Below are 72,089 nucleotides of genomic sequence, written 5' to 3'. Positions count from 1 at the left end.
TACAGTACATGCACACTCACATGCGTAACACACATACAATACATGCACACTCACATGCATAATACACATACAGTACATGCACGCTCACATACATAACACACACATACAGTACATGCACACTCACATACATAACACGCATATACAGTACATGCACACTCACATAAATAACACACACATACAGTACATGCACACTCACATACATAACACACACATACAGTACATGCACACTCACATGCATAAGACACATATACAGTACATGCACACTCACATGCATAACACACACACATACAGTACATGCACACTCACATGCATAACACACACACATACAGTACATTCACGCTCACATACATAACACACATACAGTACATGCACACTCACATGCATAACACACATACAGTACATGCACACTCACATACATAACACACACATACAGCACATGCACACTCACGTGCATAACACACACACACAGTACATGCAAACTCACATGCATAACACACATACAGTACATGCACACTCACATGCATAACACACATACAGTACATGCACACTCACATGCATAACACACATACAGTACATGCACACTCACATACATAACACACACACATACAGTACATGCACACTCACATACATAACACACACACATACATAACACACACATACAGTACATGCACACTCACATGCATAACACACGTACAGTACATGCACACTCACATGCATAACACACATACAGTACGTGCACACTCACATGCATAACACACATACAGTACGTGCACACTCACATGCATAACACACATACATACATTACATGCACACTCACATACATAACACACATACAGTACATGCACACTCACATACATAACACACATACAGCACATGCACGCTCACATACATAACACACACATACAGTACATGCACACTCACATGTATAACACACATACAGTACATGCACACTCACATACATAACACATATACAGTACATGCACACTCACATGCGTAACACACATACAATACATGCACACTCACATGCATAATACACATACAGTACATGCACGCTCACATACATAACACACACATACAGTACATGCACACTCACATACATAACACACATACAGTACATGCACACTCACATACATAACACACATATACAGTACATGCACACTCACATACATAACACACATATACAGTACATGCACACTCACATAAATAACACACACATACAGTACATGCACACTCACATACATAACACACACATACAGTACATGCACACTCACATGCATAACACACACCCATACAGTACATGCACGCTCACATACATAACACACACATACAGTACATGCACACTCACATGCATAACACACACACAGTACATGCACACTCACATACATAACACACACACATACAGTACATGCACACTCACATACATAACACACGCATACAGTACATGCACACTTACATACATAACACAATACAGTACATGCACACTCACATACATAACACACATATACAGTACATGCACACTCACATACATAACACACATATACAGTACATGCACACTCACATACATAACACACACATACAGTACATGCACACTCACATGCATAAGACACATATACAGTACATGCACACTCACATGCATAACATACATACAGTAAATGCACACTCACATACATAACACACATATACAGTACATGCACACTCACATACATAACACACATATACAGTACATGCACACTCACATACATAACACACATACAGTACATGCACACTCACATGCATAAGACACATATACAGTACATGCACACTCACATACATAACATAATTAATTAAATGCCCTATCCTCCTGGCTTGCTGGAAAACCTTAATAACTGGAGCCATAAAACTGGCTCAACACATAACTATGTACAAATAATAACTGGAGCCATAGAACTGACTCAACAACTTAACTATGTACAACTATAACTCTTAAATAACTTTGTATAAAACTGTAATACTTGAATAACCACGCAGACACAGATATATGGGAAAAGACCCGAAGGTCGCATTTATTGTAGAACGTGAGAACCGGCTGGACTCAACGGGGCCAGCTAAAACATGTGGCGGCAATCTAGCTAGGAGTAGGGACCCCCTGCTAGGAGAATGGACCGCGCCCGTGAATGCCCACACAAGCGGAGCTCAGCTGCCGCAGAAGCTTAGGGAGTTCTCGGCATCTTAGAATGGGAGGGACCCCAGGCGCGCGCCTGCAGAGATCACCCTCCCCTGGGCAGCCGTCACTCTACCTCTGATGGCAAACCGGGGCGCGGACCAACCGCCTAACCAGGGTGTAAAGTAACGATCTCAGAACCAGTAGGACCAGGTGTGACTAGACGCGTCTCCATGCCACTACCTGGGGAGTCAAAAACTACCGTCCTTGGACTTAAGGAAACAAGCCGCGTAGCTCTCATCCAGCCTCGGACACCTAGCTGAAACACCCTGGTGATGTAGCAGCCTAAAGATTGCCGTGTGAACAAGTGCAGGGAGGGAGGGAGGGACGCTGTGAAGACGAGCTGGAAAAGAGGGTTTGGGCCTTGGGAGCTGACTACTTAAAGGTAAGCTAAACCCCACCCTCACTAATGCAACATTGTTGCAACCTTCACAGCAGCACACTCCTAAGGGCCTTAATTATTATGGTCGTTCTGGGCTATGCTGCCCTCCACTGTCTTAATTAATTAAATGCCCTATCCTCCTGGCTTGCTGGAAAACCTTAATAACTGGAGCCATAAAACTGGCTCAACACATAACTATGTACAAATAATAACTGGAGCCATAGAACTGACTCAACAACTTAACTATGTACAACTATAACTCTTAAATAACTTTGTATAAAACTGTAATACTTGAATAACCACGCAGACACAGATATATGGGAAAAGACCCGAAGGTCGCATTTATTGTAGAACGTGAGAACCGGCTGGACTCAACGGGGCCAGCTAAAACATGTGGCGGCAATCTAGCTAGGAGTAGGGACCCCCTGCTAGGAGAATGGACCGCGCCCGTGAATGCCCACACAAGCGGAGCTCAGCTGCCGCAGAAGCTTAGGGAGTTCTCGGGATCTTAGAATGGGAGGGACCCCAGGCGCGCGCCTGCAGAGATCACCCTCCCCTGGGCAGCCGTCACTCTACCTCTGATGGCAAACCGGGGCGCGGACCAACCGCCACAAGAGATAGTCCAACAGGCTCACCTCTTGCCGCCACACCTATAGATGATTAAGTATAGCACGCCTCAAATTACAGAGGAACAGGTCAATGCCCCTCTCAGAGAGGTGCACCCCGTCCCTTCTGTAGAGGCACCTCTCAGCCGTTGATATGTTCCCATGTTCCACAACAAACCCACCTGACTGCCCTAAGAAAATCCTCACTTCTCTGTTAATTTTCTTGCGGACCTGAAAAGCCGCGCGATGAGACTGCATATGGCGCCATTCTATTCTGGGGATGATGTTAGACCACCCTATCCTGACTTGGGGAATCCATGCCTGAATCGTGCGCAGATCCGACTGAATAACTGCACTGAGCTGTTTGCATGGTAGGAGCCCCATATCATTTCCACCTGCGTGAATGATAAGTACATGGGGTTTCTCCCACCTGCGCAAAGCCCCCTGCAGCAACTCAGGCAGAGCCTGCCACGTAAGCCCCCTGCGCCCTAACCACCTAACAGTGACTCGGGAAGAGGGGAACCCCAGCTGACGCCCATCAGGTCTCGCGATCGCTCGAAGCTCCGCCCAGTGGATGTACGAATGCCCCGTAATCCATACTCTCAGTGGACCGCTCCTTGGTCCTAAGAAAAGAAACAGAGGTTATCCCTTGCATCTGCAACACATAATCATTTCTAAACAGTCAAAGGCCTAACGTATAAAAGATACCTTTGCGACCTCCATCTCCCCAGAGCTCTAATATGGTCAGCCGACCATCCTAAACTAGCGGCAGTGGTGGCCGCGCCCACCCTAAAGGAATGGGGAGCAATCACCCTGGGATCAAGACCTGCCTTTGATGCTGCCCAGGCCAACACCTTCCTAAACTGGAATCTAGTCAACGGGGAACCGTCCTCGTGAACCAGAAATTGCGAGGAACCCTCAGGACGCACGTCCATATAGGCTTTAACCAGTCTGACCGGGCAGCAAACAGATTCAACGTGGGATGGCAAAGCCAACCAGGCACCTCTCCCTTCCTGGTCAGTTTTGGATCTGGGAAGAAAGACCAAGATAGACGACCCGTCGTCTCTAACATGAGGCAGCAAAAGGCCGCCCGTCTTGTTCTTAGAGGGCGGGACAATTTCCCCTACCCTAAGAGCCCCGTGAAAAGCCAACCCAAAGGCGGCTGAGAATAGGGCAGTTTCATAGGCGGATGAACAGACCGCCGGCAAAACTCGGCACAACGTTACCAGACGCTCCATGGTAACTGGTTCCCTGAAATCCCTGACCCTGGGGGCCATACGCCCCCAGCCCCGAAGTACCTGCCTAACCAGGAAGGTCTTCGAGGCGTCAACAAGCCCATACAACTTGCAGAAAAAGGACACTGCCGCCATGCGTGAACCCATCGCAGTCTTCGAAACACCATTACCTTTAAGTTCGGTAATCCATTCAAGCAAGCCGCACTGGTCCCCGTCACAGGAGGGACGACACCTGAAGTCACAAAAGGCGATCCACTCCGTCCAGTATTTCACATACGTAGCCCAGGTAGACGGAGCGAGGGAAGCCCGCACCATCGCAATCAAGGGGCCCCATCCAGCGCCACCTGCCATAAGTAAGTGGGACAGGACAATCCGTTAGTGTCCGCATCAGGCACCAAAGCATAAAATGCTTCCCATTGAAAACGGGAGAGCGCATCAGCAATTCTATTCTGGACGCCCGGGACATGCTTAGCACGGAACACAATATTCAGGTGCAGACACCTCAGCACCAACAGTCTCAAATACCGCACAACCGGAGGGGAACTAGATAATAATCTGTTAACAGCATAAACAACGCTCATGTTATCTGTCCAGAAAACCACCTCACGGTCGCGAAGCTGATTGCCCCAAATGTCAAGAGCAACCAGTATGGGAAACAGTTCGAGAAGGCATAGGTTCCTGACCAAGCCTCTCTCTATCCACGCGGCGGGCCATGGGCCCGCGCTCCATTGCCCGGCCAAGAAAGCCCCGTACCCGTGGGACCCAGCCGCATCAGTGAACAACTGGATCGCTGCGTTAGAAGGAACAACCTCCCGCCACAGACAGATCCCGTTAAAGTGGAGAAGAAAATCTTCCCAGACCTTAAGATCTTCCACCATCTCAGCAGACACCCGGAACCTCCGGGTCTGCGATCTTTTTCCGCACAGCTGCCTCTCGAGCCTGCGAAGGAATATTCCCATGGGAATGATCCTGCCGGCAAAGTTCAGCAAACCCAATAGGATTTGAAGATCCTTCACGGAGCTATACAGCTCTGCTCTCATAGCGCGTACTGACTCCAACATGCGTTGAACTTTTTCATGTGGCAGACGGCACTGCTCTGCCACCGAATCAACCTCAATGCCCAAAAAAGTAAGGCACGTGCAAGGACCCTGGGACTTGTCTTCCGCTAGAGGAACTCCCATTCTATCCATTAGAAACCTAGTGACTTTCATCAGGAAAGCACACTCAGATGATCCTGTCCGCCCGACCAGCAGAAAATCATCCAAATAGTGTGCCAGGCCGTCGAATCCGGCCACCTCCGCAATGGCCCAGTGCAAGAAGCAGCTGAAAGCCTCGAAGTAGGCACACGAAATTGAGCACCCCATGGGCAAGCATTTGTCCACGTAGTACTGCCCCTCAAAATAGCACCCCATAAGCCTAAAAGAGGAGGGGTGAATGGGCAGGAGCCGAAAGGCGGACTCTATATCCAGTTTAGCCATCAGAGCCCCGGCCCCTGCCCTGCGAACTAGCCCCAATGCTTCATCAAATGATTGGTAAGAAACTGAGCTCAGTTCAGGGGGGATGGCGTCATTCACCGAACGACCCTTCGGGAAGGACAGATGTTGGATGAGCCGAAATTTACCCGGCTCCTTTTTTGGAACCACCCCCAAGGGTGATACCACCAGCCCTGGAAGGGGAATATCCTCAAATGGGCCTGCCATACGACCCAACCCAATCTCTTTATTCAGTTTATCCCGCAAAACCCCGGGAAACTGATACGCGGATTTCAGGTTCCTGCGTGACAAGGAACCCTCCACGTGCGATCCGACTGGGATAACAAATCCCGACCGCAGACCGCCTCTAAGCAGCAAGGCGGCCTCCTTGAATGGGTATAGCAGCAGCCACTTCTCAATTACGGCCACCTTCAGAGGTGTGGCCGCCCTTTCCAACAGTGAAAGGTTTGGAGCCGGCTGCTGGTCTCTCTTGGAGACGACCCGCGTCCTGGGTTCTGGTACACTCGGACCCCGAGTGGCCGCCACCACAGGTTCTGCACGCGTGCCGAAATGCACATGCCGCTCCCCTGGTACATGATTTGTCCTGGAAGCGCCAGCACACCCCTGTGGCCCGCCGTCGAGAGCGCTGCGAGGCCTTAACGCCCCCTGATGCTCCGACTACTGCAGCAGGCGCCGCCTGTTTTTCAGGACCCAATTGCGCCCAGACGTGAATCAACGTCACCGAAAGTAAGAAGAGGGTTCCCAACCATCTTCCTACGGAAAGCAGCGTCGTAATCCCGCCAAGCTCCATCCCTGTACTTCTCGTACACTGTTTCAATGGAATCCTGATATTTCAGGATGTTTAAGGCTTGATCGGGAAATTTAGAGATATAACAGGACGCATAAACCCTAAAGCACTTGCGCCATTCCTCATAGGAATCAGGACGTTTAAATTTTTTCGGGCCCGTGCCATCATCCGCCATTTCTTTCTGGCGATAAGCTTCCGCAGAAAGCTCAAATATGTGCACGTACCTCCCACCCTGAATGCGCCGCACCATCTTAGATTTGAGATGCTCATGAAGGCTAAACGCAGGCCATGTGTCAGTGTCCCCATGTATAGCTGCCCTGCGCCTGTTCCCCATAAGTGGGCTAACTAAGTCTGTTGACGCAGGAGGTGTCAACATAGGAACAGTGGGCTCCATGCGGGATGAACCAGGGGGGAGGGGAAGACCCATAGCCTTCCTTTCTTCCACTAACCATTTCACCATCCTATACATTCTTTTTTGCCCTTTCGCTTCCAACCCCAGGGATCTATCACTCTCTGAACCTGAATCATCCGAGGATGAACTTAAAACACTACGTTCAAAAGTAATAGCGCGCTTACCAGCTCCCAAGAGGCGTTGCACCGGGACAGGACCAGAAGAGGTGGATGGCTGTTCCTGAGACTGTGGCTCCCTTTCCACGGCACTGGGGGTGGACTGGAGTGGCTGTAATGCAGTTCTGGGTTCCATAATGATCTGTGGAGACAAATGTGAAAGAGGAGTACCCAGGGAAGGGGACGAAGGCCCACCAACCACATTACCCCGGGACCCTAGGGGACTGGGGCTCCTGTGATCACTGCCACACTCTTCAATACCATCATCAACCATATCAGCCATACGCACATTCATCACTGCATTGGCAAACTGTACTTGTCTATTCTGTTCAGTCGCAGCCTGCGTGCCCTGACAAAGACTGGGCGTGATAACTGGGCCTTTCTTTGCTGAAGCCCTAGTGACAACACCTGGCGGAGCCCCGCTGAGGGCCACACCCTGTCGGGCGTTACGTTTGCTGCGTGACGCAGTACTACGTCGTCTGCTAGGCCGCGATGTATTCGCGGGCCTACGCTTGCCCCCAGGCTGCGTGATTGCGGCCTGAGGCCCTGCGACTTGTTGCGCAGTAGGCATATTCCCCGTCAGGCCTGCGGCCTGCTCATTACTGCCTGTTTCCCTAATCTGGGCCCTTCCGGGCGAACGTGCCCTTGTTCCTTGCCCCTCAGAAACCACTTGCCCCTCAGACACACTAGTTGCCCCGATCGGAGCACCGTCAAGTGCTAACATACCCCCGGTCAGGCTTGCGGCCTGCTCATGAGATCCCTCATGCAACCTTCTACCCCTTTCAATGGCCGCCAAATCAGTGTCCCTTCGCGGGCGCTGAGTAATTGAGCCTCGCTGCGCACCCCCCGCGGGCGTCGCCCCCCCCCGGGGTACCCCTCTCTTACCTGCGTACCCCGGCGGAGAAGACGATGCTGCCCGCTTGCCTCTTGTGTCCGGAATGGCGTTTCCGGACGTGACGTCACCGGAAGTGACGTCACCGGAAACGGCCAAACCGGAAGAGACGGGCTCTGAAGGGGCCATGGAGGACCGCGTGGACGCCGGCGCGCAAACTGAAGCCGGGGGGCCTCCCTGGGATGCCGGCCCCCCGCCGGAAAGCACCGCTGCCAAGGATTGGAGCAGTGCTACCGCCGTGGAGACTGCCTCCCCGGTAAGAACGACCGGAGCAGATACGGCCTCCCCCCCGTCCAGAACAGGGCCCTGTTCCCCTACCATAACCTCCTCTGCCACTTGGGGACCCACCTCTACTGAAAGGGGAATTAAAGGAGGGGAGGGAGAGACAACCATAACTTCGGGATACAGGCTAGGCCCCGGGGGACGACTCACCGTGCGAGGGGGGGAAGGCTGCACCACATCTTCTCCAGAGTCAAACTCATCGATCACCAGCTCATCTAATTCCGACATCTTCTTCCACAGGACTCCTGACAGATGATCCTGACGCTGTGAAGACGAGCTGGAAAAGAGGGTTTGGGCCTTGGGAGCTGACTACTTAAAGGTAAGCTAAACCCCACCCTCACTAATGCAACATTGTTGCAACCTTCACAGCAGCACACTCCTAAGGGCCTTAATTATTATGGTCGTTCTGGGCTATGCTGCCCTCCACTGTCTCACATACAGTACATGCACACTCACATACATAACACACATACAGTACATGCATAATACACATACAGTACATGCACACTCACATACATAACTCACATATACAGTACATGCACACTCACATACATAACACACACATACAGTACATACACACTCACATACATAACACACATATACAGTACATGCACACTCACATACATAACACACATATACAGTACATGCACACTCACATGCATAAAACACATATACAGTACATGCACACTCACATGCATAACATACATACAGTACATGCACACTCACATACATAACACACACACATACAGTACATGCACACTCACATACATAAGGGATTAAATGCCATATCCTCCTCTGTGGAAAGAATAACTTATAACTATATACATTCTTGGTTTAACATAAACTCAACTTAGTTTCTAAACGTAGAAATAAATAACACAACAAAATAACGACACAACAACTTTTTATGGTTAGAGAAAAACCCGCAGGTCACGTTTATTGTGGCAACACAAGAACTAACGACCGTCTGAATAAACATGGACCAGGGGGGCGGCAATCAGGTACTAGCTAAACGTAGTAGCCCATGCTAACAAGATGGGCAGTACCAGGGCGCAGGAGAAGAAGCAGAGCGTAGCTCAATACTATAAAAAACAGGGAATTCTCGGAATCGGAATCACACGGGCAGGGAACACCCCAGACACGCGTCTGGGGACTTCATCCCTGGCCGGAAGTGCCATCACTCTACCTCGATCACATCCTGCCCCCGGACACTGTCCACCCGCCAGCCCAGGGTGCAAACCACCACTCCGTACCAGTAAGGGCCAGGATCAAAAAGGTGCGTAAACCAAATTTAAATACCTGGGGAGCTGAAACTTAACGTCCTTGGACTTACAGAAATAGGCTGGTTAGCCCTCATCAAGCCTTCGGATAGCCCTAGTCCCTGGGGACCACCATAAGGACGGATCCCCCTACTGATTGCAAAATAATAAACAAAGGGAGGGAAGGGTGGGGAAAACTTTGAGAAAAACAGCAGAAAGAGGACATGTGCTTCCTGTACTGGGCTTAAAAAGGTAAGCTGGAACCCCTCCTCTCTTTCTGCAACATTGTTTCACACACACAACACAACACTCCCCTCCTCCGTCTTGGCCTTAACCCTTATGTGCATTCCAGGCAATTTGCCTTACATTTCCTTAAGGGATTAAATGCCATATCCTCCTCTGTGGAAAGAATAACTTATAACTATATACATTCTTGGTTTAACATAAACTCAACTTAGTTTCTAAACGTAGAAATAAATAACACAACAAAATAACGACACAACAACTTTTTATGGTTAGAGAAAAACCCGCAGGTCACGTTTATTGTGGCAACACAAGAACTAACGACCATCTGAATAAACATGGACCAGGGGGGCGGCAATCAGGTACTAGCTAAACGTAGTAACCCATGCTAACAAGATGGGCAGTACCAGGGCGCAGGAGAAGAAGCAGAGCGTAGCTCAATACTATAAAAAACAGGGAATTCTCGGCATCGGAATCACACGGGCAGGGAACACCCCAGACGCGCGTCTGGGGACTTCATCCCTGGCCGGAAGTGCCGTCACTCTACCTCGATCACATCCTGCCCCCGGACACTGTCCACCCGCCACGAGATCGCCCAAATATCAAGGGCCACTCTCGCCGCCACCCAACTCACACAAATAGGAGTAGGGACTGACGTATATCTTCAATAAACAGGTCCATGCCATGGTCCGTAAGATGGACCCCGTCGCCTCGGTACAGGCTCCGGTCAGCGGCCGTAATGAACTTGTGTTCCACAACAAAACCACCTAGCTCGCACATAAGCTTCCTAACATTTCTATTGAGCTTCTTGCGAACTTGGAACGCTGCCCTATGATTAGCCATGTGTCTCCACGTCAACCTCGGTATAATGTTTGACCAGCCCATTCTCACACCAGGCAACCAAGCTTTAAAGGTGCGCAGATCTGATTGGATCACTGCGCTCAATTCCCGGCCGGGAATTGAGCCGAGATCATTTCCACCTAAGTGGATGATCAGAACATGGGGTTTCTCCCACCGCCTCATGGCGGATTGCAGTAACCCAGGCAGATCTGCCCAGCAAAGGCCTCTCCTCCCTAACCACCTAACTACCACCCTAGAGAATGAGAACCCAAGCTGCTGCCCTCCAGGTTGCGATGCTGCTCGGATAGCCGCCCAGTGTACGAACGAGTGCCCAACGATCCAGGCACGAAGTGGCCCACTTCTAGGCCCTGCAATAGAAACAAGAGTTAGGGCATATAATGGCAGTGCAGTGTGCAACATTATCAACCAGCAAATATTAACATTGGGATATAAGTGGCCTAACGTAAATCTGATACCTCTTAGACTTCCACCTCCCAAGCGCCATTATGCGGTCAGCCGACCAGCCTAAAGTCGGCGCCGTCGTAGCAGCTCCAACCCTAAAGGAGTGAGGAGCTATGGTATTGGGATTCAAGCCTACATTTTTTGCCGCCCACCCCAAAACCTTCCGAAATTGAAACCTCGTCAGGGAGGTACCATCCTGATGAATTAAAAATCTAACCGCACCCACTGGACGCCTGTCCGAGAAGGTCTTCAACAGTGCACTAGGGCAGCAGGCGGAACCCGCATGCGCGGGTAGCGACAGCCAGGCCCCCCTACCATCCTGATCGACTTTCGACCGAGTGATGAAAAGCAATACCCCATTATCCGTAAACCTGACGTGCTCCGCCAGGACACCACCCACTTTCGCCAACTTAGACTGGGGGACCAATTCCCCCACTCGGAGTGCGCCATGAAACGCCATGGCGAACGCCGCTGAAAAAAGCCGCACCTCATAGTCTGAGGAACATACCTCCGGTAGAACACGAAGCAGGAGGACCAACCTGTCCGCCGTTATGGGTTCCCTAACGTCCGGACGCCGCACTTCCGACCTTCCCCAACCCCTCAGTATTTGACGAATCAAAAACGTTTTGGAAGAGTCCGTCAGCGTGAATAGTTTACAGAAAAAGGACACCGCCACTAACCGCGCGGATACCGCCCCTTTCTTAGCTAACTTAGACCTAAGCTCCGCGAGCCAGCGCAATAGCCAGTCTTGCTCACCAGCACAAGAAGGAAATCCTTGGACATCACAGAAGAATACCCATTCTTCCCAGTACCTTACATAGGACTTCCAAGTGGAAGGTGCCAGGGACGCCTTCAGCACCGGAATCAGGGACTGCCATCCAAAGCCACCTGCCAAAGAAAAGGGGGACAGGGAAAGCCATGAGTGGCAGCCTCAGGAGCACATTTCCTAAAATTTTCCCATTGAAAGCGAGATAGTGCATCAGCAATAACGTTTTTAACCCCTGGGACATGCCTAGCCCGAAACTCAATGTTCCGCTTGAGGCATCTCAAAACCAGAATTCTCAGATATCGAATTACTGGCGGTGAGGAAGAAGAGAGACCGTTAATGGCGAAAACCATGCTCAAATTGTCCGTCCAAAAAATGACGGAACGGTTCTCGAGCTTGTCCCCCCAGATCTCCAACGCCACCAGAATGGGGAAAAGCTCTAGAAGGCACAGGTTCCTGGTCAGGCCCCTGGCCGCCCACTTGGCCGGCCAAGGTTCGGCGCTCCACTCGCCATTGAGATAGGCGCCGTATCCAAAACCCCCAGCAGCATCAGTAAAGAGGTGCAGTTCTCGCGCCGGAGTCTGAGGGGTTCTCCAAATACAGATCCCATTGAAATCCCTGAGGAACAGATCCCAGACACGGAGGTCTTCCTTCATGTCATTATTAACCATTAGTTTGGCCTTGGGGGAAGTAACTCCCGGCAACAAGCGCTCCATTCTCTTCAGGAAAATCCTCCCCATCAAGATGACCCTCCCTGCAAAGTTGAGCAGACCCAAAACAGATTGGAGCTCTTTCAGTGTGCAAAACTGCGCCGCTGCGAGGCTCCTGACTGCTGTCAACATCTTCTGTACCTTATCAACCGGAAGCCTACATTCCTGGGCTACCGAATCAATTTCGATACCCAGGAAAGTAAGACAAGTGCAAGGGCCCTCCGTTTTGTCTTCTGCTAAGGGGACTCCAAATTTCTCCATCAACAGCCGCATGGCATAAAGGAGCAGCTCACATTCCCTAGACCCCTGTCTACCGACCAGGAGAAAGTCGTCCAAGTAGTGAGCAATCCTATCCTCTCCTGTCACTTCCGCAACGGCCCAATGCAAGAAGGAACTAAACGCCTCAAAATAGGCGCAGGAAATGGAACACCCCATGGGCAAACAACGGTCAACATAATAGTGTCCGTTGAAGAAACATCCCATTAAGTAAAATGATGCGGGGTGAATCGGCAAGAGTCTGAAAGCAGACTCGATGTCAAGCTTGGCCAGTAATGCCCCATGACCCGATCTGCGTACTACTTGTAAGGCATCATCAAATGACTGGTAATATACCATACTCAAGTCCTGAGGAATGGCGTCATTGACTGACTTCCCCTTTGGGTATGAGAGATGTTGTATCATCCTAAACTTTCCTGGGTCTTTTTTGGGCACAACCCCTAGAGGCGAGATAACCAATCCCGGCATAGGTCTTTCCTTAAACGGGCCAGCCATTCTACCCAGTGAAACTTCCTTACCCAATTTCTCCTTCAATACCTCCGGGAACAGGGAGGCAGATTTCAGGTTCCTGCGAGAAGCCGCACCCGAAATCGGACCTTGTACGGGGATAACAAAACCTTCCCGGAGCCCTGACTCCAACAAGGCCGCCGCTACCCTATCGGGGTAGAGCGTGAGCCACTTACTAATTGCGGCCACCTTCAGCGGGGTGTCCGCTCTTAGCGACAGCAGGGCCTCTTGGCCCAGTCCTGTCCTGTTTGTCCCCTTTTTTAACGCAGTCTGCGGCAGGGTGAAATCCCCCGCAGATGCGACAAGCGTGCTGAAAGGAACACGCGGTTCCCAACGTGCATTGCTTGTCCTGGAATTTCCAACAGACCCCAGCTGGGCGTCTGCGAAATCTATTTGCGGGTCGAAACTGTGTTGCACCCGCCGGGGCACCAGAAGTACCTAGCGATTTCTCGGGACCCAGCCGGGCCCAGAGTTGCATTTCTACGCACCCAAAATCCAACAGTGGGTTACCCACCATCTTTCTGCGGAACTCCTCATCATAATCCCGCCAGGCACCATCGCGATAATTATCAGCAATGATCTCCATGTTTTCCATGTATTTCAACACGGCTAAACACTGGTCCGGCCATTTTTGCAAATAGCAGGACGCATAGATCCTGAAACACCGGCGCCATTCGTGAAATGTGTCTGGGCGCTGGTACTTCTTGGGGCCTGTCCCATCCTCCGCTCTCGCTTTCTGCCTTAGGGCTTCCACCGAGAGCTCGAAGATGTTAACAAACTTCCCCTCTTGAATTCTCCGTACTGTCTTAGTCTTCAAATGCTCGTGCAGATCATAAGAAGACCAGGACCTAGTGTCCCCTTGGAGTGCCACCTTCCGATTAACGGGCCTCCCCACCCCACTTATGCGAAGTCTGGGTGGGGCAGCCCTGTCGGACCTGTCAGAGGCAATATAGTCATAACGGTCACGCAAGCCCCCTTTTTCTGATCTCTTCTCTTCAGTTAACCATCTAAGCATCTTATACATTCGTTTATTGCCCTTCCCATGCAACCCCAGTTCCTTGTCATTTTCTGACCCAGAATCATCCGAGGATGAGGTAAAACCCCGTAACCCCACTGAAACTGAGGACTCACCATCTCTCACACCGATCCTGTTTGGAATCGCCACGACTCCCGAAGTAGAAGGACGCTCATCCTCTGACACCATGGAGTCTGGGCCGCTCTCAGCACCTCTCTCCAACCCGCTGCCTGAATCTCCTGACGTAGCCATGTCGCTTTCCTGCAAAAGAGATTGCCAGAGAGGAGTACCACGAAGGGGAAGGTCTGCTCTACCCCTCCCCCTGTGCCCAGACCGCTCATGCATCCCCTCACACACATCCTGGTTGCCTTCGCCACCTGCAACGTCATCATACACACCCTGCTCATCTTCTGTAAAGTCCTCTATCTCTTCACTAAAATGTACTGATTTCTGGGTGATAGGGGTGGCTTTCTTACGCCTAGTGGATGCAACCGCTAAATCTAAACTCTGAAACTGTTCTGGTGAACCATGTTTGGTAGAAGACCTAGTTACTACCTTCCTCGCTGCTGCCGGGGATGCGCCCGGAGCCTGAGGCCTAGCCCTTACACTCTCACCAATTTGCGCGCCAAAAGCGCCGCCTGCACGGGCGCCGCCTTTGCCCACAGAAACCTTACTATTACTGCCAGCGCTCTTAGGCGTACTCCTAGCGTGCCCAATAGGTGATGCGCCACCTTTATAATTGCCCGATGGGGCCTTTGCCCCTTGACGAGGATTACTACCCGAAGGGGCCTTTGCCCCTTGCCGGGCCGCAATGCCCTTTGCAATCTGCCCACGGGGGCCTCCAACGGGGACCCCCGGGTTCATTTGGCCAGAGAAATGCCCCCCCTGAGATAATTCCTCCATTGATTCACAATTAGCCTCCTCGTGAAAATCATCCCCCACAAGTGCGGCCCCTGTAGGCCCCATTGCATCAGCAGAATTGCCCCCCGGAGCGTAAGTTCCCCCCCGCGGCACTCCTCTCTTACCTTGGACGCCGCGCGGGAAACTCGATCTGCTCCGCTTCGATGACCGCTGACAAATGGCGGGACCGGCAGTGACGTCACAGGAAGTGACGTCACCGGAAGTCCCGCCCTCGGAGGACCGCAAACCGGAAGTCGCCGCCGATGGAGGAACAGTCGACGCGGGAGCCTGCGCAACCACCGCCGGAGGACCAAGGACCACGTGGGACGCACCCGGAGACCCGGACAAGGACGATGCCCACATCTGGAAAAGGGATACCGCGGCCGCGATGGAGTCCTGAGACACCGGAGACGACGTCGGAGGTAAGGCCGAACTGCTCCCACTAAAACTGCCAACTATTGGGGCAAAAGAACAAGGCCCGTAGGGGCCGGGGGCCGTAACGCCACAAGGCCGAGAAGGGCCCGCCGCAACCACGCAAGGGGAGGGAGGCCTAACCAGGGTGACCGGAGAGCAGGGAACTGAGGCGCTAGCGGCTGGAGACCGGATAGCGGGCCTAGCGGGGACCCCCGCTTTACCGGCTACTTTAGGCGGACATGTGGGCCTGCGAAGGCCAGAAACGGGCCCGACATGGTAACTAAATTGGGGCCTATGTCAGCACTAACCCCCCGTAAAGAGGGCTCACTCCCGGCCGCATGGCCGACGGGCTCAGACGCACCATCTGGTTGCCCAGCACCACCCCCCATATTGCTCACTAACGCCAGCACCTCCAGTAGGGCCTGATCTGAAATTTCCCCCCTACTAGCCCCAACCTCCCCCGAAGATTGATCAAGGGAAGGGGAAAGGGAGGGAAGTAAAGGGGTTCGACCCACCGTTTCTGGCGATGGAGGAATCCACTCAGCTGCTTCATCGCTGTCTTCAACCACTTCTCTCTCTGCAGGTTCCTCCCTAGCCTCCATGATTCGCTTTGGAGGTGCTTTAGATCTCCTTGAACGTCTCATGTGAAAACTTTGAGAAAAACAGCAGAAAGAGGACATGTGCTTCCTGTACTGGGCTTAAAAAGGTAAGCTGGAACCCCTCCTCTCTTTCTGCAACATTGTTTCACACACACAACACAACACTCCCCTCCTCCGTCTTGGCCTTAACCCTTATGTGCATTCCAGGCAATTTGCCTTACATTTCCTTAACACACATACAGTACATGCACACTCACATACATAACACACATACAATACATGCACACTCACATACATAACACACACATAAAGTACATGCACACTCACATGCATAACACACATAGAGTACATGCACACTCACATACATAACACACATACAGTACATGCACCCTCACATACATAACACACATACATACATTACATGCACACTCACATACATAACACACATACAGTACATCCGCACTCACATACATAACACACATACAGCACATGCACGCTCACATACATAACACACACATACAGTACATGCACACTCACATGTATAACACACATACAGTACATGCACACTCACATACATAACACATATACAGTACATGCACACTCACATGCTTAACACACATACAATACATGCACACTCACATGCATAATACACATACAGTACATGCATGCTCATATACATAACACACACATACAGTACATGCACACTCACATACATAACACACATACAGTACATGCACACTCACATACATAACACACATATACAGTACATGCACACTCACATACATAACACACATATACAGTACATGCACACTCACATAAATAACACACACATACAGTACATGCACACTCACATACATAACACACACATACAGTACATGCACACTCACATGCATAAGACACATATACAGTACATGCACACTCACATGCATAACACACACACACATACAGTACATGCACACTCACATGCATAACACACACACATACAGTACATTCACGCTCACATACATAACACACATACAGTACATGCACACTCACATGCATAACACACATACAGTACATGCACACTCACATGCATAACACACATACAGTACATGCACACTCACATGCATAACACACATACAGTACATGCACACTCACATACATAACACACACACATACATAACACACACATACAGTACATGCACACTCACATGCATAACACACATACAGTACATGCACACTCACATGCATAACACACATACAGTACGTGCACACTCACATGCATAACACACATACAGTACGTGCACACTCACATGCATAACACACATACATACATTACATGCACATTCACATACATAACACACATACAGTACATGCACACTCACATACATAACACACATACAGCACATGCACGCTCACATACTTAACACACACATACAGTACATGCACACTCACATGTATAGCACACATACAGTACATGCACACTCACATACATAACGCATATACAGTACATGCACACTCACATGCGTAACACACATACAATACATGCACACTCACATGCATAATACACATACAGTACATGCACGCTCACATACATAACACACACATACAGTACATGCACACTCACATACATAACACACATATACAGTACATGCACACTCACATACATAACACACATATACAGTACATGCACACTCACATAAATAACACACACATACAGTACATGCACACTCACATACATAACACACACGTACAGTACATGCACACTCACATGCATAAGACACATATACAGTACATGCACACTCACATGCATAACACACACACATACAGTACATGCACACTCACTTGCATAACACACACACATACAGTACATTCACGCTCACATACATAACACACATACAGTACATGCACACTCACATGCATAACACACATACAGTACATGCACACTCACGTGCATAACACACACACACACAGTACACGCACACTCACATGCATAACACACATACAGTACATGCACACTCACATGCATAACACACATACAGTACATGCACACTCACATGCATAACACACATACAGTACATGCACACTCACATACATAACACACACACATACAGTACATGCACACTCACATACATAACACACACACATACATAACACACACATACAGTACATGCACACTCACATGCATAACACACACACACAGTACATGCACACTCACATACATAACACACACACATACATAACACACACATACAGTACATGCACACTCACATGCATAACACACATACAGTACGTGCACACTCACATGCATAACACACATACAGTACGTGCACACTCACATGCATAACACACATACAGTACATGCACACTCACATGCATAACACACATACAGTACATGCACACTCACATGCATAACACACATACAGTACATGCACACTCACATACATAACACACATACATACAGTACATGCACACTCACATACATAACACACACACATACAGTACATGCACGCTCACATACATAACACACACACATACAGTACATGCACACTCACAAACATAACACACACATACAGTACATGCACACTCACATACATAACACACACACATACAGTACATGCACGCTCACATACATAACACACATACAGTACATGTACACTCACATGCATAAAACACATACAGTACATGCACACTCACATACATAACACACATACATACAGTACATGCACACTCACATACATAGCACACACACATACAGTACATGCACGCTCACATACATAACACACACATACAGTACATGCACGCTCACATGCACACACACATACAGTACATGCACACTCACATGCATAACACACATACAGTACATGCACACTCACATATGTGCACACTCACGTACAATACATTTGGCATCGCATTACACCCTCTGTCTCTCCTCACTTCAATAAAACAGCGAGACAGGCACATGGGACTGGTTGATTAAGATAACATGGGCCAAAATATGAAATGTAATTCAATTCAAACAGAACAAAACAATAATGTATAGAAACATCCCCAACATAATAAACACATCAACACATACACCAATATATTAATAGTTGTTCACCAAATGTCTCTTTGTATTGCAAAGCCCAGAATTATAGTTTTTAAACAAATCTCAATCCTAATAAAGCAAACCAAGCAGGTTATAATACACACATTTGTTCTGAACTAAAGCAAACATAAAACCAGCCTATTCATGTCTGTTAGCAGTCAATAAATAAATAAAGGGAAAGTAATTACTTACATGTAAGGCATCCCCAGGCAATACACATTACTCATACCGGGGTAATGCTGATAGATCTCTGCCCCTCATATCTGCCCTCTCCATTGTCAGCTGCTTATCAGACTCTGTTATAAAGCTGGCATCTGATCACCTATTTGTCAACTAACAAAGCCTCTGCTGGACTGTAATAAAGCAATGCATTTCTTATTGAAGCCTCTGCTGGACTGTAATAGACCAACGCATTTCTTATGGAAGCCTCTGCTGGACTGTAATAGAGCAACACATTTCTTATGGAAGTCTCTGCTGGACTGTAATAGAGCAAAGCATTTCTTATGGAAGCCTCTGCTGGACTGTAAGCAACGCATTTCTTATGAAAACCTCTATGGGACTGTAATAGAACAACGCATTTCTTATGAAAGCCTCTATGGGACTGTAATAGAACAACGCATTTCTTATGGAAGCCTCTATGAGACTGAAATAGAGCAACACATTTCTTATGGAAGCCTCTGCTGGTTTGAAATAGAGCAACGCATTTCTTATGGAAGCCTCTGCAGGACTGAAATAGAGCAATGTATTTTTTATGGAAGCCTCTGATGGTCTGAAATAGAGCAACACATTTCTTATGGAAGCCTCTGCTGGACTGAAATAGAGCAATGCATTTCTTATGGAAGCCTCTATAGGACTGAAATAGAACAACACATTTCTTATGGAAGCCTCTATATGACTGAAATAGAACAACCCATTTCTTATGGAAGCCTCTATAGGACTGAAATAGAGCAACACATTTTTTAAGGAAGCCTCTATGGGACTGTAATAGAGCAACACATTTCTTATGAAAGCCTCTATGGGACTGTAATAGAACAACGCATTTCTTATGGAAGCCTCTATGGGACTGAAATAGAGCAACACATTTCTTATGGAAGCCTCTGCTGGATTGAAATAGAGCAACGCATTTCTTATGGAAGCCTCTATAGAACTGAAATAGAACAACACATTTCTTATGGAAACCTCTATAGGACTGAAATAGAGCAACACATTTCTTAAGGATGCCTCTATAGGACTGTAATAGAGCAACAGTTTTTTATGGAAGCTTCGATGGGACTGTAATAGAGCAACGCATTTCTTATGGAAGCCTCTATAGGACTGACATAGAGCAACGCATTTCTTAAGGAAGCCTCTATGGGACTGTAATAGAGCAACATATTTCTTATGGAAGCTTCTATAGGACTGTAATAGAGCAGCATATTTCTTATGGAAGCCTGCCCAGAGTTAGTTCTTGGTGGGGAGGGCACTGAGTACCCTAAACCTCAAGTAACAACCACCAGCCATAACTATGCATGTCAGAAAAGATTCAATTTGTAGCAGAACATGACTCCCCCACCTGTAGCTTTGTAGCAACCACCAGAACTTATGGGGTATGACCATATAAGTGTTCCCTTCACACAGTGGATCTCCATCATTAGCTGTAACCATACAGGCTTCAGGATCCCTGCTCAGCAATGAGTAGATGGGAAGCATAGAACTCGCTCATGATAGCACTATATATAGAGCTCACCTCTACACTGTCCCACAGCTCTCACATTATACACAGAGCAGCTCAGCTGTGACTTGTTTCATTGTTTGTATCCTGTTCCTTCTATATCATGCACAACTACAGGGAGTCATTTTACAAAAGATTTGTATTGTTTAACTTAATTCGCATAAGGGATTAAATGCCTATCAGTTGTTACCAGCAGAGAGGACTTAACTTAACATAACATTTCTATTTATAACTTAACATAATAAATAAAAGACACAGAAACTGAGTGTGGGTAAAATTTTTGACCGTCACGGGTCAAAATATTTATTTAACTGAAACATCAGAAAAACTGAACCGACAGGCAAGATTGCGGCAAGCACTTATCCCTAAAAATATAACCCAGCGCTGCTGGAGGTAAGCGGCCCAAAACGGAAACTGCAGCAGAGAGGCTCTCTGCTCAAGGAAACGCTACTGAGGGGTGTCGAGCTCTTGTGACCCACCCGCAAGGGGAAGGAGGGGCACCCCACGTGCACTTGGGTACGTCCGCCCCTCCCACTTTTAGACTGGTCATTGCTCACCCCTTTTCGCCATTTCCTACGCAACAGGGCCACTACCTCCCGCCGTCAGGGTGTCAAAATCACTTCCCCGGTGTGGGTCTCTGTATCCCAGCCGCTCGAACTGAGAAATCCAGAAAAGGAAGCTAAAACTATCCTGCTATGGACTTCCAAGGCTAGCCTGACTAGGCATGCCTAGGTCCTTGTCTTAAACATTAACTAACAAGGGCAGCCATCTTGCCAAACAGGGGAGGGTGGGCAGGAAAAAACGTCTCTGCTCAGGATCCAGGAAGAACAGGGCCAGCAAGGTGTGTTGCACACTTTTAAGTTAAGAGGGGGAGCTCCTCCCTACACTAGCAACATTGTTGCAACTAACCCCATACTGCCTTCTCCTATCTCACTCCTTCCAGCATTAACCCTTAGCTTGTTTCAGTCCCATACTGGTCCCTCCACTGTTTTAAGGGATTAAATGCCTATCAGTTGTTACCAGATGAGGACTTAACTTAACATAACATTTCTATTTATAACTTAACATAATAAATAAAAGACACAGAAACTGAGTGTGGGTAAAAATTTTGACCGTCATGGGTTAAAATATTTATTTAACTGAAACATCAGAAAAACTGAACCGACAGGCAAGATTGCGGCAAGCACTTATCCCTAAAAATATAACCCAGAGTTTCTAATATCCTCAATAAAGATATCTAGGGCTACGTTCTGCAGGTGAACCCTATCCCTTCTATAGAAATGATGCTTATCGTCCGTAATGGAGTCGTGTTTAACCACGAAGCCCCCACCCCCGTGACGGTCTTGCCTACTGAGGCATTTATCTTTTTCCGCACCCTATAGGCTGCACTATGACTGGCCATGTGACGCCATTCCAGTCTGAGAATAATATTGGACCACCCAATTATAATATTCAGGATTCTAGTCCTAATCCATGCAATCCCGGCTTGCATGATTTTGGTCAATTCCAACACCGGAATGGCGCCCACATTGTTACCCCTCCAGGTGAATGATCATTGATAATGATAATCAATGATGATTAGTCGCGGCCCCTATGCGAAATGAGTGGGAAGCCGCTGACACTGCTTTTGCTAAAACTTTGCGGAACTGGTAGATGGATAACGCGTACCCATTAGCGTGCATTAACAGGGACCCCGGTTTAGCTGGTCTCATCTCCCAGAAGTGGGTAAGGGCTAATACTGGGCAGCACGACCCCAATGTTTTGGGCATAGAAATCCAAACTCCTTTTCCCTGCTGATCTGTCTTTGACCGTGGCAGATACAACAGAGAATCTGCTGCGAACCTTAAATGATCGGCCAACAGGCCCTTGTCGACCTGCGTCTTGGAGGGGGATACTAATTCGCTTACCCTAAGGGCTGCGGAATAAGCCAGGACAAAGGCTGCGGGGAACAGGGAAACGTATTGCGTAGCGCAAATCTGCCCTAAAGCCTCAACCAGCCGCTCAAGCCGAGCAAGGGTAATGGGCTCTCTAGGGTCTTTATGCTGGGGCTGCAATCTTCCCCACCCTTTAACAACTTGCCGCACGAAGAAAGCGCTAGTCGGGTCAGGCATGCCCATGGTGCGAAAGAAAAATGACAATGCCGCTAACCGCGAGTGAATACTCCTATGCCGAACCACCGACTGTCTGAGACTCACCAGCCAGTCACACAGTGTAGCCTGAGATGCCTCAACAGCTTCCAAATTCCGATGATGACAGAATTGTTCCCATTTGTCCCACAAGCTCATGTATGAGCGCCAAGTAGATGGGGCTAGTGAAGTCCGTACTAAAGGGAGCAGGGATATCCATGACAAAGAAAACCAGGACAGGGTAAGCCTTCTGGAGCAGCATTAGGTGCAAGACGTTTAAAAGTCGCCCAATTGAATCTCGATAGAGCATCAGCAAGGACATTATTGACACCGGGGACATGCTGAGCTTGAAATTGAACATTAAACTCCAAACAGCGCAACACCAGGTGTCTCAGCAAACAAACCAACCCAGCCGAAGTTGCTGATAGGTTGTTTACTGAATGAACAACACTGAGGTTGTCCGTCCAGAAGACCACCGTCTGATTCACAAAGCTTGTTCCCCATAACTCAACTGCTAGCACTATCGGGAACAGTTCTAATAAGGTAAGGTTTCGCGTCAGACCCTTCTCTTTCCAGTCTGGAGGCCAAGGGCTTGTGGACCATTGACCCTGAAAATAAGCCCCATAACCCTTAGACCCAGCTGCATCTGTAAACAAATGCAACGATTGGCTAGAAGTAGGGGGAGAGCGCCAAAGACAAATGCCATTAAAATTAAAAAAGACTCTAATTCTTTTGACGGTGTAGGGGACCCTTTTAACTTACTTTCCAACCTTCTGTTGAAAACCCTCCCCATGGGGATTACTCTGCCCACAAAATTAAGAAGGCCCAGCAAGGATTAGAGTTGGCGAAGTGAAACAGCACGACTGCCTGAAGTCCATTGTACTGTTAGTAACATGGCTTGAACCTGCACAGCTGCTTCTCCGTGTCAATTTGGATACCTAAAAATGTGAGGCAAGTACATGGACCCTCGGACTTGTCCTCGGCCAGGGGAACCCCAAATTGTGACATGAGATCTCTCATGGTCTGCATAAGTAGCTCGCAATCGCGCAAATCATTTCTTCCCACTAGGAGAAAGTCATTGAGGTAGTGCACTATGAAATCCCCGCCCACCCGCTGGCTGACTGTCCAATGCAGGAACGTGCTAAATGTCTCAAAAAGGGCACACGAAAGGGCACAGCCCATCAGAAGGCAACGGTACACATATTAGCCGCCCTCAAACTTAATTCCCATGAGATGAAAGGCTGCTGGATTCAGCGGCAACAAACGGAAGGCAGCCTCAATATCTAATTTTGCGAGTAAGGCCCCTCTACCTGCCGACCGCACCAACTCCAGGGCACTGTCAAATGATTGATATTTCACTGAGCTCATATCTGGGTCAATGGCATTGTTAACAGAAGTGCCCTTGGGGTGAGATAGATGTTGAATTAAACAAAATTTACCAGCCTCCTTCTTAGGCACAACCCCTAAAGGAGAAATCACCAAACCTTGGAGGGGGATGGAAGGAAAAGGTCCAACAATCCTACCCAACTGAATTTCTTTGGTCAATTTTGACCTAACAACATGTGGAAACTGATAAGCAGACTTCAATTTTCTAGTGCAAGAGGCCCCTTTTGCGCTCCGAATTAAAGGGATATGAAAGCCGTCAAGCAACAATATGGTGGCATGACGGTCTGGGTAATGTCGTAGCCAGGGCTCAAGGGCGTGAACCCTCACTGGGGTTGGGGCCCTTTGTAGCAGTCGCGAATCTGTTGGTGCCTCTGGTTGTTTGAAGTACTTTTCTCTTGGAGCATTCCATGCCGGGGTGAGAACCCCTGCAGAACTTACATGAGTGACGAAAGTTGCAGGAGCTACCTTTATCACATTTGCCATCCTGGTACACCCAACAGGCACCACCTTTACGTTTACATTTTGGTGAACGAAAGGATTGGCTCGTGACCACTGAGGATGAGGAGGAGGGAGGATGAGAGCCTAGACGCTGCCAGAGGTAGGTATCAGTGGTGTCAAACGTGAGCACCGGATTCCCTGCCATCTTTTGCCTAAACTCTGAGTCGTAATCCCTCCATGCTCCATCTCCATACCTCCTCTGTATCCTGTGTATGTTATCTTTATATTTCAAAAAAGCATGACACTGGCTGGGGTACTTTTCTAAATAGCACGAAGAGTACACTCTGAAACAAATGAGCCATTCCTCAAAAGTTTTCCAGGCGCTTGAACCGTTTAGGCCCAGTGCCATCTAGACTCTTCTCTTTCTGTCTATAAGCTTCTGCCGAAAGCTCAAAGGCATTAAAATATTTACCTTGCTGAATTTTCTTAACCGTCTTAGGTTTCAAATGTCCATGCAAGGAAGGTATATAAGAGGGCAAAGAATCACCATGTAAGGCGACCTTTCGCTCTGAACAAAGGCTAGGTAAAGGGCGCTCAATTATCTGACCTGATGTGTCCTGGGGATGCTCCGTCAAAGCTAATTGCTGCTGCTGCTGCTGGCCTGCTCTTTTAAAATTGCCCCCTTGAAATTCCTGCCACATCTTTCTCACCATTGAGAACATGCGTTTTTGGCCCTTAGTATTTAGCCCCAATGAAGTGTCACTGTCAGATTCTGACTCAGTTAGTGATAAGTCATCTATGTTAGGTCGGTCGTGTATAAATACCCCAGTCTTACCCTCTGCAAAGGATGCCGCTGCTTGAGCTGTAGCAACTGCTGACTGCTGAGCAAGTGCCGCTGGCGCTAGATCGTGTTGCGCTCCGGCTGAGTTAGCTGCCTGAAGAGTGATGTTGCCTGGACCAGTTTCTGATGACAAAACAGGACCCGCTTGAGCCGTACCCTGCAAGATAGACAAAATTTGGCGAGCACAACGAACACCAGCATTGGAAGGATTAGCAGTTTCAATTCCTACAGCCTCACATCCCATTTTACTGCACCCTGCCACACATTGCAAGCTAGTATTGGGCCTAACTGTATTCCCAGTGGGAAATGAAATAGGGTCCCTAACAGGAAAAGGAGAATTCTGGACACTCATACCAGCCCTAACATTAGCCCCAGGCACACTGCTCAATGCATTCAAATTATCCTGATCATTCCCACTGGCAATGAAGGTGTTAAAAGGAACAGAAGCTCTTTCATTTGCAACCTGCAGAGTCACTCCTGCCTGGAATGCCCTGTCATTTACATGCAAATCACTTACACCTATTAGATTATCAGGGTTAATAATGCCTCCCGCAGTAGTACTGCGTTCATTTAACCCTTCAAGCGCAGCATCGCTGCTGTGAACATCGCCCCTATTGTGAGAATAATATTGATTTCTACCCTTATATATCTGGGTATGTGTGCCATGGCTACCTCTAGCAAACGCTCGTTTTTTCACATTAGAGCAGCTGCCCCCTCTAATTTCCCCTGCTATGCTCCTTCCGGCACCTCTCATATGCCCTGGGATTCCTCTTATGGCCCCGACCCTACGTGACGCAGCACCAAAGTTACCCCTTTTTTTAAAATTTTTTGCTTGTCTATTGTCCCCTAAGGAGACTGACAATCGTTCCCCTACCGGTGTCCTCTCATGGTACTCACCTGCGGCGTGTACAAGAGGACCCAGTCGATTGCCTCCATCTCCGTCTATGGCCAAGCGTGTATGGGCATAAATGACGTCACCGGATGGAGCAGGGCTTCTTGTGCCCACTTCCGGATTCGCCGATGAAGACGCCGCGTGGAGGGGAGCAACAGGAGGAGCCATGGCCGCCGCAAGAGATGCAAGAAAGGAGGACACTGCAGACGCAGCCGACGAGGGAATCGCCGCAAAGAGGGAAGATACGGATGCCTCAGGTAAGTTACCCGGCAGCACGTGACAAGGCCCCACACCAACCGCCGCCATATTGGAGCCCACACCCACCGCCGTCATATTGGGTCCTACTTCTAGGCCTGTATGCAAGGGTGATTGCGCACTTAGAACACCCATGGCCTGTTCAATAGTTTGGGGATTATGTATTTGCACGGTAGCGGCGGTTGGATTAGGTGATTGCATATTTAGCGCACCCACAGCCCTGTCAATATTTTGGGGGTTATTTATATGCACGGTAGTGGCGGTCGGATTATTAACTATATAGGGGGAAGGGGGGTGAACCTGAGCAGACCCTCTACCCATGATATTAGGCCGTTTATTAGCTACTGGGGTGGTCATGTCAGGCCTGTCACTAAACAGCACAGGCGATTCAATTATTTGCCCCACCTCTTGTGTTCCTTGATTTACCCCTGTGACCCAAGCTTGGCCCCCTTGTGCACTTGAGGCCTCCATGCTAGGAGGCCTGACCAGTGCCTCAGTGGCATAGGCCGATCCAGTGCAACTAATTTCATGAACCTCAGCAACTGTTGTAACTGATCTATTCAAATTATTATGTGTTGCATCATCTAAGCTAGTATATTGTGTGTCAGGGACAAAATCATCTACATCCTCCAAATTATCCATGTCACTTATCTGCTTTTCCTTTCCAGGTCTTGCAAAAGTCAGAGCATGGAATCTTTGATAAGGAAGTCTGGTTCTTCTAGGACGCTGCATGAGGAAGTTTTTAATCACAGCAAATACTGGAGAAAAAACGTCTCTGCTCAGGATCCAGGAAGAAGAGGGCCAGGAAGCTGTGTTGCACACTTTTAAGGTAAGAGGGGGAGCTCCTCCCTACACTAGCAACATTGTTGCAACTAACCCCATACTGCCCTCTTCTCCTATCTCATTCCTTCCAGCATTAACCCTTAGCTTGTTTCAGTCCCATGCTGGTCCCTCCACTGTCTTTTTCTGTACTTATTTAGCGCACTGCATGATGACAACGTAGTAGCAGCTGATGCTGAGCCAGGAACGGATGACATTACAACTTACGTACATATTATACCTAACAAGTACAGCTTTATTATGTCTCCAATAAATGCCCCACCAGAAGATAAGTTGGTCATCTACGCAGCCTACTAACCTACCAGTAGGAAATCAGACACATTGGGTAAGCTAAAAAATGTGAAAAAAACTTGACATGCATGCTGACTATGGTAAGTTTTATAAGTCACCCATTATACTGCAAACAAATATGTAGAGCTGCAACAACTAATCAATATAATCGATAATAATTGATTATAAAAATATTTGTTAACAGATCTCATTATTGATTAGTTGGTCTGAGCACGGCACAAGCTGCTTCACTCCAATGAGCTCCTGCACATGGTATTGTGTTTTATGGTCATCATTTGGATCTGTTTATATAAAATCAGGTGTTTTAGGACTATGCTTTGCATGATATAGTGCTGAGCTTGATATTTACGCCTAGCCCTAGATTGATGGTCGTTGTTATTTGAATTGATGTACACTATTATCTGTTTGCACAATAATGACCAGATTGCTTGCTATTGCTGATATTTGCGCTCCACTCAGTAATACCAGCGCACGCAAATGTGCGCTTGTATTAAAAGTTAAGCGCAATGTGAACGCGACCTCATGTTCCTTCACATTGCCTGGCAGCTTTGCGCTCACGAGAGCGCACTTCCATAGGTTCCAATGAGAGCCTTGTTATGATGCCGTGAGACATAGCAAAGAACCTTGTGCAGTGCAGGGGGTAAGTCGTGCAGTGTTGGGCAGCAAATTAAAAACATATATGGATATATAGCAGGGCAGGATAGGGCGGGAGCGGGTGAGGCTGCTGCGCTGCAGAAAAAATAAATGTTGAGAGCAGCAGGGAGGGGGAAGGAGGGAGGGGTGATCTGAGTGGATGGGGAGATCAGAGGGTAGGGAAAGCTTGGTTCTTGGAGGGAGAGGTGGGTAAATGAGGAAGGGGGCCCATCACTGGAGGTGGGCGGGAGCGGGTGGGACTGCTGCGCTGCAGAAAAAAAATGTTGAGAGCGGCAGGGAGGGGTAAGGAGGGAGAGGGGGGGTGAGGGAGAGGGGATCCGAGTGGATGGGGGTATCAGAGGGTAGGGATAGGTTCTTGGAGGGAGAGGTGGGTAAATGAGGGAGGGGGAGGGAGTTGGGCAGCTATGCTCGAGCTAAAAGTGCACAATGCCGCCTAAGAGGTATATTTCTTTCCTTACACATTTTGGACTTTTAACACTAGTACTTATATATTTGCAGTTTAGAACACAGTCCCCATAGACCACAATGTAAAGACACTTTTCAGTGCTGTTTTTTTCTAACACCCCGCATCACCCCTCATAACTGCTTTGTGCAGTTTATTTTTACAAAAAATAATGATGCTCATATTTTTTTATATATACAAGGAACTGTACACTTTATTATGGGGGCAAATGGGGGACATTTTTTTAATTAACCAGCCACTTTACAGGAACACATTAAAATAGTGCTCCACTTTTAATCTAGTCCTGTATGTACTGTATAGATAAATGTGTAAGGCTTTGTCCTGTTATTGATATATAGTCCTTAACGCTTTTGATTTTTCTAATTGTTAATTTTTAATGAATTGTGATATGTACCAGATTCAACCTAAATGAGAATATATCTGTTATTTTAAGTGTGGACTAGACATTTTTTTCCTAACCTTTATAGCTGGTTATTTACCATCGCATATAGATATTCAAGATATTTTTATGTTAGAATGAAGTCCAGGCTTACTTTGTTATGAGGCTTCTTGCTATGGTGGAGTGTTAACAAAGATAAATATCCCACCTTGGCAAAACCCTACTTATGCCTCTCAGGCACCTCAACACCATCTGAGCACCTCTTCTCTGCTGCAGGCAAAAAAACTACAAAAAAAGAGCCATCCTCAGCCAGGAGCATGGTGTCATGTTGACATTTTTGCATTTCAAAGCAAATTTTGTGAAACAGTGAATAACAGAATATTCTAAACAATGATAGTTGCTAGCTCTACCTCTTTTCAGTTTGTGATTTTGTCGTGCTTAAAGGGATAGTAAACCCAAACATTTTCTTTTATGATTCAGATAGAACATACAATTTTAAACAACTTTCCAATTTACTTCTATTATCAAATGCGCTTTATTCTCTTGTTATCCATTGCTGAAGGAACAGCATTGCACTATATCTATGTAGCCAATCACAAGAGACAAATGTGTTTAGGCACCAATTAGCAGCAGCTCCCACTAGTGTAGGATATATGCGTATTCTTTTTCAACAAGGGATACTATGTGCGTATTCTTTTTCAACAAGGGATACTAAGAGAACTAAGCACATTTGAAAATAGAAGTGAATTTAAAAGTGTCTTAAAATGACATGCTCTATCTGAATCATGCAATTATAAAATGTATTTTTTTAAACATTTGTGTTAATGTAAAGTTTTAGTCTGAAGTTTATATTTGTAACACTCAGTATGTGGATTTTATTTAAAATACTGGAAAAAATATTATTTTTTTTTAATGAGAGTTAAATAATAAAAAAAAAAAATTGGCTGATTAATCTATGATGAAAATAATCATTAGTTGCAGCCCTACAAATTTGTGTTACCCATATTAAATGGACACTGAACCCAATTTTTTTCTTTCATGATTCAGATAGAGCAGCAATTTTAAGCAACTTTCTAATTTACTTCTATTATCAATTTTTCTTTCTCTTGCTATCTTTATTTGAAAAAGAAGGCATCTAAGCTAAGGAGCCAGCAATTTTTTGGTTTAGAACAATGGACAGCACTGGTTTATTGGTGCTGACCAATCAGCAAGGACAACCCAGGTTGTTCACCAAAAATGGGCCGGCATCTAAACTTACATTCTTTCTTTTCAAATAAACATACCAAGAGAATGAAGAAAATTTGATAATAGGAGTAAATTAGAAAGTTGCTTAAAATTGCATGCGCTATCTGAATCACAAAAGAAAAAATTTGGGTTCAGTGTCCCTTTAACTAGTGATATCAATTCTGGCAGTGAAGGGGTTAATACAACCGTTCAAGCAGTAATCAGGGCACTGACACAAGCCTGGTGACAATTATATCAGTCATCTGACATCCACTACACTGCGGTCCTGACAATCATATCTGTGCTGACATGTCCCCAGCCAGACCCACGTGTACATCACATGAGAGCAGAACCTCAGCTCAGTACCAGGGATACGGGGCGCAGGTAGGGTTGCCACTCGTCCCTTAAAATACAGAACACTTATAAGTTACACATGCTGCAGGGTGTGCAGGGAGGAATATGAATAGTACTGTCCAGAAGCACAATACATGTTCCTTCCTGCACACCCTGCAGCATGTGTAACTCATAAGTGTCCAGGAAAACACGGTTGAGGTGGCAACCCTAGGTACAGGTTATGTCCCAGGCCAGGAACAATCAAATCAAATATTGTGTAAATCAAGAGAATCACCAGGTAAATGTATTATTAATGCCAAATGCTTTTTCCCTCTGCTGCCCATACCATTGGCATCTCACTGTATCTGTTACGCTAGTGTGTTCACATTCATATATAAAAAGCAAAAAAAGGAGTTCAACATTTAGAGTCAGTTAATCATTTGAAGGCCAAGGGTTAAACTCTGCTAGACATTCTCATCACATGACCCACCTTGTGGCCGGTGGTGTAGTAGTTTGGGAATTTGATGGACCAATTATCTTGCAGGTTAGTGGTGGGTGTGTCTTACACCTGATGAGTTCCCAGTGCTGACTTGTTTGTGAGCTGTGCTGACCTTACCAGACAATGAGCACTTTGCAGGAGCTGTGTGCTGGTCTTCCCCTTGACCCATTGCCCCAAAACAGGGGGCGACTAGAAGGGCTTCCCCATGCACCCAACCGAACCCCACAACTGTCTGCAGAGGAGGAGAAGGTAAGTGTCTGTGACCCATTCACATATTGCAAAATCCCTTATGCACCTTAATCGATGCTGCATGTTCCTAATTAAATATAGTGGTTTGCCAGTTATCAGATACTAAATGTACTGCAATATGCGTCTATATACTGAGTTAAAGGGACATTAAACACTTTGAGATGGTGATATATAATAAAACAACTCTGCAATATACTTTCATTATTTATTTTGTCCTCTTTGCCTGTAATTCCATTTTGAAATTCTGAGCTTTTCAGTTCCTGTTAGAAATGGAAGTGCAGAACACTGTTAAATCCAGCACAACCATTGGCTGCACACTCTAATGACCTATTTATAACTGACCCTAATTGGCCACAGCAGAGAAGGTAACACAAGTTACAAGATGGCAGCTCCCAGTGTTTTATAGACAGTAAAACTTTACACTTATTTTGTCACTTTTTAAACAACTAATGAAACTTTAAAAAATACATCTACATGTTAGTCATGGACTAATCTTTTCTTTGAATGCATGTATTTAGTGTTTAATGTCTCTTTATTGTATTAAAAGAAAGAGGTCCACAGTCATATTACAAATATATACTTCTGCTGGCCAATCATATCACTTTTGTCCCTGATTAATATATATAAATCCTACATTGTGGCTGCAAAGGACAGGCCCACTGGACAACTGCTTCCTACTGGCATCATAAGTTAAGGCCGCATGTATGTGATACCTTAAAGGTTGAAGTTCCAGATAACATAGGGGGGGCACTGAAGTGATATTTCAAAAACAAACCTCTATGATTGGCACCTGGAGCATATGCTGCAGTAGCAGACCGTCTCAACAGAGGGTCCTCATGCATAGTGTAATTTCCCCCCCCCCCCCATAGTAATAATAATTCTATACACTGAGTATGTTCCCACAGTATAATAATGTGAGTGTGTCTGTCCGCTGGTGAGGATGCTGGCCCCGGTGTGAGTGTGTCTGTCCGCTGGTGAGGATGCTGGCCCCGGTGTGAGTGTGTCTGTCCGCTGGTGAGGATGCTGGCCCCGGTGTGAGTGTGTCTGTCCGCTGGTGAGGATGCTGGCCCCGGTGTGAGTGTGTCTGTGCGCTGGTGAGGATGCTGGCCCCGGTGTGAGTGTGTCTGTGCGCTGGTGAGGATGCTGGCCCCGGTGTGAGTGTGTCTGTGCGCTGGTGAGGATGCTGGCCCCGGTGTGAGTGTGTCTGTGCGCTGGTGAGGATGCTGGCCCCGGTGTGAGTGTGTCTGTGCGCTGGTGAGGATGCTGGCCCCGGTGTGAGTGTGTCTGTGCGCTGGTGAGGATGCTGGCCCCGGTGTGAGTGTGTCTGTGCGCTGGTGAGGATGCTGGCCCCGGTGTGAGTGTGTCTGTGCGCTGGTGAGGATGCTGGCCCCGGTGTGAGTGTGTCTGTGCGCTGGTGAGGATGCTGGCCCCGGTGTGAGTGTGTCTGTGCGCTGGTGAGGATGCTGGCCCCGGTGTGAGTGTGTCTGTGCGCTGGTGAGGATGCTGGCCCCGGTGTGAGTGTGTCTGTGCGCTGGTGAGGATGCTGGCCCCGGTGTGAGTGTGTCTGTGCGCTGGTGAGGATGCTGGCCCCGGTGTGAGTGTGTCTGTGCGCTGGTGAGGATGCTGGCCCCGGTGTGAGTGTGTCTGTGCGCTGGTGAGGATGCTGGCCCCGGTGTGAGTGTGTCTGTGCGCTGGTGAGGATGCTGGCCCCGGTGTGAGTGTGTCTGTGCGCTGGTGAGGATGCTGGCCCCGGTGTGAGTGTGTCTGTGCGCTGGTGAGGATGCTGGCCCCGGTGTGAGTGTGTCTGTGCGCTGGTGAGGATGCTTGCCCCGGTGTGAGTGTGTCTGTGCATATGCTGGCGAGGATGCTTGCCCCGGTGTGAGTGTGTCTGTGCGTATGCTGGCCCCGGTGTGAGTGTGTCTGTGCGTATGCTGGCCCCGGTGTGAGTGTGTCTGTGCGCTGGTGAGGATGCTTGCCCCGGTGTGAGTGTGTCTGTGCGCTGGTGAGGATGCTTGCCCCGGTGTGAGTGTGTCTGTGCGCTGGTGAGGATGCTTGCCCCGGTGTGAGTGTGTCTGTGCGCTGGTGAGGATGCTTGCCCCGGTGTGAGTGTGTCTGTGCGTATGCTGGCCCCGGTGTGAGTGTGTCTGTGCGTATGCTGGCCCCGGTGTGAGTGTGTCTGTGCGTATGCTGGCCCCGGTGTGAGTGTGTCTGTGCGTATGCTGGCCCCGGTGTGAGTGTGTCTGTGCGCTGGTGAGGATGCTGGCCCCGGTGTGAGTGTGTCTGTGCGCTGGTGAGGATGCTGGCCCCGGTGTGAGTGTGTCTGTGCGCTGGTGAGGATGCTGGCCCCGGTGTGAGTGTGTCTGTGCGCTGGTGAGGATGCTGGCCCCGGTGTGAGTGTGTCTGTGCGCTGGTGAGGATGCTGGCCCCGGTGTGAGTGTGTCTGTGCGCTGGTGAGGATGCTTGCCCCGGTGTGAGTGTGTCTGTGCGCTGGTGAGGATGCTTGCCCCGGTGTGAGTGTGTCTGTGCGTATGCTGGCCCCGGTGTGAGTGTGTCTGTGCGCTGGTGAGGATGCTTGCCCCGGTGTGAGTGTGTCTGTGCGCTGGTGAGGATGCTTGCCCCGGTGTGAGTGTGTCTGTGTGCTGGTGAGGATGCTTGCCCCGGTGTGAGTGTGTCTGTGCGCTGGTGAGGATGCTTGCCCCGGTGTGAGTGTGTCTGTGCGCTGGTGAGGATGCTTGCCCCGGTGTGAGTGTGTCTGTGCGCTGGTGAGGATGCTTGCCCCGGTGTGAGTGTGTCTGTGCGTATGCTGGCCCCGGTGTGAGTGTGTCTGTGCGTATGCTGGCCCCGGTGTGAGTGTGTCTGTGCGTATGCTGGCCCCGGTGTGAGTGTGTCTGTGCGTATGCTGGCCCCGGTGTGAGTGTGTCTGTGCGCTTGTGCGTATGCTGGCCCCGGTGTGAGTGTGTCTGTGCGCTGGTGAGGATGCTGGCCCCGGTGTGAGTGTGTCTGTGCGCTGGTGAGGATGCTGGCCCCGGTGTGAGTGTGTCTGTGCGCTGGTGAGGATGCTGGCCCCGGTGTGAGTGTGTCTGTGCGCTGGTGAGGATGCTTGCCCCGGTGTGAGTGTCTGTGCGCTGGTGAGGATGCTTGCCCCGGTGTGAGTGTGTCTGTGCGTATGCTGGCCCCGGTGTGAGTGTGTCTGTGCGTATGCTGGCCCCGGTGTGAGTGTGTCTGTGCGTATGCTGGCCCCGGTGTGAGTGTGTCTGTGCGCTTGTGCGTATGCTGGCCCCGGTGTGAGTGTGTCTGTGCGCTGGTGCGTATGCTGGCCCCGGTGTGAGTGTGTCTGTGCGCTGGTGAGGATGCTGGCCCCGGTGTGAGTGTGTCTGTGCGCTGGTGAGGATGCTGGCCCCGGTGTGAGTGTGTCTGTGCGCTGGTGAGGATGCTGGCCCCGGTGTGAGTGTGTCTGTGCGCTGGTGAGGATGCTGGCCCCGGTGTGAGTGTGTCTGTGCGCTGGTGAGGATGCTGGCCCCGGTGTGAGTGTGTCTGTGCGCTGGTGAGGATGCTGGCCCCGGTGTGAGTGTGTCTGTGCGCTGGTGAGGATGCTGGCCCCGGTGTGAGTGTGTCTGTGCGCTGGTGAGGATGCTGGCCCCGGTGTGAGTGTGTCTGTGCGCTGGTGAGGATGCTGGCCCCGGTGTGAGTGTGTCTGTGCGCTGGTGAGGATGCTGGCCCCGGTGTGAGTGTGTCTGTGCGCTGGTGAGGATGCTGGCCCCGGTGTGAGTGTGTCTGTGCGCTGGTGAGGATGCTGGCCCCGGTGTGAGTGTGTCTGTGCGCTGGTGAGGATGCTGGCCCCGGTGTGAGTGTGTCTGTGCGCTGGTGAGGATGCTTGCCCCGGTGTGAGTGTGTCTGTGCGTATGCTGGCCCCGGTGTGAGTGTGTCTGTGCGCTGGTGAGGATGCTTGCCCCGGTGTGAGTGTGTCTGTGCGCTGGTGAGGATGCTTGCCCCGGTGTGAGTGTGTCTGTGCGTATGCTGGCCCCGGGGGGAGTGTGTCTGTGCGTATGCTGGCCCCGGGGGGAGTGTGTCTGTGCGTATGCTGGCCCCGGGGGGAGTGTGTCTGTGCGTATGCTGGCCCCGGGGGGAGTGTGTCTGTGCGTATGCTGGCCCCGGGGGGAGTGTGTCTGTGCGTATGCTGGCCCCGGGGGGAGTGTGTCTGTGCGTATGCTGGCCCCGGGGGGAGTGTGTCTGTGCGTATGCTGGCCCCGGGGGGAGTGTGTCTGTGCGTATGCTGGCCCCGGGGGGAGTGTGTCTGTGCGTATGCTGGCCTCGGGGGGAGTGTGTCTGTGCGCTGGTGCGTATGCTGGCCCCGGCGTGAGTGTGTCTGTGCGCTGGTGAGTATGCTGGCCCCGGCGTGAGTGTGTCTGTGCGCTGGTGCGTATGCTGGCCCCGGTGTGAGTGTGTCTGTGCGTATGCTGGCCCCGGTGTGAGTGTCTGTGCGTATGCTGGCCCCGGTGTGAGTGTCTGTGCGTATGCTGGCCCCGGTGTGAGTGTCTGTGCGTATGCTGGCCCCGGTGTGAGTGTCTGTGCGTATGCTGGCCCCGGTGTGAGTGTGTCTGTGCGTATGCTGGCCCCGGTGTGAGTGTGTCTGTGCGCTGGTGCGTATGCTGGCCCCGGTGTGAGTGTGTCTGTGCGCTGGTGCGTATGCTGGCCCCGGTGTGAGTGTGTCTGTGCGCTGGTGCGTATGCTGGCGCGTATATGCTGGCCCGGTGTAATGACAGCTAGCTATACACTGATAATGAGCCCGCTGCACTGTATAATGATGCTGATTTTTCTGTACACTGATAATGAGCAGAGAGAGAATGCTGTGCACTATGTTGCACATTATCTGTCTGCCTGCTGTGCTGCATAGAGAACTTCTTTGATTTAGCCCTGCAACCTGCATTATGACTGTACATATTCTGCACACACCTTTATATAGACTGGCTGCTATGGGCCTTGGGGCCACTGCATCTGCTTTACAAAATGGTAGTTCTGTTCCTGATATGCTGGAATAACTGGCAGCATGCAGTGCAAGTGCCATCATGGTATTCACCTGCTGAGCCCAGGACAAGACGTGTAACCCTTTCTTGACCTCAAATGACTGTTGGGTTCATGTGCACTTTGTACTACAGTATTTTTTTTTACACAAATCACGTGTACATCTGTTGTTGTTCCTATATCTGCGTTTTTGGCTCACTTTAGGGAACAACTTGCTGCATTATGCTGATCTGTTTGTTAAAACATCACTTATTATGGTTTTTGTAATGTCACTGGGCAACTAATTTGTCTTTTGTGCAAACAGTGACTATATATTATATATGTGCCCATAGATACCCAGACCCGCACACAAACATACTCACATAGACACACACATTTTAGTAAGATAGAAAATAAATGTATACAGATATACTGTAGCTCTTGTCAAGCGTGTGTATAGTTACTAACATCTCACTTAACGTTATCCATAGATGTTACTGTACAGACCAAGACAGATGCATGCACAGCTTCTCTTCTAATTGTCTCCTTTATCTCGTCACTATCCATTTGCTGCTAGAAGAGCAATGTTACAGTTATATGCCAAAGTACTGTAGTGCGGCTTCCGCTGGGGTGTGGCCAAGCGTGGTTCTGGGTTTTCCTCAGGGGTGTGGCCACGGGTGGTGCTGGGCTTGTTATTTCTGTTTACGCTAACATAGTTGAAACACAAGATTTGATTTCTCTTCTGTATAGTACAGGACCCGTGTGTGTGCGCAGCTGCTTGCTGTGCCTGGCATGGTGATTGAGCCACACTGGGCAGACAATGTTTGGGGTTCTCTGACTCTACAGCTGGGGCCTATCACATCTGCTCCAGCTGCCCTTACACCAGAAAACCACAATGGCTTACCAGTGTTTTCCCACCCCTCAGTGGCGTCCACACTCATAAGGCTCATGTGTAAGAAGCCCCAGTAACTCATTCTGTTGCCACGTGTCTAGTATTTTAGCAAACTGTCCAGTAAAATCTGCATAAACTTACTAGACAAATGTTTTTCTATTTGGTATCGGATAAGTAAGTGCATATAAACATCTACCTGACAAGTGGTCTTTTGTGTCTCCTGCTCCCACTGATAAGTGGCAGTTTGTGGCATACTGGCAGATGAGTTAACAAGTTTTCTTTCTCTCTCCTTCAGTTGGCTCTTGCCAATTCTTTGCGCTATTTTCCTCCTGGGATCCACAAGACGTTGGCATCAGAATTTGCAGCAGAGCTGAGACAGTATGGTCATATTTACATGTACAGATTCTACCCCAAAATCCAGATGAGGTGAGTCCTTATGTTTTACCAGTTTCCAGGCTATGATGGAGACAGCAGGTTGTTATTACAGGGGGTGAAGGGACATTTACACCCCGATTCCCTTTTGTAATCCCCCTCCGGCACTCAACAATAGCAAGTTACTTACACTACATTGGGTGTAAAAGGGGGTTGTAAGGAGAAATCCCCCAACCATGTCCTTCATCCATACCATCCTAGATATGTTGCTTTGTTAGCCAGTGTAAGGGTTGGAACACCTGGAGTGATTAGTGTAAGTAACATTGTTTTGATGCTGGAACGTATAAGGATGATGCATTATTTATTTTCATGTTTTATATTAAAATGCTTCATTGACCTGAGGCACAAGACCCTAAGGAGGAATGTACTTAAAGGGACAGTCTACTACAGAATTTGTATTGCTTAAAAATATAGATAATCACTTTTATTACCCATTCCCCAGTTTTGTATAACCAACACGGTTATATTAATTACTTTTTACCATTGTGATTACCCTGTATCTAAGTCTCTGCAGACTGCACCCTTATCTCAGTTCTTTTGACTGACTTGCATTTTAGCCAATCAGTGCTGACTCATAAATAACTCCATGTGAGTGAGTACAATATTATCTATATGGCAGACAGGAAAAACTGTTAATGCACTGAGCTAAGTGGCAGCCTCCAAGGGTTTTGAAATTAGCATATGAGCTTTTCTAGGTTTAGCTTTCAACTAAAAATACCAGAACAACAAAGCAAATTTGATGATAAAAGTAAATTGGAAAGTTGTTTAAAATAACATGCCCTATCTAGTCAAAATTAAACTTTTATGATTCAGACTGTCCCTTTTTTATATGTTGTTGTACAGTAAGTTAAACAGAGTTCTTAAAGGGACATTTCAGTCAAAATTTAAATGCACATAGATAAATTACAACTTTGAAAAGAAAACAATTTACAATATACACGTATTGGCAAAAATGCTTCCATGAAAAGTTATTACCTGCTGCCACCGCAATGTGGTGCAAGACAACCCGGCTTCTGCTAACGCTGCCATGTGTTGCTAAACACCTGCTGCCGCTATGTGCCACAAAACACACCTGCTGCCGTCGCAGTCATAAAATGGCGCAAGACACAGCATATAAACAGCACAAAGTATAGTCATTGTCTCGTTAGTGGTCATGGAAAAAGATTTACCCCATCGAAGTAAAAACAGCCATTGTTGTACAAAGCCATTTCTCTGGTGGGCTTTGCTCGCTCTGTCAAGCTGTGGGATTTTCCCATATAAACTACTATGTAGGTTCTTGTTTTGCGCAAGTCCCTGTAGTGCAACAGATGATCATTTATTTTCACTACATTTCCGTGAACAGATATTAACGAGTGTGCCCCTGAACTCCAGAACATAAATGTCAGATGTAAATGCTTATAAAACATTTTCCCTCAGCTTTTTAACGATGTGTAGGGTAAAAATGACTTTAATTTTACCTTTTTGTTATGCCTGAAATATCTGCTTTTAACCCCCAAACGCCTAGGGCATATCCTATCACAGAGTACCCGTGCAAGACCATACAGGCAGGAGCCATAATGCATATGATCATGAATAATCTGGATTCTGCAGTTGCTCAGGTATAACCCTAATGTTCCTGGCTTATTCTTTGTACAAACCTCTTACTGAAAAAAATGATATTCACTCCCCCTAGCCGTGTCACTTGACATTCATTTGTTATACCTTTTTTTTTTTTTTTTTTTTTTTTTTTTTTTAACTTCACAACATTCCGCACTAAAGCAACTTCACTTATAGTGCTCATAAGATATGTTTAATGTGAAACTCTGTTGCCCCTGGTCTCCCAGTAAGGCGGCAGATTGCATTTTAAGTCTTCACCCTGAGAAGATCAGTTGTGTAACCCACCCCCTGGTTAACCATCTCACCACACAAGGGAAGTGGCCAATAATACGGGGACTGCTGATATTAAATACGGCACATGTTCTCTTACTTCACCTATATCCTCTTACCACTTAATTGTAGTGTTTTTTTTTTTTTTTTTTTTTCTTCTCTGTGCTCCTTTTCTAGTTTCCCCAAGAACTGGTAACTTATGGAGGAAATGGGCAGGTCTTCAGTAATTGGGCCCAGGTAGGTACTGTATTCGGTAATACTCCAGATTATCAAGTGATTATGGACCATGTTGAGATACCCTGTGCATTGATATCTCTTGGCTTGACACAGATGTTCACTGGTATGGTGTTCCTGGTGACTGCTGTATGTAGATTCAGAAGAGGGAAGTGATATTGCAGCATAGTTACCACTGCAATGCTCCCTCTGACTGGCTCCAAAAGGAAAACTATTGTTTGTGCCAGTCTTAGTAATACCCTCAATAGCAAATTCTTGTTTCTCCTTTTGCTTGGTAATGTTAGTTATGGATTTGTCTGTATGTACAAAGTTACATGTCTGATGGCCTCTCATACTCCTAAACAGGAGATAATTATATGCCACTCCTTGGTGCCACCATAATATGTATAACCTTATTTATTTTTTATCTGTGTGTATGCAGTTCTGGCTGGTCATGCAATACTTATCTGAGATGACAGAAGAGCAGACATTGATAATGTATAGTGGGCATCCACTGGGCCTCTTCCCCAGCCATCCACGAGCACCTCGGGTTGTGATCACCAATGGGATGGTGAGAGCTTTTTCCCATCTTAGCCATAGAAAAATTCTAAATCTGTGTCTGTCCATGTCACTCCAGGATTTCTGATGCCATCTATTGTCTGTGCATTCTGTTCTCAGGTTATTCCAAACTACTCGTCCAGGAATGATTATGAGAAGATGTTTGCGATGGGTGTAACCATGTGAGATTCAGATTTCTCTCTCCCATTTATAGTAGCTGTTGCTAAGACTGATTGTTTTTTATTTTATATAACTTCAAATGATTATATTTATGTATAATGTAATTTAGTATTTCTACACTGTGCAGGTTGCTGCATGAAGCTTCTTACAATTAAAACATATCTACAACTAGGGCTTTTTTTTTTTTTTGTGGGGGTATTCAGTGGTACACAGTACCACCGCCTCTGCCATCTCATAACAGGAATTGTTTGTCATGTAAATACTCTAGTTAGCATGAGGGGGGCTGAAAAATATATCAAGTATTGTAAATAACGTTGTCCCTTTTTGCTTTTCTCAAAATTATTGATCACAATAATTACCACCACCACCAATTTCTCTTTAAGAAGGAAAAAAAAAACACAAGCAGTGTCTTACAACTGTTAACTAACCAGAAGCTGCCATTGTCTGACACTGGTGATATCCTGCAGCATATAACTAGCTAGTGAAAATGTTACTAGTTCTGACATAATCAGCGGGGGGGGGGGGGGGGGCAATAAGTATAAATAGCACTGGGGGATATTAATGGGCACTTTATAGAAAGCGGTTTTAAAGGCTGAAGTTTAATGTCATGAATTCACATGAACCTGTAAAGTATGAGAGGTGATACTGAATTGTACAGCATTACAAGAACCTTTCTGTAAACAGGTCTAGCTGGGCACACCATAAAGTGGTACTATAGGAGAACTCTGTCCTTTTTAAAAAAAAATTGTGGTAATAAATTCCTGTGCTTAAATATTGGCCTCTACAATTGAGCAAAATCTGGCTTCTAGTTTTTGGACCTAAAGACACGCCTGCATAACGATATCAGACCGGTCCAGCAGACAAGATGCCACCAATTCTGTTGTCCCTGAGTGCTGTGTAGTCACTGGTTAAAAAAGGGAACCTTGTATGATTGCTTAGGTCATCAGTTTATAGTTCTTAATCCTGCATTATTTAAAGGGACAGTCTACTCCAGAATTTATATTGTATAAAAAGATAGCTAATCTCTTTATTACTCATGCCCCAGTTTTATATTACCAACAGTTATATCAATATAATTTTTACCTCTGATTACCCTGTATATAAGCCTCTGCAGACTTGCATTTTAGCCAATCAGTGCTGAATCCTAAATAACTCCACGGAGTGAGCACAATGTTGTCTATGACACACATGAACTAGTACTGTCAAAATGCAGTGAGATAAGAGGCAGTTCAACGGCTTGGAAATTAGCATATGAGCCTACCTACATTTAGCTTTCCACAAAGGATACCAAGAGAGCAAAGCAAATTTGATGATAAAAGTAAATTGGAAAGTTGTTTAAAATTTTATATGCCCTATTGGAATCATGAAAGTTTAATTTTGACTAGACTGTCCCTTTAACCCTCCCTTGTTTACTCATTTACACTAAATAAGCCCAGAACCGCTACAGCTGGCAGAAGGTTTTTAATACATGTTAACCAGCAGGACTTGTGCCCTGGTTTAATATTCTGTACAATGACAGAACACAGTGATTTTCCTGTCACAAGCTCTTTATGATTCTTTGCCAGGTATGGACAGATGACAGCAGGAAGTTACTGTTACATTGGACCACAGGGCATAGTGCACGGCACAGTGGTGAGTGGCAGCCATTACTATTCAGTCATGTGTACAATAGCTTTCAACTGTCATAGGCTGGGCAGAGTTGGTGAGGCTGTACGTGTTAAAGGGACATAATACCTATATGATGCAGCATAACTAAAAAGCTGACAAATTATCACCTTAACATTTCATCAGCTCACATTAGTTAGAACTCTGAGCAGTTATCCTTCAGCTGCTGTTAGCCGCATGTTGGAGGGGGAACAATCAGCTTCATCAGTGCAAAAGTCACACTTACTGTATTCTAATGAGATTTCACCGAAATCCTGTAAGATTTCATAGTAAACGTCTGTAAACTGTGCAAGGAAATAACATGACTGCTGCACATGTAAGCTCATTTGCAAGTCCCAGGACCAGCATCCTGATTGGCTGGCTGCATAAAGTATTTTACAATGGGATTCAATTGAGGACATTTTTAAGTAAAATGTCTTTGTTTTTTACATTGAGGTGTTCAGGTGATATTTTCTAGTCAGCTTTTTACAGATATGCCACATCACTTCCATGTGCTTCATCATTTGGGTATCCTATCCTTTTTAACAGCAGTTCTCGGCAACAGATTAAGTACATAGCAGGAAGCCCCTCTATATCACTGAAAAATATTTTACTTCTGTTCTTCAGCTGACTGTGCTGAATGCTGGACGTCGATACCTGGGCTTAGATGATCTTTCTGGAAAGGTGTTTGTAACCTCTGGATTAGGGGGCATGAGTGGGGCCCAGGCAAAAGCTGCAGTAATAGTGGGCTGTGTGGGAGTCATTGCAGAGGTAAGTACCTGAGAAGTCCAAATAATGTCATCCTGTTAAGTTTGTATCCACTGCCAAAATTCTAAATCTTGTTGCATTTGGGAGAATATTCAGGTTACACCGTGTCTTGCCCTCAGGTTAAACCTGTCACAAACAAAAGCTACAGTAAGAACTACCATAATGGTGATGATCTGGAGACGGCTGTAGCTGTTCGGTATCTTGCGCTGTCCAAGCCTGACACGAGCCATATTATTCCTTGTATTTCAGCAGGGCCCCGCTCCCTGAATACACATGTATTAGCAAGAATTTGGCTAGCATGTGGAAAATATCTAGATGTGCTCCATACACCAGCAATTTAAACGGTGTGTCTGCTCAGAGAGCCCAGCAGTATCTTGTATCATGTAAACTAAATCATCACTGATGCAGTTCAAGGTAACGCTGGCTCTCTGAGCAGACACGATAGAGCACAGAGCATATATAGGTATCTTTGCACCGTGCAAAGTAAAAATTCTCATAGCTTTTACTAGAGGTATAAATGCTAATACATGCACATTTCATCTTTAAATAGTATTTTTGCATGAGACAAACTTTATGTGCAAGTTCATTATTAAAGGGACATTATACACTAGATTTTTCTTTGAATAAATGTCTTGTAGTTGATCCATTTGTATAGTCTATAGTTTGTAGGGGGAGGGGGGATTAAATGTTTAGTTTTGCTTATTTTTAAATAACATTGCTCTGATTTTCAGACTCATAACCAAGCCCCAAAGTTTTAGGAGAATACTGATGTATACCTACTCCAGCTTGCTCCTGTTTGTATAAAGAGTCTTTTGCAGGGAAGGGGGGGGAGTGTCTGTTATTTCCCACTTACAGTGGGTGTTCCAGCTTCCTTTTTAACAAAGCTAAACTGGGAGCTTTTAAGTAAGGGTGGTGGTTTTTTTTAATGGTTCTATACTGGATTTTTAGTTCAGTATCTTTGTATATTATTTTTTTTATAGTAGTGTCTATTAAATGCAGTTATATGAAAATTGGTGTATACTGTCCCTTTGATGTTTTTTGGTAGCAGCTAGTAAACCATTATAACATACTATAGATTCATTTTATAATTACTGAGCCTATACTTTAATGATCATTCATACTAGTTTAAACAAAATGGCTCACCTGACACCCTGGTGTAACCTCTGGATAAGGGTCTTTTTCGTCCCATAGGTTGATGAAGCCGCCTTACTAAAGCGTCACAAGCAGGGCTGGTTGATGGAAGTCACAAGCTCTTTGGATGACTGCGTCCAGCGGATCAGGTGCGGCAAATCTCGGGGCTTCCTCACAACTGTCTGGGAAATAGGTTTTATTGGATCAGCTAAATCAAGCACAATCTGTTACTGCAACAGGCTTGTCCAACCTAAGGCTTAGGGCCACAATGACATTTTATCTGACCCCACTTCCCAACCAACCTGATCTGCACAGTGCTCTTATTAGTTATTTCCAGCCTTGTCTGTGTGGATCCAGGGTAAATCCAGAGCAACTAGCACAAAGCTACATGCACAGTTTGATTTATATAAAACTATGCAAGTTTATTTGATAAAGAGATATTAAAATGCCAGTTGTGGCCCCCTTATTTAAAATAAGACCCCTGCTGAGTGCGCATAATTCCTGGTCTTATTTTCTGCAGCTACAGAGAGTTAATTCTGCAAATTCTAGACCGACTTTTGTCTGGCTAAATCTAAACTAGTGGAATCATGCCCCCCCCACAAGGGAGGTGACCGCTATTTCACATGGCAAAATAAACCTAAAGAAACAGTCTGTAAGCAGCAGGTATAATAGATTAAAGGTAGAACATGTTACAGTAAAATGTCTCTTAAAACAAGTGATCTGTTTTGCAGGAAGGCCAGGAAGGATAAAGCCACGCTGAGCTTGGGATATCACGGAAATGTTGTGGACCTTTGGTAGGTTTGATGGTAACTGGATAGTCACAGCACACACTTGTTAGGGTTAACACTGGCTAATTATGCAGCATAGCTCATAAACTAAACCTGCTAGAAATGATTGTTCCCATTTTATCCAGACCAGGGTGAGAGGCGCCACACGGGCCCTGTGATTATTAGCTAAGTATGTTGTGGGCGCCCTCATACTGTTATATTAGGCTGATTCTTTTTAAAGTGCACGTTAAATGCTGTAAAGAGATCGCTGAATTTAGAGTAGTCTTAGAGATCTGACGTATCAAAATGTAAACTGTGCAAGTCCGATACTAATAAACACAGAATGAGCTGATGCTGTGTGTCTATACCAGCAGTAATCACTGTGCTGCATTCAAGTACAGATCTGGTTATGGGTCATGTGCGTGAGGGTCCCTCGCAGTCCCTATACACTCCCCTGTGGTTATGAAGATGCAACTCAGTCACCTATTGTACCCTTGTTGGTGCCGCTTATAACCTACTACACTCTATTCAGATCAGAACATGAAATCCCAGTAGTGACTTCACTGAAATGTACACATGAGCAAGTGATTTGTGACACCCTCCAGCTATATCATGGGCAAACTAGCGAGCCGTTTTATATCTAAATTAGTTTGACCCTGAACTTAAAGGGACGTTATGTGTATGAAGAGTTTAACAGCATGTGTTAATTTTATTATGAAACCTTTTAAGCTTTTGCAATTTCAGAACAGTCCAGTGACGCACCCCTTGAGTATATTTATTGGGTCTCCTTCATTGTGGTTAGAGGCCTGATCTAAACGAGCTTGTTCGAACCTATTAGTGCATAGCACGTAACAAGGTCGGGTAAACTGCAGCATATTTAAGTAAGCAGGAGGTACAATTTTGCACGTCATGGTGTTTTTACTGAGATTATACATTATCCATGGGTTTAATTATGAGTAAGATGTAGTTAACTAAGGGCTCTAAGCCAAGGGCTGAAAAAATTGTACAGATTGTTGGATGACCAGGTCTGCTCTTTTGCAGGGAGAGGCTTGTGCAGGAGTATGAGACCACAGGAGAACTGCTTGTGGACCTGGGCTCAGACCAGACTTCGTGCCACAACCCATTCAGTGGGGGATACTACCCTGTACAGCTGCCGTTTATGGAGGCAAATCGGCTGCTGTGCACTGACCCGTCATCATTCCGCCAGCTTGTACATGAGAGGTGAGGGAGGTGGGATGGGACGTTATTCCTAATGTCACCTCTTATGTCCCAGTATCCCAGGTGGCTCTGAGCTGACTAGTCAACTTGTGACCAAAGCTGATTTTTTTTTTTTTTTCTTTTTTTTTTTTCCCATTTGGTTAAACTGCAGGGCCTGTTTGTGCCATGATGCCTGTTGTTGGGTATCCCTGGGCATATTTATGTCCATTATGAAATACCTGTATCTAAAAGTGTTAATTTCCAAATAATGTTGAGAGAAAACTAAAACCAATTGTAGTTAAATATTGGATATGTCATCTATTTTATTATTTATTAAAAGGACACTGAACCCAAATTTTTTATTTTGTGATTCAGATAGAGCATAACATTTTAAGCAACTTTCTAATTTACTCCTATTATCAAATTTTCTTCATTCTCTTGGTATCTTTATTTGAAATGCAAGAATGTAAGTTTAGATGCCAGCCCATTTTTGTTGAACATCCTGTGTTGTTCTTGCTGATAAATTCATCCACCAATAAAAAAAGTGCTGTCCAGAGTCTGAACCAAAAAAATCTTAGATGTCTTCTTTTAAAAATAAAGATGGCAAGAGAACGAAGAAAAAATGATAATAGGAGTAAATTAGAAAGTTGCTTAAAATTGCATGCTCTATCTGAATCATGAAAGAAAAAATCTGGGTTCAGTGTCCCTTTTTAATTTCACTTTTCCCTCTCACATGAAATTTTACTTTCAGGATAACTGGTAACATTAAGCAATGTACAGTCAGCTCCCCAGCAGAGTGTGGTTTTATTCACTTCTGACATAGATTAAAGTAATATGGCAGCAGTGACCCATCAAGGCATATCCCTGTATGTCTGTAAACCAATGTACACCCAAAGCAAGATCTACACGTACCTTGTTAGGGTGGCTTCCTTTTTGGTTTGTGTTAATATTTAAATGTTGCTTTCCCCCCTCTTCTGGCAGTTTAAGAAGACAAATATCCGCCATCAACAAGCTGTCAGAAAAGGGCATGTTTTTCTGGGATTATGGGAATGCTTTCCTGCTTGAAGCACAGAGAGCGGGTGAGTACTTGGTGTCAGGATGGTCTGGGGAGCTCGGCATGTTGCAGGTTTCCTGATCTGAAGTGGGAGTTGACATTTTGTTCTTACAAGAAGCTCAACTCTTTCTAGTCTGTAGTGATGGGAATAAAATAGTAGTGATGGGGTCTTGTAACATTATGTCAAATTCAACATTGATTTAAATGCGCAGTGAAATCAAAATGTAAACTTTCATGATTCAGATGGAGCATGCAATGTTAAACAACTTTCCAAAACGTCTATTAATGGGAGCTAGCTGCTGATTGGTGGCTACACCTATGTCTCTTGTTGTCATTGGCTCACTGGATGTGACGGCTAGCTCCCAGTAGTGCATTGCTGCTCCTTTTTAAAAAAAAAAAAAAAGACTACAAAGAGTGAAGCTCATTTTGATAAGACGTAAATGTGAGAGTTGTTTAAAATTGGATGATCTATCTGAATCTTAAATGCAGAAGGGGGAAAAAATCTTTTGTGTCCCTTTTTTAATAACTTTTTCTACGTAAACTGTAATTTTCTAGCACAAGACACTAGCTATAAAGCTAGTGCAAGTTGTTTTAACCTCAGCTGTTTATAACTAACATACAAATCACTAATCTGAGATTCCTCTGTTCCCCAGGAGCTGATGTGGAGAAGCCTGGGGGGAGCGGAATATTAGAGTTTCGATATCCATCCTACGTGCAGCATATTATGGGGTGAGACACGGAGAGTGGGAATCTTATGGAATAATGGTGGCCTCATTCAGCTCTGAGGATGGGCTATATAGTTTTATATAATGTAACTTTTATACTGCAGGCAGAGTTATAGCAGTTTGGCATACACAGTACTTACTGTAGGGACAAATGTACCTAATGCATTAAGGGCTAGGTTATTAGTGGTATCGCAAGCGCTAAGGGGTATTTCTTGGCTCTTTGTGCATGTCGGAAGTAGCTTGCATATTTACTTTCAACTTTAAATGTGTTTGCTTGAGCGCAATCGAAATTAACATGCTTTGGGTAAGCACAAGTTTAGAGCTCTGGTAAACTGCTACGTGAAACAAAGAAGTTGCACAAAACACATCAAAAACCCTTTAATTACATTAAAAAGTTATAAGGGCTCAAAGATATGAGGTATCAGGTGTTAGAAAAAAAAGTCTGCAAAGTGCTTTAACATAGAGATGCATATTTAGACATGTATTTGTTTTACTGTATATCTACTGTACATATTTCACTCCACTTGCAGGAAAATGTGTTTTTTTTTTTTTTTTTATAAATACATAATTTATATATGTGTGTGTGTATATATACCTATGCCTATATATAGGTACAGAACTGTATTTTACATGAACAGTATAAGATTATATCATCATAAAAAGTACTTTTTCTATGTGAAGAACATAGCGATTTTAACGCAGTCGGTTGCACACATGAAAACTTGGTAATCTTAAGGCGCATTATTGAAATGTTGCATATAAAAAAAAATACTGTCAAATATCTTAAATCCATTGAGCCTCTATTTTTTACAGCATGTTTAATACAGATTATGTTTTCTATTTAATATTTAGTATTACTAAGTTTTTATCAAATATATTGCAATCTCAAGCACATCCTAGTTAGACTCCTCTCTTACCAGGGACATCTTCTCTCTTGGTTTTGGCCCTTTCCGATGGGTGTGCACTTCTGGGGATCCCTCTGATCTGGCCATTACAGATCAGATTGCAGCATCGACTCTTGAGGATATTGTTGCACAAGGAGGTATGGAAGGATGTGACCTGGCATAGTCGGGTACCTGAGAAATGTGAGGGAAAATAGCATTTTATATGCAGCTAATGTACTGTTAATGAGCTTTCCCAGTAAGTATCTGCGTTTCTATATTATCTGTATATAGATGTGTACTAATTCTGTGTTTCTATATGATCTGTATATAGATATGCACTAATTCTGTGCATCTATATGATCTGTACATAGATGTGTACTACTTATGTGATGTCTAAAGGGATATAAGTGCAAAAAAAATCTGCGTTACAGCATGTTATTGCATATAACAATGTGCTTAACCCCTGCAAAGCTCTAGACAAAAATGCACTACTGAGAGCTAGCTGAGTGCACATATAGTGTGCTAACGAAAAGAGCCTACCTCTGTATGCTTTTCAAGAAAAGGTGCCACAAGAACAAAAACAGTACAGCAGTTTAGGAGGATCAGATTATCTATACAAACAGTACAGTGGGTTAGGAGGATCAGTTTATCTATACAAACAGTACAGCGGTTTGAGGATCAGATTATCTATACAAACAGTACAGCGGGTTAGGAGGATCAGTTTATCTATACAAACAGTACAGCGGGTTAGGAGGATCAGATTATCTATATAAACAGTACAGCGGGTTAGGAGGATCAGTTTATCTATACAAACAGTACAGCGGGTTAGGAGGATCAGTTTATCTATACAAACAGTACAGCGGGTTAGGAGGATCAGTTTATCTATACAAACAGTACAGCGGGTTAGGAGGATCAGATTATCTATACAAACAGTACAGCGGGTTAGGAGGATCAGTTTATCTATACAAACAGTACAGCGCGTTAGGAGGATCAGTTTATCTATACAAACAGTACAGCGGGTTAGGAGGATCAGTTTATCTATACAAACAGTACAGCGGGTTAGGAGGATCAGATTATCTATACAAACAGTACAGCGGGTTAGGAGGATCAGATTATCTATACAAACAGTACAGCGGGTTAGGAGGATCAGTTTATCTATACAAACAGTACAGCGGGTTAGGAGGATCAGATTATCTATACAAACAGTACAGCGGGTTAGGAGGATCCGTTTATCTATACAAACAGTACAGCGGGTTAGGAGGATCAGTTTATCTATACAAACAGTACAGCGGTTTGAGGATCAGATTATCTATACAAAGAGTACAGCGGGTTAGGAGGATCACGCTGAGTTTCAAACTATTTCCTCCTCTCATGAGCTGGTTATACAGATGTGAGACTATGCTTCTGTATAAGAGCTCATGCCTATACAGTGACCATTGCTCTATTATTCAGCTGCTTTTCTCTCTCTCTTCTCCGCAGTCAGTGACGCAGTACAGAAGCAATGCAATGACAACATTCACTGGATCCGGGAAGCCGGAAAGCACAAATTGGTAAACAAGCCGGTGGCAAGATCCAACGTAACTTTATTTGCAAATCACTTTAGCAGCGACGTGATAATAAAGCCTCATATTTACACACAAGACATAAAGCCAGTGAATTGTTCGTCTGACTTAAAGAAGCTTCAGTGTGTACAGCAGAGTCCACAAAACAAAGTAAACTATATGATGCTTATTTCTGACAGGTGGTTGGCTCACAGGCTAGGATTCTGTATTCAGACCAGAAAGGGAGAGTGTCCATTGCTATCGCTATTAACAAGGCTGTGGCTGTAGGACAGGTCAAGGTGAGGATTGCTGTATTTACATATTACTATTTTATATCTCTGTCTCTCACTTAGCGCTTTTTTTTTATTTTTTTATTTCTATCTCACTCTCTTTACTCAATACAAAGATAGGTTCCAGCAAACCCCACAACTAATGTGTTTGTGAGGAAATTATGTAGTGGCATAATGCCAAACCAAAGTGGATTTATCTTTCTCTAGGCATTAGAGGGCAGTAGGTTTTACTGAAACAACAAATCTAAACAGTGTTTGCTACAGATCAGTTTTACATTGTGAAATTGAAGTAATCCTAGGGAGGATGTTGTACACAATTTGTGGTTGTTGTCTTTTGTAGGCCCCTGTTGTGATTAGTCGTGATCATCATGACGTGAGTGGGACTGACAGCCCCTTCAGGGAAACCTCCAACATCTATGATGGATCTGCCTTCTGTGCCGGTGAGCTTTGTCTGCCCTTGTACGTCTGGCACAAACCTCTGCATCCAATGTCTGGAGATTGTAATTCAGATTAGGCAAAATATGTGATCTGACACTTGACTTTATTGTAAAGCTGACATGGGTTTGAACTCCTCATTCAGTATGTCCAAAATGATTCCCCTGAACTAATAAAGGATTCCTAGCGACATAGGTGGATGCATAGCACACCTCACTCTTGGGGTTTGGTAAACAATTTATTAGCCCAGATCTCCTTTGCTTCAAAATGAAATAGTTTTGTGTTTTGTAAAACTTCTTCTTTTAACTGAAACAATCACAGAACTATATAAAAAAATTCTCAAATCTTTGGTGCTTTGTAATTTAGCAGATTTAGTATTTCTTACAGACCTATACTTCTCCTTGTGCTGCCCGGAGAGAGTTTTAGTGTAAATTACTGGATCTGGCTTTAGAGAGGGTCACAAGGGCTGATGGTGGTGCATTTCTTTACCTATAATGAATCCCCCGGCATTCTGTACTCCATGTAGTCATTGGTACACTTTGTGCACAGAAACAAATGCAGGATTAACCCTTTATCTGATGGCCAACTGACTGCTTTAATCTAGATTTCCTTTTCTTTCAGATATGGCTGTGCAAAACTTTGTGGGAGATGCCTTTCGAGGTGCAACATGGGTGGCTCTTCATAATGGTGGAGGGGTTGGCTGGTGAGTAGAAAAGGACATCCTGAGACATAGGATACTATTTATGAAGCTGCTATCTGCACCTGGCAACATATGATCTGCTCAGGAATCCTGCACCAGCATCAATATTACAATGATAGGACATTCATGGTATCGGATATCCAAGAGGATATTAGCTTTAAATCACTTGCAGACTTTTATACAACTAATAAGCCATAGTATCCCATCCAACGTACTGTTTTTTCAAAAGGTGTTGTTAAAAGGAGCGTGAAGGGACATTTATTTATTTTTCCCCCTTTTTTTCATGTAATTTTTAGCTCTGAAAATTGAGCAATTTTATATGCAGCTAATGTACTGTTAATGAGCTTTCCCAGTAAGTATCTGCGTTTCTATATGATCTGTATATAGATGTGTACTAATTCTGTGTTTCTATATGATCTGTATATAGATATGCACTAATTCTGTGCATCTATATGATCTGTACATAGATGTGTACTACTTATGTGATGTCTAAAGGGATATAAGTGCAAAAAAAATCTGCGTTACAGCATGTTATTGCATATAACAATGTGCTTAACCCCTGCAAAGCTCTAGACAAAAATGCACTACTGAGAGCTAGCTGAGTGCACATATAGTGTGCTAACGAAAAGAGCCTACCTCTGTATGCTTTTCAAGAAAAGGTGCCACAAGAACAAAAACAGTACAGCAGTTTAGGAGGATCAGATTATCTATACAAACAGTACAGTGGGTTAGGAGGATCAGTTTATCTATACAAACAGTACAGCGGTTTGAGGATCAGATTATCTATACAAACAGTACAGCGGGTTAGGAGGATCAGATTATCTATATAAACAGTACAGCGGGTTAGGAGGATCAGTTTTTCTAATTCTCAGAACATGAAATGCACCTGCTGACTTCTCAAGACTAGACCTGCTACATATCTGTTTCTAATTGGCTTTAACTGAGAACAACTGCAAATAAATGCACTTTACACTAACTTTTATAACAGTGACTAACCTTGTCTGCTGACTAAAGCCCAGATTGGCTCCTTCAAATAGTGGGTGGAGTCTGCCAACTGAAAAAAATTGCAGAAAAAAAAGGATGTTAATTTGTTTTACAAATGTTTAGAGTTGGCTGTTATGTTGTTCTATAGCAGCACAACAGAAATGTCTCTTAATTACACAATGTTTACTTTAATTTAACAACACTTCTGTGTCTAGATGCACAACTTGCATATTGTAGCTGTTGGGAGGCGGATAAAATAGAAATCAATAGTAGGCTCAGACAGATCCATACGTTCAGAGTAGAAAAACAAACGGTAAATCTACACAAAAATATTCTGTTGTACATTAAATCTACACCTCTCAAACACTTATCTCAACAAATAAGAAGCAGTACAGTTTGTCTTTGATTTAAAAAAAAAAAAAAAACAGAAAAAAAATCTTTTGGTTGTTGCAGACACTTTCATAAGGAGCGAGCAAACATAGTAGATGAGGTTAAAAAAAACAGAAGTCCATCGAGTTTAACCTATACAAATCTAATATACTTACAAAAAATCTCCAGTTGATCTTAAATTAATCCCATTAAAAGGTGACCCATTTAATACAACCAATCATATCCATGAATTATTTATTTTCTAGCCTCAAATGTATCCAAACAATTTTTAAATGTATCTAGGCTATTGGCATTCACTACCTCCTTTGGTAATGAGTTATACAATTTTATTTCTCTTACAGAGAAAAAACGTTTCCGTTGCAGGAGATTAAATCTCCTTTCCTCCAACCTTAAATTGTGACCTCTTGTCACAAACAATTTTCTTGGAATAAACAGAGCTTCTGCCATCTCTGTATATGGGCCTTAAATATATTTATACAAACTAATCATATTACCTCTCAAGCGCCTTTTTTTTCTAGGGAAAACAGACCCAGTTTGGCTAGCCTCTCCTGATAGCTTAAATTCTCCATTCCTCTTATTGGCTTTTTGGCCCTTCTCTGAACTTTTTCTATTTCTGCAATATATTTTTTTGTGATCAGTCCCCAGGACTGCCCTCCATACTGAAGGTGAGGTCCTACCAGGGATTTATATAGTGACAGAATTATGCTTTCCTCCCTTGAATCAATGCCTCTTTTAATACGCTAGTATATTATTAGCCTTTGAAGCTGCTGCCCTGCATCCATCTTTAGCTTGTTATCTATTATTTCCAAATCCCTTTCCTCCTCTGTTTGGCTAAGTCTTGTCTCATTTAAATAATACATTGCCTGCTTATTTTTACTTCCAAAATGGTATAACCTTGCATTTTCCCGTATTAAATCTCATTTTCCATTTACCTGCCCATACTTCTAATTTTTGCAGATTCCTTTGTAACGAAAGCTCATCTTGCTCTGACCTAATGACCTTACTTAACTTAGAATCATCAGGGCTGGCGTTTGGGTAAGGCATACTAGGCAGCCGCCTTATTGCGCCCCAGCAGGGGGGCGCCAGATCTGCCGGCATTGAAGCAGCATGTGTAATGTGAGAGTAAAAAATTATTTGTGCGCCCGATTTTAGGGCTGATTTTAGGTCTGCCATTTGTCCCGCATTGCCCCTGGCCCTGGGCTGCTGCATTGTTTGTTTTTTTTAAATGTGTTTTTTTTTTTTTTTATTGCGCCCTACTTACCACTTGGTCATCATGTGACCATAAATTTCCGTAATACCTGCACAGAGCAGTGTCTGCTGAGCCTGAACTAAACCTGCTGATTTTGTGCAGAGTTTAGTCAGGGTCAGCAGGGACGGGACTGGGTCAGGAGATCTGTGTGCACCACGCTGTTAACAGAATAGCAGCTACACTGCAAACAGAAAAAAAACTAAAACGCAGGCGGCAGCTTTAAAACTCCTGTGTCCAGAACACAGAAACTGCTCTTAGTGTTTTTAAGTTGAAACACTGAGAGCAGTTGCTCCATGCTGGACACAGGAGTTTTAAAGCTGCGTAACTACATCCTCTTATCAGCGGCCCTGACAGGGAACAGCTTCTAGAAATCTGCAGCAACAGCATTGATTTCAGGTACACATGGGATTTTATATAAATGTATATAATATATCGTCATCCGTGTAAGGCTCCTGCAGACTATTAGTACTCCCCCATGTCACTGGCTGGGAATGAAGCAGTTGTTTCCCTTTAGTGGTGTGTGTGTGTGTGATGGAAGTCAGGTGCTGTTTTGTATGATGTGTGTGTTTAAACTTCCTTTTGTGACAGGTTGTTTGGCCTTTTCTCCTTGTTTAGGGAGTATCTGTTTGCTTATTGATGCTAACGTTACAAGAATATTTAGCAATAAACGTAGCTTGTTTAATACACAAATACTCAGCTGAAAATGTTGATTGAACATACTGGATATCCTGTTTTGCTCAGTGTTATAGACTGAAATAGATTTATGTACATATTGTTAGGTATTTATTACCATATTACGTATATTAATGAATAATGATGTAAAGATAATTTATATGTTAAAAAAAAAAAAAAAAGCAACAAAAAAAGAAAGAAACTGATCTCCTTTCAGTATGTAATAACTTACATGTTCTAAATAGAGGCTTGGAATATACAGTGTGTGTTTTTCACTTGTATGGCTGGCTAACACAATTTATCATATGTAACAAATAAATCAGTAATATATAATTATATAAACAAACGCATAATTAGCAAGTTTTGCAACATATGGCATTGTTTACACCTTCATATACACTTATAAACCTATTCATTTCATCCACACATCATAGGGACAGAAAGGAGTCGCTCATTCATTCCCAGTTTCCCATTAGAGGTTGAACAATGTGTGTTATATACTGTATTATTATTATCGGTTATTTGTAGAGCGCCAACAGATTCCGCAGCGCTGATTTATGGTTTAAAGGAGAGGGGTGGTCTGATAGTGAGCACTTCACTGTAATATTAGATCCATAAGCAACTTTGGGTAGCATAATGTCCCACTGAAATACAGCACATTGTATACCCTATAGGGAACACAACTCTATTATGGTCTTTTACAGCAACATTATTTGTGGCATGATCTGTATCCTTGCACTGTTCTCTGTAGGCTATAAAGGAAAATTCTTATTTCATGTAAAAGCCTGGGAGTTTCTACCCACATTGTTGTTGGTTTTTTGTTTGTTTTTTTTTCTAGCTGGGATAAAATGAGGATTTTCTGTTAGTTCTCTAGTATTTTTTTATTAAATAATTTTAAAGGTGCTATTTCAACTGACATTAGAAATGTGCTTAGATGCAAAATATAGGCCCTGAAGTCATCCTCCTTTGTGGTATACATGGTTCCTGCTATTTATTAATCATCTGGCAGCCATGCCCAGCTTTCCCTGTACATGGTACCATGTCATGTAAAACTGTTCACAGGTGATGACACCCGCAAGCAGTAACTTTTAAGCAAGGGTTTGCTGGAGACATAGGGCTAGATTTATCAAAGCTGAGGCGTACAGGGGCACGTATACGCACCCCTGTACACCTCGGCTCGCCTGTGGCGGGGCGAAATTACCCGCAGGTAATCAACATTGCACACGAGCGCAATTTTGCGCTCGCGTGCAATCCCGCGCACAGCCAATCACGCGCGGGCAGGAGCTGCCAATCTCCTCGGTTGGACTCTAACACGGAGATTGAATTTCGCCACCTTAGAGGTGGCGAAAAGCTTAGCTTGATAAATTACGGCGAGCAAGTTCTTGTGAGAACTTGCAGCCGTAGGGGCTTGATAAATCGAGCCCATAATGCGTTCAATGTCTGATCACTGAAGCAGTTCAGTCCAGACACAGATTGTCAATCAGGGACTTGTCTGATAAGCAGGGCCAAACTATGGCATGGGATTGCTGGCTGCCGAAAGTAAGTTGTACCATAACCTTCTAAAGTAACATGGTCCTAGTGCCTAGGTGCCCTTCTCTAAATGTGTTTATGAATATGTGTGTGTGAGAGAGAGAATTTTCACCCACAACAGTAATCCATATCTTTCCATCTTTTGTTGGGAAATTAACTTTTTCAATTTTGCTATGCAGTGCAAACACTGTCTGATTTACTATGCAATAAGCAAACAAAAATGGGCCAGCTCCTAAGCTTACATTCCAGATTTTTAAATGCAGATACCAAGAGAATGAAGAAAAATAAATAGGAGTTATTTTTAAAGTTGCTTTAAAAAACTTGGATTCAATATCCCTTTAACTAGCAATAGGATGGTATGTAATCGTGTGTGTGTGTGGGGGGGCAAAATGTATCCTCGCCTGTGTGGCCAAAAATCCTAGCACTGGCCCTGAGAATCATCTGCAAAAATAGAGATGTCAGTATTTAATCCTTGCTCCAAGTAATTAATAAAAAAATAAAAAGAACAGGGTCCAGTACTGATCCGTGGGGGACTCCACTGATTACCTTTGTCCAATCTGAGTATGATCCATTCACTACTACTCGTTGCTCCCTATCTTTTTTATCCAGTTATTTATCCATGGCTAATATTTTCAGCTATTCCCAGTCCCTTAATTTTGTGCATTAATCTCTCATGTGGCACTGTATCAAACACCTTTGCAAAGTCTATCAAATCAACTGATTCCCCTTTTTATCTCTATTTTTACTTACTTCCTTGTAGAATCTAATTAGATTAGTTTGACATGATCTATTTCTTATAAAACCATGCTGATTTGAACTCCATAATCTTGTTTACACGAATATGCTCATTAATATAATCCCTTATAATCCCTTCAAAAATCTTTCCCACTATTGATGTCAGACTAACTGGTCTATAGCTTCCTAGATCATCCCTGCTTCCCCTTTTTGAAGAGTGGCACCACATCAGCTTTACGCCAGTCCTAGGGTACTATGCCAGAGGATAATAAATCTTGAACAATTTAAGAGTAGTGGTTTGTCTATAATAGTGCTAAATTCCCGTAAAACACCCTTGGGTGTATTCCATCTGGGCCTGGAGTTTTATTTACCTTAATATTATAGAGTTGTTGTTGTTTTTTTTTTTTTCCTGATATCCTCTAGACATAACCCAGTTAATTGTATGGGCTGGCATGTTCTAGTTTGTTCCAAAGTATCCTCCATTGGTTCCTCTCTTGTGTATACTGAAGAAAAGAGCTGGTTTAGTACCACAGCCTTCTCCCTGTCACGGTTAATAATTTTTACCCTCCATGCAATTTGAATGTACCTATATTGCCCTTAGATTTTTTTGCTATTTATGTACTTAAAGAACCTTTTAGGGTTAGATTTATAATCCTTTGCAATTAATCTGTCATTTTCATTTTTGGCTAATTTAATTGCCTTTTTGCATGCTTTGTTACATTCCTTATAAGTTTGGTATGTTGAATCTGTACTATTTTCTTTGAATAATTTAAACGTCCTACGTTTTTTTTCATAATTTCTCGTAACACGTTTTTATTTAGCCATATTGGCAGGAAGATTCAGTTTAAGAAAACTGAACAAGTTGACAGCTTCGTAAATTGGGCTGATAAATCTATTTTACTAGAGAGTGCGCTCAGTTTATTGTACTAAATGAATTTAAAACATATTTATCACTTAGTTCTAGGTAGGTATGTATGTATCCATTTTTATAGCCACAAGCACACAGGGAGAAAAACAGAATTTATGTTTACCTGATAAATTACTTTCTCCAACGGTGTGTCCGGTCCACGGCGTCATCCTTACTTGTGGGATATTCTCTTCCCCAACAGGAAATGGCAAAGAGCCCAGCAAAGCTGGTCACATGATCCCTCCTAGGCTCCGCCTACCCCAGTCATTCGACCGACGTTAAGGAGGAATATTTGCATAGGAGAAACCATATGTTACCGTGGTGACTGTAGTTAAAGAAAATAAATTATCAGACCTGATTAAAAAAACCAGGGCGGGCCGTGGACCGGACACACCGTTGGAGAAAGTAATTTATCAGGTAAACATAAATTCTGTTTTCTCCAACATAGGTGTGTCCGGTCCACGGCGTCATCCTTACTTGTGGGAACCAATACCAAAGCTTTAGGACACGGATGAAGGGAGGGAGCAAATCAGGTCACCTAAATGGAAGGCACCACGGCTTGCAAAACCTTTCTCCCAAAAATAGCCTCAGAAGAAGCAAAAGTATCAAATTTGTAAAATTTAGAAAAAGTGTGCAGTGAAGACCAAGTCGCTGCCTTACATATCTGATCAACAGAAGCCTCGTTCTTGAAGGCCCATGTGGAAGCCACAGCCCTAGTGGAGTGAGCTGTGATTCTTTCAGGAGGCTGCCGTCCGGCAGTCTCATAAGCCAATCGGATAATGCTTTTAATCCAGAAGGAGAGAGAGGTAGAAGTTGCTTTTTGACCTCTCCGTTTACCAGAATAAACAACAAACAAAGACAAAGTTTGTCTGAAATCCTTAGTAGCTGCTAAGTAAAATTTGAGAGCACGAACTACATCCAAGTTGTGCAACAAACGTTCCTTCTTTGAAACTGGATTAGGACACAAAGAAGGCACAACTATCTCCTGGTTAATGTTTTTGTTAGAAACAACTTTTGGAAGAAAACCAGGTTTAGTACGCAAAACCACCTTATCTGCATGGAACACCAGATAAGGAGAAGAACACTGCAGAGCAGATAATTCTGAAACTCTTCTAGCAGAAGAAATTGCAACCAAAAACAAAACTTTCCAAGATAATAACTTAATATCAACGGAATGTAAGGGTTCAAACGGAACCCCCTGAAGAACTGAAAGAACTAGGTTGAGACTCCAAGGAGGAGTCAAAATTTTGTAAACAGGCTTGATTCTAACCAGAGCCTGAACAAAGGCTAGAACATCTGGCACAGCTGCCAGCTTTTTGTGAAGAAACACAGACAAGGCAGAAATCTGTCCCATCAAGGAACTTGCAGATAATCCTTTTTCCAATCCTTCTCGAAGGAAGGATAGACTCTTAGGAGTCTTAACCTTGTCCCAAGGGAATCCTGCAGATTCACACCAACAGATATACCAAATTATGTGGTAATTTTTCTGGTTACAGGCTTTCAGGCCTGAACAAGAGTATTAATAACAGAATCTGAGAACCCTCGCTTTGATAAGATCAAGCGTTCAATCTCCAAGCAGTCAGCTGGAGTGGGTCGAACGGACCTAGAACAAGAAGGTCTCGTCTCAAAGGTAGCTTCCATGGTGGAGCCGATGACATATTCACCAGATCTGCATACCAAGTCCTGCGTGGCCACGCAGGAGCTATCAAAATCACCGACGCCCTCTCCTGATTGATCCTGGCTACCAGCCTGGGGATGAGAGGAAACGGCGGGAACACATAAGCTAGTTTGAAGGTCCAAGGTGCTACTAGTGCATCCACTAGAGCCGCCTTGGGATCCCTGGATCTGTACCCGTAGTAAGGAACTCTGAAGTTCTGACGAGAGGCCATCAGATCCATGTCTGGAATGCCCCACGGTTGAGTGACTTGGGCAAAGATTTCCGGATGGAGTTCCCACTCCCCCGGATGCAATGTCTGACGACTCAGAAAATCCGCTTCCCAATTTTCCACTCCTGGGATGTGGATAGCAGACAGGTGGCAGGAGTGAGACTCCGCCCATAGAATGATTTTGGTCACTTCTTCCATCGCTAGGGAACTCCTTGTTCCCCCCTGATGGTTGATGTATGAACTTGGCCCTCGCTAGCTGAGGCCAAGCTTTGAGAGCATTGAATATCGCTCTCAGTTCCAGAATATTTATCGGTAGAAGAGATTCTACCCGAGACCAAAGACCCTGAGCTTTCAGGGATCCCCAGACCGCGCCCCAGCCCATCAGACTGGCGTCGGTCGTGACAATGACCCACTCTGGTCTGCGGAAGGTCATCCCTTGTGACAGGTTGTCCAGGGACAGCCACCAACGGAATGAGTCTCTGGTCCTCTGATTTACTTGTATCTTCGGAGACAAGTCTGAATAGTCCCCATTCCACTGACTGAGCATGAACAGTTGTAATGGTCTTAGATGAATGCGCACAAAAGGAACTATGTCCATTGCCGCTACCATCAAACCTATCACTTCCATGCACTGCGCTATGGAAGGAAGAGGAACGGAATGAAGTATCCGACAAGAGTCTAGAAGTTTTGTTTTTCTGGCTTCTGTCAGAAAAATCCTCATTTCTAAGGAGTCTATTATAGTTCCCAAGAAGGGAACCCTCGTTGACGGAGATAGAGAACTCTTTTCCACGTTCACTTTCCATCCGTGAGATCTGAGAAAGGCCAGGACAATGTCCGTGTGAGCCTTTACTTGAGGAAGGGACGACGCTCGAATCAGAATGTCGTCCAAGTAAGGTACTACAGCAATGCCCCTTGGTCTTAGCACCGCCAGAAGGGACCCTAGTACCTATGAGAAAATCCTAGGAGCAGTGGCTAATCCGAAAGAAAACGCCACGAACTGGAAATGCTTGTCCAGGAATGCAAACCTTAGGAACCGATGATGTTCCTTGTGGATAGGAATATGTAGATACGCATCCTTGAAATCCACCTTGGTCATGAATTGACCTTCCTGGATGGAAGGAAGAAGTGTTCGAATGGTTTCCATCTTGAACGATGGAACCTTGAGAAACTTGTTCAAGATCTTGAGATCTAAGATTGGTCTGAACGTTCCCTCTTTTTTGGGAACTATGAACAGATTGGAGTAGAACCCCATCCCTTGTTCTCCTAATGGAACAGGATGAATCACTCCCATTTTTAGCAGGTCTTCTACCCAATGTAAGAATGCCTGTCTTCTTATGTGGTCTGAAGACAACTGAGACCTGTGGAACCTCCCCCTTGGAGGAAGCCCCTTGAACTCCAGAGAATAACCTTGGGAGACTATTTCTAGCGCCCAAGGATCCAGAACATCTCTTGCCCCAGCCTGAGCGAAGAGAGAGAGTCTGCCCCCCACCAGATCCGGTCCCGGATCGGGGGCCCGCATTTCATGCTGTCTTGGTAGCAGTGGCAGGTTTCCTGGCCTGCTTTCCTTTGTTCCAGCCTTGCATAGGTCTCCAGGCTGGATTGGCTTGAGAAGTATTACCTTCCTGCTTAGAGGACGTAGCCCTTGGGGCTGATCCGTTTCTGCGAAAGGGACGAAACTTAGGTTTATTTTTGGTCTTGAAAAGACCTATCCTGAGGAAGGGCGTGGCCCTTGCCCCCAGTGATATCAGAGATAATCTCTTTCAAGTCAGGGCCAAAGAGTGTTTTCCCCTTGAAAGGAATGTCAAGCAATTTGTTCTTGGAAGACGCATCCGCTGCCCAAGATTTTAACCAAAGCGCTCTGCGCCACAATAGCAAACCCAGAATTTTTTCGCCGCTAACCTAGCCAATTGCAAGGTGGCGTCTAGGGTGAAAGAATTAGCCAATTTAAGAGCACGAATTCTGTCCATAATCTCCTCATAAGAAGAAGAATTACTAATAATCGCCTTTCCTAGCTCATCAAACTAGAAACACGCGGCTGCAGTGACAGGGACAATGCATGCAATTGGTTGTAGAAGGGAACCTTGCTGAACAAACATCTTTAGCAGACCTTCTAATTTTTTATCCATAGGATCTTGGAAAGCACAACTATCTTCTATGGGTATAGTGGCGCGCTTGTGTAGAGTAGAAACCGCCCCCTCGACCTTGGGGACTGTCTGCCATCAGTCCTTTCTGGGGTCGACTATAGGAAAACAATTTTATAAATATGGGGGGAGGTACCAAAGGTATACCGGGCCTGTCCCATTTTTTACTAACAATGTACGCCACCCGCTTGGATATAGGAAAAGCTTCGGGGGGCCCCGGGGCCTCTAAGAACTTTTCCATTTTACATAGTGGTTCTGGAATGACCAGATAATCACAATCATCCAAATTGGATAACACCTCATTAAGCAGAGCGCGGAGATGTTCCAACTTAAATTTAAAAGTAATCACATCAGGTTCAGCTTGTTGAGAAATGTTTCCTGAATCTGAAATTTCTCCCTCAGACAAAACCTCCCTGGCCCCCTCAGACTGGTGTAGGGGCCCTTCAGAAACCATATCATCAGCGTTCTCATGCTCTACAGAATTTTCTAAAACAGAGCAGTCGCGCTTTCGCTGATAAGTGGGCATATTGGCTAAAATGTTTTTGATAGAATTATCCATTACAGCCGTTAAATGTTGCATAGTAAGGAGTATTGGCGCACTAGATGTACTAGGGGCCTCCTGTATGGGCAAGACTGGTGTAGACGAAGGAGGGGATGATGCAGTACCATGCTTACTCCCCTCACTTGAGGAATCATCTTGGGCATCATTTTTACTAAATTTTTTTTATGACATAAAATACATATAGTTAAATGAGAAGGAACCTTGGTTTCCCCACAGTCAGAACACAATCTATCTGGTAGTTCAGACATGTTAAACAGGCATAAACTTGATAACAAAGCACAAAAAACGTTTTAAAATAAAACCGTTACTGTCACTTTAAATTTTAAACTAAACACACTTTATTACTGCAATTGCGAAAAAGTATGAAGGAATTGTTCAAAATTCACCAAAATTTCACCACAGTGTCTTAAAGCCTTAAAAGTATTGCACACCAAATTTGGAAGCTTTAACCCTTAAAATAACGGAACCGGAGCCGTTTTTATATTTAACCCCTTTACAGTCCCTGGAATCTGCTTTGCTGAGACCCAACCAAGCCCAAAGGGGAATACGATACCAAATGATGCCTTCAGAAAGACTTTTCTATGTATCAGAGCTCCACACACATGCAGCTGCATGCCATGCTGTCCTCAAAAACAAGTGCGCCATACCGGCGTGAAAATGAGGCTCTGACTATGATTAGGGAAAGCCCCTAAAGAATAAGGTGTCAAAAACAGTGCCTGCCGATATAATCATATCAAAATACCCAGAATAAATGATTCCTCAAGGCTAAATATGTGTTAATAATGAATCGATTTAGCCCAGAAAAAGTCTACAGTCTTAATAAGCCCTTGTGAAGCCCTTATTTACTATCTTAATAAACATGGCTTACCGGATCCCATAGGGAAAATGACAGCTTCCAGCATTACATCGTCTTGTTAGAATGTGTCATACCTCAAGCAGTAAGAGACTGCACACTGTTCCCCCAACTGAAGTTAATTGCTCTCAACAGTCCTGTGTGGAACAGCCATGGATTTTAGTTACGGTGCTAAAATCATTTTCCTCATACAAACAGAAATCTTCATCTCTTTTCTGTTTCTGAGTAAATAGTACATACCAGCACTATTTTAAAATAACAAACTCTTGATTGAATAATAAAAACTACAGTTAAACACTAAAAAACTCTAAGCCATCTCCGTGGAGATGTTGCCTGTACAACGGCAAAGAGAATGACTGGGGTAGGCGGAGCCTAGGAGGGATCATGTGACCAGCTTTGCTGGGCTCTTTGCCATTTCCTGTTGGGGAAGAGAATATCCCACAAGTAAGGATGACGCCGTGGACCGGACACACCTATGTTGGAGAAAGTATGCTAATTCCTACCCTCCCCTGAGTCCTCCAGTCCTTACAAAATGGTTGACTTGCATTGTATGTGTTCTTTCCAGGGGTGAGGTCATTAATGGTGGCTTTGGTCTAGTACTTGATGGGTCCCCAGATGCTGAAGAGAGAGCTGTACAGATGCTTAGCTGGGATGTATCCAATGGGGTATGTTTAATTCTGCTGCATTACTAACGCTCACAAATCCATGGACGGTTATATAATAAACAGTGTTTCCTTGTGTGATACCTTTTTTCTGAAGACTGTGCTGTGTGTATTACAGGTGGCAAGGCGCTGCTGGTCTGGCAACACAAATGCATACAATACGATTATTAGAAACATGGAGGAGAACAGCAATCTGAAGGTGACTCTTCCTCATCTGGTGCAAGACACAAGCTTGCTGGAGATTGCCCTATCCCACAAATGACCACTGCATGTTGTCTTGCATACATTAAATTATACCAGTAATTTTTCTTTTCTTATTAAATAATCCCTCTTACTGCTGTTTGATGCAAGTCTGTCCTTTATTGCCTGACACTGCTGATCCTCTGCCCAAAAGGCACATAACAAGGCTACTGCCAAGGGAATTGGTGTCTTATACAACAGAAATAGTTCAGAGAGTAAAGCTTACTCTTGCTAAGTATTATTGCATGAAAGGTATATACTGCAATAAAACCAACAAAGGTCTTCAGTAGCCGTAATTTCCATGCAAGGATGGGATTGGTCTGTAGCATAAAGTCATCCTCTAAGGAAACTGTGTGCTGTCTGTAGGCCTGTTGTGTCTCTGGGAAAATGTAGAGAGTGCATGAGTTGATTCATACTGTTCCTAAGCTATTCTTGTAAAACTCTTACTATCTGATTTAAAAAGATTTAGCTTGGACAACCTAACTTGTTAGAGGGTATGAGACTTTGTTCCTCCAGACAGGATGGGCAGCAAACACAACAGACTTCACACTAAACTATTTATAGGGCATTTTTAGAGGTATCCAGTATGGATCGGAGCCAGCTTATTGCAGATAAGGGGACTAATGCTAAAAGGAAGTTTGATTCTAAACCAGTTTGTTTTGTTTTTCCCCCCACTACCTTTTGGGCCACAGTTTAATGACATTTATAAAATAATCTCAAAACATCTTCCAATTTTGACTGCTGAAGATATCTTAAAAGATTTTTTCCAATGGTTGCAACTTTGTATCCAGAAGAATTTGCACCTTTGGCAATATATTTAGCACCAAGCATGCTTAGGAAGTAGGGGACCAATAAAAGTAGTTGACTAACAACAAAAGGTAATTTCAAATGTAATTATAGCATGTAGCCATACAAAAGTTGGCAGTTTTTTCCCCAATCAAAAAGTTTACAAGCATAACTGTTGTACTAACTGTCGTACCACTTTTGTGGTTTACTTAGTGGAATTTACTCAATGTAACATAAACAGGCTGCTCGACAAGAGAGGCTAGAGTCCGCATCTGAATGATATAAGATGTGGCAATGAATGTTCTGACTTGGCCAGACACTTTATAATTAATCACAATCAGGATGTAGCCTTTTGGATTTTCCAATTGCGGACAAGGAGACCTAACAGCCTAAATATAGAAGGGAACATAATTAACGTTTGGCAATCCAAGTTGTCCATTCTTCTGTTATCCTCATTGGAATCTCCATGTATTATGTTACATTAATGTACATACTTAGCTAAAATAAGGATAGTCAATAAGCACGTCTCGTTTAAGATGTGAAAAGGTTAAACGCCTAATAATACCCACTTTCTTATTTCAGGGACCTTATTCCTCTGTTTAAGATATAAAATGTAACCAGAAGTCATAACTTCAGCTTAAAACTGAATAATGTTAGGGGCGGAGCTTGGCCATGCAGGGACATGGCTGCGTAGCTGGTTAGCTCCGTAGCTGGTTAGCCTTGTAGCTGGTTTGCCTTATCGCAAACAAAAAAGTGTTTTTGCTATACTCTAAATACTGGGGAAGCTAGGGGAGCATACCCCAAACTTGAGGTGTTGACTTTCAAGACTGGTAAACATCAGTGAACTGCATACCGGACCTCTGAAGAAGCGGAGCCTGGCGGACTACACGCAGGATTTCTAACTGCGCAACAGGGAGACAACGGCATCTGCGCTGAGTGTACATGTCCCTAGCACCAGTCGGAGGTTTGCTCTCCTGCGGAATCGGCTACTAGAGGCTGCAAAAATACTCAGCGGGGACATCTTAAAGGTATACTTAGCCTTCATATATTATTCAGCTTATGTGAATGTTGCACATGATCCTAAGGCGCCATCTTACAAGCAGGCACACGATGAAATACTGCATATAAAGTATCGGCATAACTGTGAAACAGCCCTGAAGTAAATAAATGAATAAACAGTACATGCTGTCAGAAATCTAGTTACATAGATGGAGAGCAAGATACAGATGTAAATAGAGGAGGGAGTGGAGGTGAGGGGGAAAGGAAGGTATTTCAGAGGGGAGAAATACTCAGACAGATAAGGATATATACATAAATAAACACAACCCTTCCCCTCACATACTATCTTTAATAAGTCAATAGAGGGGCTGAGAGTCCTCGTCAAAACAAAGAAGATATAACTGATAGAAACTTCAGATCTCTGGTCTTAACACTAACAAAGAGAACACATGGCTGCAAGACGGCTTAATAAACCTGATAAAGGTAGTAAGCAAATCAATCAAACCTCCAACCTCACAGCATATTTTACCCCTCAGGAACAGACAGACTCAGACAGCACACAAATGTCTAAAGAAGATAAAACGGATTAACAGCAGACTTCTCAAACTGCTCCGGCGTCCCAAGAACAACTTTCACATATACAATCCATTATGGAAAAACTATCCTCTAAATCAGACATAGCAGACCTCAAAACGTTTATTAAATCAGAACTCTCTGCAGTGAGAAAAGATATTAATGAATTAGGTTCCAAAATTGAAGACCTTGGAGCAGGACAGGAAACCTTAAATACAATGGTCTCTTCAGCAGAATCTGGGTTAGCACAACAAGCCTCCTCCATTCAGTCATTACAAGATAAAGTGGAAGACTTAGAGAATAGAGGGAGAAGAAACAATTTGAGAGTCAGGGGAATAACTGAGCAAATAAGCCCAGATAAGATCTTAGCATACCTAATTGAAATGTTCAGCGCCATAACACAATCTACGCAGATAACTGAAATGTCTATTGAGCGTGCACACAGAGCATTGCGACCTAGGCCTTTGCCAAACGCACCGCCGAGAGACTTAATTATAAAGTTGCTGCATTATAGAGATAAGGAACGCATATGGTCCGCTGCGAGAACATCTCCATCACTCAAGTTCCAAGACCACGAATTACAAATCTACCAGGATCTATGTCCTGCAACAATTGAAAAGAGGAAAGCGGTGAAATTCATCACATCTATTCTTCAAGAAAACAAAATAAAATACAGATGGGGCTTTCCCTTCAGTATCATCATAATCCCATGCCGGACAACAATTTGTGTACAAAGCTGCATCAGACCTAGAGCCACTATCCAGAGGTCTAAATATCAACTTCAAGGCACCACAAAATTATTTGTCTAATAGCTCTGTTGACGAGCAGAATCTTTCCACCACAACCACCAAAAGATCAGAGGCAAAAGTGGACCACGGTACAGAGAAAAAGAAAATGACTGCCCTCCATCAGACTTGAAACATCTTGAATTGATCTGACAGCATGAATAACGAGATCAGATAAGTATCAATACTTGATGGAAATAATTTTGATGTCTTTCAATTTATGTGCTAGCTAGTCTCTCAGACAAGCAAGTGACACTTACAATACAGCATACTTTATGGCACTAACATTTAAAGGACAGTTGGGAAAGATGACCCAATTTAGGTTAACGCCACTATGTTTACACCTCCAAGCACACAGAACTGATATGTAAAGGAATGAACCAAAATAAATGCCTCAGATGTGTCTATATGGAGGACTATTTCAAGTAGGAAAATCTTCCCTGTGGCAGTGACGTTGTATTAATCTCTCAATGAACTCTCAGGGAACTTTAATATATCGTTAGAGTTGAATATTGTTTAGTTAAGAACATGATGTTTATATATAAACTGTTTTTAGATAGGATTAACCCCCTCTTAAAGGAGGCAATGTTATAAATGCATAACTATCAGTCCTTTAAAAAGATAAAAAAAGGATCGGATGATTTGTTTTCGTCAAAGATTTCCTAATTTTCTTTATTGCTCCCCTCTTCCCTCCCCCCCCCCTGCCTTTTTTCTTTATTTCTCTTTTATCGTGTTAGAAAAACACTATATTGTTGAATCTACAGTATATTTTAGAGATGTATGGCAACAGCTTCCCTCTGCTGTTGTGGTTGGCATATGAAAGGAAATATGTCAACTTTTTCATGTTTACACATGTTATGGTTTTTTGTTATGTATAATGACTGGACTCTACTAAAGTTTCAATGTTCGAACATTTTCATATATAGTATTGATATTGTATGTTTCACCTCTAATGCTTCTCACTCCGCCATATTCATATTAACTCCTACTACCAGTAAATATGGCCGCTCCGGTAAATGACCCATCCTTAAGGATACTAACCATTAACTCCAAAGGTCTAAACTCCCCAAGAAAACGCACCACCGCACTATTTGATATCAAATGACACAAAGGGAATATTATTCTCCTACAAGAAACTCACTTCCTGAAAGGTAGAGAGTCCAAGACTTTTAGATATAAATTCGGCACATGCTACTATGCATCACACCCTAAACGCAAAAGTCAGGGAGTAGGGTTATTAATTTAAAAATGAATACCTTTTTCAAGACAGTAAAATTATAAGAGACAAGGAAGGAAGATATATAATGGTCATAGGCCTAATGTATGGACGCCCAATAACTATCGTATCCCTCTATGCACCACAATCGAAACAACATATATTTATGAAAGAAATATCTAATCTGATTTTAGAACATCAAAAAGGTACACTCATCATGGGAGGGGATCTTAATATACCTTTACAACCCGAACTTGACTGTTCAGTTAAACACTCCTCTACACCATCATCAGTAATAACAAAAATTAATTCCTTACTGAAACACATAACCGTCAAAGATATTTGGAGGACTTTACACCCGAGCCACAGGGATTATACTTTCTATTCCTATCCACACAAGCTACATACTAGAATAGACTACACTTTTACAGATATTACAGGGATGTGCCTATTCGGGGCGTCAAACATTTTTCCGGTCGCTTGGTCTGACCATGCACTCGTTCTTGCTACTTTCAAATGGCCCAGTAAACCCATAACTAAATACATATGGAGGCTAGATGATAGAATGCTTGCTAAATTCAACAAACTATCAGAACACATTATAGAATACTTTCATTTTAATAAAGAATTGGACACATCCCTGGGAATCAATTGGGAAACACATAAGTGTGTTATACGGGGGGGAACTAATAGCCCATAAAGCAAGACTTAAAAGAGAAAAAACGGCAGAACTTATTAAAAACATAGATAAATTAGATCAACAACATAAAGACAACCCAGCGGACACCGTTCTTTTGGATTTACTTTCTAAAGAACGCAGCGATTTAGCATCTGTATTGAATAAAGAATTTTGGCGGCAAAACATCTTTCTTAAACAACAAAATTATATTACTTATAACAAACCGAGTCGCGCACTAGCAAGATATCTTAAGAGAAAGACAAAGTCAACATCCATCCTTCAACTAAAAGATAAAAGTAATCAAACACACCACTCATTCCATTCAATAGCTAACATATTCCGGAATTACTATATGGATCTTTACAATTTACATAACACACAGAGTACCCATGTACATAACCTACCTAGAAGACAAGAGCAGATAGATAAATTTCTTACGGAACTAAATCTGACAAAACTTTCAAAGGAGCAAAGAGACACTTTAGAGGAATCTATAACAGTAGAAGAAATTAAAAAAGCTATAAAAAACCTACCGACAGGAAAATCTCCTGGACCAGATGGCTTTACATATGCATATTATAAAAAATTTCAAGAACTACTGATCCCACATCTGCTAACATATTTCAATACCATAGACGAAACACACTCATTCCCTAAAACAGCATTAGAAGCTCATATCATAGTATTTCCCAAACCAGGCAAATCACTAGAAACCCCAGCTCACTATCGCCCCATATCTCTTTTAAACTCTGATATTAAGATATACGCCAAAATATTAGCCATGAGATTGAATTCCATATTACAAGACCTTATCTCTCCGGACCAAATTGGATTCGTCCCAGGACGGGAAGCTAAGGATAACACGGTACACACTATAAACATCATTCAATATGCACAAGAACAAAACATACCCCTGGTCATCTTGTCAACAGATGCCAAAAAGGCCTTTGACAGGGTGACCTGGGATTTTCTCAGAAGTACATTAAAACATATGGGTTTCAGGGACATATTGATTCAACGTATATTAGCATTATACACACAACCCAGTGCAAAAGTTCTTTTAAATGGTATATTATCAGACTCCTTTACTATCACTAATGGCACCAAGCAGGGGTGTCCTTTATCCCGCATTCTCTTCGCCTGCATCATAGAAACATTAGCAACTAAGATCCGTCAAAACCCTCAAATAGAGGGGGTTGTGATGGGGGAACAGCGATATACCATATCATTATATGCGGATGATATATTGTTCACCTTGACGAACCCAAGGAAAGCAATACCATCTCTCCTCATGGAATTCAACTCCTTCCATAAACTTTCCAATTTTCTAATAAACCCCTCCAAATCAGAAGTACTAAATATAACATTAGATACGGAAACAAGCAATCAAGTTAAAAAATTACCCCCTTTACATGGTGTCCATTATACTTAAAGTATTTGGGTATCAATATCACTCCCTCCACAGACTCGTTGTTCAAATACAATTATACCCCCCTTAAGAAGAACATAATAAATGATTTATCTAGCTGGAAGAACAAAAAGATATCCTGGCTTGGCCGGATTAACGTGATAAAAATGAAAGTATTCCCACGTATCCTTTACTTATTGCAAACGCTACCTATACCTATTCTGGCGCAATACCTGGAATCGCTACAAAAAAGCTTTAGTGACTATATGTGGAATAAAAAACACCCTAGAATACAAAACAAAATAATGATGACACCCAAATCACAAGGAGGACTGGGGTTGCCAAATATTATATATTATAGACACGTGATCTTCCTACAACGCATCCTAGACTGGTATGCTCAGGATAAGTGTAAAATATGGGTCAGGATGGAGTTGGAGATGCTACACATAACACACGCTAGTACTCT

The 72,089-nt window shown here is 44.5% G+C and overlaps 1 protein-coding gene across 1 annotated transcript; it reads left to right on the top strand.

The window, feature by feature from the left end:
* Positions 1 to 31,926: 31,926 nt before the first annotated feature.
* LOC128666329 (urocanate hydratase) lies at positions 31,927 to 65,279 on the top strand. Its single transcript, XM_053720849.1, has 20 exons — positions 31,927 to 32,085; positions 38,274 to 38,404; positions 39,915 to 40,008; positions 40,454 to 40,513; positions 40,932 to 41,060; positions 41,168 to 41,229; positions 42,793 to 42,859; positions 43,499 to 43,642; positions 44,831 to 44,919; positions 45,502 to 45,564; positions 46,579 to 46,758; positions 47,716 to 47,813; positions 48,442 to 48,517; positions 49,434 to 49,555; positions 50,877 to 50,947; positions 51,139 to 51,237; positions 51,569 to 51,668; positions 52,285 to 52,366; positions 64,838 to 64,937; positions 65,053 to 65,279. Exons 1-20 carry the CDS (start codon positions 31,960 to 31,962, stop codon positions 65,194 to 65,196), a joined length of 2,037 nt encoding a protein of 678 aa, XP_053576824.1. The 5' UTR covers positions 31,927 to 31,959; the 3' UTR covers positions 65,197 to 65,279.
* Positions 65,280 to 72,089: the final 6,810 nt, after the last annotated feature.

The sequence above is a fragment of the Bombina bombina genome, chromosome 7, assembly GCF_027579735.1.
Source record: "Bombina bombina isolate aBomBom1 chromosome 7, aBomBom1.pri, whole genome shotgun sequence".
In the NCBI taxonomy this organism is placed as follows: Eukaryota; Metazoa; Chordata; class Amphibia; order Anura; family Bombinatoridae; genus Bombina; species Bombina bombina.
The sequence above is the reverse complement of the archived record's forward strand: the minus strand, read 5'-3'. Positions and strand labels throughout refer to the sequence as shown.

What these genes read in the sequence shown, in the direction of transcription:
- LOC128666329 (XM_053720849.1), top strand. Translation starts at nt 31,960, where the DNA reads ATGAGCACTTTGCAGGAGCTGTGTGCTGGTCTTCCCCTTGACCCATTG. An exon ending in TACGTGCAGCATATTATGGG is followed by an intron (nt 48,518 to 49,433) that starts GTGAGACACGGA and finishes CTCTCTTACCAG; the next exon opens with GGACATCTTCTCTCTTGGTT. An exon ending in AAGCCGGAAAGCACAAATTG is followed by an intron (nt 50,948 to 51,138) that starts GTAAACAAGCCG and finishes TATTTCTGACAG; the next exon opens with GTGGTTGGCTCACAGGCTAG.